This window comes from Alligator mississippiensis, chromosome 11 (assembly GCF_030867095.1).
Source record: "Alligator mississippiensis isolate rAllMis1 chromosome 11, rAllMis1, whole genome shotgun sequence".
Taxonomy (NCBI): domain Eukaryota; kingdom Metazoa; phylum Chordata; order Crocodylia; family Alligatoridae; genus Alligator; species Alligator mississippiensis.
This window is the reverse complement of record NC_081834.1, coordinates 61,700,592-61,770,658: the sequence shown is the minus strand read 5'-3', so window position 1 is coordinate 61,770,658 and position 70,067 is coordinate 61,700,592. Positions and strand designations below refer to the sequence as shown.

General features: G+C 53.0%; 2 protein-coding genes and 2 non-coding genes across 4 annotated transcripts; 1 reads left to right on the top strand and 3 right to left on the bottom strand.

Moving 5' to 3' along the window:
* Positions 1 to 10,663: 10,663 nt before the first annotated feature.
* On the top strand, positions 10,664 to 10,736 carry TRNAR-CCU (transfer RNA arginine (anticodon CCU)). Its single transcript has one exon. It is a non-coding gene; the product is annotated as a tRNA-Arg (tRNA).
* An 11,433-nt stretch (positions 10,737 to 22,169) lies between these two features.
* On the bottom strand, positions 22,170 to 22,251 carry TRNAS-ACU (transfer RNA serine (anticodon ACU)). Its single transcript has one exon. It is a non-coding gene; the product is annotated as a tRNA-Ser (tRNA).
* Positions 22,252 to 40,874: 18,623 nt separating this feature from the next.
* LOC132243746 (olfactory receptor 2K2-like) lies at positions 40,875 to 44,731 on the bottom strand. The gene is made up of 2 exons (XM_059714136.1): positions 44,726 to 44,731; positions 40,875 to 41,822 (listed from the first exon to the last, which is right to left on the bottom strand). The coding sequence occupies exons 1-2, from the start codon at positions 44,729 to 44,731 to the stop codon at positions 40,875 to 40,877; spliced, it is 954 nt and encodes a 317-aa protein (XP_059570119.1).
* A 10,936-nt stretch (positions 44,732 to 55,667) lies between these two features.
* Positions 55,668 to 64,708, bottom strand: LOC132243745 (uncharacterized). Its single transcript, XM_059714135.1, has 13 exons — positions 62,623 to 64,708; positions 61,359 to 62,077; positions 60,975 to 61,105; positions 60,533 to 60,661; positions 60,057 to 60,136; positions 59,801 to 59,903; positions 59,606 to 59,701; positions 59,308 to 59,415; positions 58,747 to 58,882; positions 58,231 to 58,325; positions 57,901 to 58,053; positions 56,991 to 57,138; positions 55,668 to 56,329 (listed from the first exon to the last, which is right to left on the bottom strand). Exons 2-13 carry the CDS (start codon positions 62,074 to 62,076, stop codon positions 56,196 to 56,198), a joined length of 2,031 nt encoding a protein of 676 aa, XP_059570118.1. The 5' UTR covers position 62,077; positions 62,623 to 64,708; the 3' UTR covers positions 55,668 to 56,195.
* Positions 64,709 to 70,067: the final 5,359 nt, after the last annotated feature.

Sequence of the window (70,067 nt, the reverse complement as noted above, 5' to 3'; positions counted from 1 at the left end):
AGGCCCAGCACATGTCATGTTGTGCCTGAGTGCCCAGGGTACAGGGTGCCTGGGGGTGGGGAGCAGCAGGGAGGGGAGATCAGCATCCCTAGCAGTGCTCCTGGCAGTGTAGCCACTAGTATTTTTTCACCTCCTGCCCCTGGGTTTGGTGCCCAGGGCACATGTCCCAGTCTCCTACTGCACTCTGCTACTGTCTACAGCTCCCAACATCTCCAAAATAACCACCATCACCGAATCACTGGACCTGTGGGGATGCATGACTTGGCTCTGCAGGCAAGATCTGGGCCATGGGCCAGGAATTGTGGCCTCCTGAGTCTATAAGGTGCATCTCTATCCTGCTTCCTTTGGACTTCACGCTAACAGAGCTAGCTGCCTCTCTCACTACACAACAATAGTTCTCCAATATTTTTAGTCAAGATCCCCACTCATTAGACTCAAGGCACCCTCAGAAAATGCCTGCTCTTCCTTTTCACTTGCTTTGCTACTGAAAAATAATATAGCAGTTCTTCTGGTGCAAAGAACTCAGAAAGGCCACAATGGATCAGAAATGGTTTTGACACTGGATTCTTATTGCTAAGCTTTGTGTTGCTTTTGTGAATCGCGTATAGGTGTTTGCACATCTACCAGAGCTAAGGAGCTCACCACACCTGGATGGGAAGCACTGACCCAGATCAAACTGATGTCAAAGTCCCTTTTCACCCCAACATCTCCACTGTACTGGGCCAGATACTGCCTGTGTGCCTCCATCACAGTCTGTGCTGGTGCCCATCACTGCTGGCCCGTGGGAACTTCTGATGGGCAGAGTCAGGAGGATCCTGATCTACAGCCAGTTGCTGCCCCAGGGATTGAGGGGGAGAAAGAAACAGCTCCACATCCTTTTCCCTGTGATGCACCATGGCCAGAGGGACCCAGACACATGCCTGTGTCAGCAGGGCCCCACTCAGTGTCACCCCCTCCTCAAAGAGGGGATCAAGGGTTGTGTCTGCTCTTGCTCTGTTTCTCATTTGAGAATCACTGGGGGATACTGGGAGGCATGGGGGTAACGGGGGTCCCTAGGCAGGTACTGTGACCCACTGGATGATAATGGTAGGCACTGGGAGAGCACTGGAGCTAATGGGAGATCCTGGGAGGGTATTGAGACAACTGGGTTCTCTGGGCATCGGGGTTGTCCAGGTGCCCAGGTCCTCTGTGACAGCCCTTCTCCCCCCAGGATGCAGCTGTCCCACTGTGCGCTGCTGGCCATGGTGGTAACTGGCCCAGTGCCCCCCAGCCCCTTGGCCCTGACAATGGACCCCGTGGCAATGCTGGTGCCAGGGACTGAGCTGGGTCTGTGGCTGTCCCAGAGCCAGGAGAGCTGTGACCCCTGAAACATGGTCCTGTTCCCCAGTGCCAGGGCCCTGCCTTGGGCCCTGCAGCCTGTGGCCCACAAGCACAGCCCTGCCCCAGTCCTGGGTTTGGCCCCTGTGGGAGGTGCCAGGAGCGAGGCAGGGCCCAGACCTGCTCCTGCCTGGCCCAGCCCTGGGGGTGCGGAGGGGCACCTGGGTGGGCATCCCGTGGGGGAAGGGGAGGGTGTGTGTCTCCCAGTATCCCCAGTGCCTCCCAGTATTCTGGCAGGCCACTCTAGAGCTGCAATGTGTAGAGACAGAGGCCTGCAGGGTGCTCAGCACGGGACTCACAGAGGGCAGGAGCCAAGGTCTGGGCCCCAAATGTGGAAGTGCAGCGGAAATGAGCTACAGCAGAGCGATGCAGGGACACCCTGGTGACAGCCGGCCCAGCACGAGACTTGGACGCTGCGCAGGCTGCTCGGAGGCACTGCAGGATGCTTCGAGACATGGGGAGGGGGGCAATGGTGATAGGGGAACCTAACAGGACACTGGGACATACTGGGAGTGTGGCAGAAATGCCACCGTCTGTGTCTCTCTCCAGAAACCTGTCCTGGTCAGCTTGGGACACTGGGGTCGAATCCCTAAGGGAGGGGGATTTTCCTCCCTGCCTACGTGACAAAAGCCTGGTGCCGAGGGTGCGGTCCCTCTGGTCACCTGAGCGGGGGAGGGAAAAGCCCCTGCTCCTCTGCCCAGGTAATCAGTGATGCTTTTTATATTGGTTTGCTAGTTGCCAACACTGCTGGCGTCTATTGGACTGGGCTGCTGAGGTCAGAAAGGCGATACAAGGGCCTGGGCCAAGAAGGAGGAGAAGAAGCCATTTTTCCAGCATGGCCCAAGCAGCAGGACACCGGGAGAGAGTCTGATCCATCTGAAACGCTCTCTCTGGAAATCTCCGAGCCAGATCTCTACCGTCTTCTGGATGATACTTGTAAGTATTTGAAGGAGCGAGTCTGCCGTCCGCCCCGTCTTGCTCAGCACTCCCCTGCCTCAAGTAAGAAGAAGGGGAAATGAAAGGATGCTCTTCCCTGAGGAGTGGGTTAAGATAAGGCAGACCACCCAGTTAGTTGTTTCCAACGTTGGAAGTCTTTATTTTACTTAAAGACAAATGTATCTCCTTGCTGAGCATCTCATTAGCTGGCGGCGGCGGGTTGGCCAGGCGAGGCAATGACTGGTTAAACTGGAGGCGGCGGACTGGCCGCGTGCATCAGTTCTGGGTTGCCCCTGCCCTGCAGCCTGTCCCGGAGCCGCTGCCCCTCTGGCGATGCCGGGCACCTCCTCGGGCACGAGCTCTCCTGCCTTTCCTCCTGGATCCGTACGGCCGGATCGGTGACTCCTCCTGCCCCGAGGGAAGTCTGATGACGCCGGGAGACCGTAGGTCAGCGCTCCCGCCCGCCCCGAGCCCCAGCCCGCTGCAGCCTGTCCCGGAGGTGAGTGTCTCTCCTGCCTTCACCTGTGACTTCGTTTTGCCTACAGTTGCACCCTTGGTAACAGGGGCTCGGCTAAAGTCCCCTGTTACCCCTAGACCTGCTCGTGATGCACCTGCCCATGCAAGAAAGAGTGCGGTTAGCCTTGGTTATTACCTCGTCACATGGCGACTCGTGTTCATTTTTGCATCAGCCGGGACTCCGAGGTCTCTTTCCAGTGCTGTGGTGCTCGAGTGGGCAGGACTGGGGTCCCAACCTGCAACGAGCAGCACCCACATCCCAGCCCTTCCCCTGGCCGGCTGCAGCCAAGCTGGTCTCATTTCATATGCCAGCTATTTGCAACCCCACAGCAAGGATCTCTGCTCTGGCAAGATAAGGCCCGGGCAAGGGTGAAATAAGTGCAGGTTTATGGGCTAAATCAAGGTTGAAATGAAGGTGTTTGAAAGGTGTGAATGGGCTGTAGCTCCATGTTTTTTGCTGTTCCCGCTTCTCCTCCCTGGGCCCCTCCGGAGGCAGCGCAGACTCCACCTGGATCTGTTAAATTGTGGAAACAAGACACAGGAGACGTAGCAGCCGGAGGGACGGCAGCAGTGGGCAGACACTGACCTGGCACTCAGCTCCACCCGGGGTCACTCCCTGCACCGGGGGGAGGAGATGCCCCCTCCAACACACTGCCCACTGCGGGGTCCCCTGCGCTGCTTCCGGCAGTAGGGCTGTGCGAGTCGGCAGTGATCCGATCCAGCTTCGGATCTGGCCACTTAGGATGGCAGTGATCCAGTCTGGAGCTCCAGACCGGGTTTCCACCTCGATCCGGCTGAAGTGGCTCCGAAGCTTCAAAGCCAGGTCGGCGATCTGGCCACAGGGTATAATGGGGAATCAATGGAACATCTATAACTTGGTTGTTTTTGTCCAATTTGGATGAAATTGGTAGGGATGGTAGCCTCTGTGGAGAGCACTAAGTGTGCCATGTTTTAAGAAGATTGGTGTAGGGGCTTGGGGGAACTGCACCCCAAATTCTTGAAAGCCAAACGCATGTCATGGCTGTGTGTTACAACACAGGGGGTCAAACCTGCAGGGGTGGCAGCTCTTACTGAGGTCACAAAGCCTGCCAGCTGTGTGTGTCCTAGACCAGGCTGAGTGTGTGCTGGACCAGCCGTGTGTGTCTCGCGGGGGGACTCTGTCGTTTGGGGCCCTGCACCCCAAGCTGCCGACAGGCAAAACTCGTGATGTGGGTGGGTGACACTGTGTGTGTGTTAAGGTGCGCCCTTCCTGGTGCTGGGGCCTCTGCACAACACGGCAGTGTGCCCCACTGAGGCCTCCTCCTCCCCTACAGCCTCACGCCCGGTCCTCCGCTCTACCTGACAGCAGGTACAATAACTCAGTTGGCTCAAAACCAGTAGCATCAGCATCGGCATCAAAGGTACCCACACAGAAGTGTCACAGAGCCTGTCGTTTCATACAGGAATTGACAGCAAGAAGTAAAAGTATTGTGTTGTGTTGTGTTGGACATAGGATGTTATTCATGGTGTGTGACGGCTTATTTTGTGTTTTTGTGTCTATATGTGTATTATGAAAAAAAAGGAGTACTTAAAAAAATGTATCTTTGGACGCTTTAGTGTTGCAAACCCCTTTGTCTGGCTGAGGAAGTACCTGCAGCTGGTCGTGGGTGGAAGGAATAGTAAAGAAGCCAGCAGCTGGCCTGGCCCACAATGCAGGTGAGAAAGCCAGTGAAAATGGAAATGGAGGTGTCGGGGGGAGGGACAGGCTGGGTGGGGGGTAGGGGGGAAAGGGGGTGTAGGAGCACAGGTAAAAGTGCAGAGGTGCCTGGGCTGTCAGGTGTCCGGCCGGGCGCAGTGTGCCAGGCTCCACTGTGTGCATTGAGTCCAGGAGTTTCTGTACCGACTGCCCAGGAGGCTGATGAAGTGCAGTCCATAGGCCCAGCTCTGAAAGGTGGTTTGTATAGTCAAACACGCACCTAAGCTCATCACCAGAACTGAAGCCACCTTCCTACAGCTCAAAACACAAAACCTGCCAACTCTCTCCTGTACCCCACAACCTGCCCACCAGAATCTAGCAAAGACAACAAACCCCGACTCCCCGTGGGGCACACTCCTCGCCAGAACAACACTCTGCCTCCAGTCTCTCAGGCCTGACCCTGAGAGGGAACAAATTGCAATGCAAACCACTTTTCAGAGCTGCGCCTATGAACTGAGGCTGGGCGTATGATCCGGGCAGCAGCCACACTCATCCTGCGCTGCCAACTCAGTCACTTCGCCCTGCGCCAGGCTGGGGGCAGGTCCCACCTGGCAGGGGCCACATTTGGTGCCTGCCCGTGGGGCAGCAGCCGCAGCAGTGGGAGTGGCACGGGAGCAGAGCAGGGCGCGGAGCGGTGGCACCGACTGGAGCAGCCCCCGCTGGCTGCAGCCTTTGGCCAGATGTGGCTGCACCTCATGGCTCAGCCCGCACCGCACCCCCTGCCTCGGACCTGCTTACACGAGCGGGCCCTGAGGGGCCTGGAGCTGGGACTTTGTCCCAAGTCGGTCACACAGGGACAGGTACTACTGCTGGTGGAACCACCCTTCAGCTCCGGTGTCTGCCCCTTGGAGAACAGCCCCCGCCATGTCTTCTTTTAGGTGGCGTCCGGCAGCAGTGTGGGGCCCATGGGCTCAGCTCCGGCCCGCTCCCGGCCAATGCTGGGGAGGTGGGGAGGGGGCAGACCCGGGGCTGAGCCGGGGGACTGGATGCTCCCTCCCATCGGCTGGTGCTGGGCTGCACCACCGGGCTGCAGGGGATGTCCAGGGGGCTGCCCAGGGCGGCTGTGGGGGGTGTCCGGGGCTGTCCAGAGCAGGCTGCAAACACCTTTACCTTGTTTTACCTTTTATCTTTCTAATTTCTCCCTATTTACACTTTCACCGACATCCTGCCACACTTATAGCTTCTCTCACTCCTTGGAGTCTCAGACCAGCAGAGACTTCCTATGCTTGAAGAAGGGTGACTGAGCCTGAAAGCTTGCCAAGAACTTTCTTCCAACTACTCAGCTGGTCTAATAAAATATACTGCATCTTCTCAAAGAGCCTTGCCTTTCTAACGCAGGGCTCTTGGCTTGGGTGAGCCCGGGCAGAATTGTGTACTGCCCCCCCACCCCCACGACAGAGCCCAGCCCCTCCAGCAGCACACTCAGCTTTAAGACCAACACTTCCCCAGCCCACTGTCCCCAAAGCACACACAGCTGGAGGTGGATTAGGTCCACTCAGGTCCCCAACACCCCTTCTCTCCACCAGGCCTTTACGCAAGATGCAGAGCACCTCCCCAGGGAGACTGGGGGAGAGGGGTCCCTGCCACCTGAGCCAAGTGCAGAAGGTGCAGAGCAGGTCTCCGAAGCAGAAGGAGAGCATGGGGGGAGCAGGGCACCAGCTGCAGATGGGCGTGGGAGGGCAGCTGGGGAGAGTCCAGACCTGCAGGGAAGAGCTGGGCGATCTGAGAGCCCTGAAGAGCTACAAGGGGAAGCTTCACTGGCAGCAGAGGCCACATTCACACTCAGCAGGAGAGGAGGGACTCTGGGGAAAGCAGGAGCTGGCTTCCTCGTGCAAGTAGCCAGGAGTGCCAGCACTGGAAGGTCTGGTCAGAGTTGGTGGAGCCAGAGCTCCCGGCCTCTGGAAGCGCTGCCTTGGCTGCCTCTAGGGACAGACCAGACAGAAGATTTTTAGACCGGAGGATCCAGGAAAGAGCCTCCGGGTCCTCTGTGACCCGGCCAGTGCCGGGGAGAGCAGGCCGGGTTCTCTGCAGCTGAGCTTACCCAGGTCCCTCGGACCCAGGCAGCGGCAGGGCAGGCTCGCGGGCGGCTGCTTGCTAGGACTGAGCAGCATGCCTGATGGGTGCAGGGAAAGCCCGTGTTTCTACAACACGCAGGAAAGTGCAATGAATCCTAGTCCCAGTCCCCTCGCAGTAGTGTCCGATGGGGATCCTCAGAGTGGAGCCGGCCTGGCTGTCTGGAGGATCTGCCGCCTGCCCAGGGGCAGCGGGGAAGGGGGTGGGGGCTATGGGGAATTTGGGGGTGGCTGCAGCTAACTGTTCTGCTAACATCACTGCAGCTGGTGGTCGGGGCCACGACCGGTGCGCGCGGGGTGGGGAGAGGAGCACCCTGTAGCTGGCGGCGCTTTGCGGAGCACCCCTGGAGGAGGCGGGGCTGCAGGAGCCGCGTGCTCGGGCCCACTCCCTGCGCTGTGCCCCCATGGGCTGAGACCCATACACAGGCGGGGCTTCTTTTTCTTGCTTTCGATTTCATTGAGGTTTCACTGGACTTGCGGTGCCGCTCCCCCGGGCCGGGCGCTGCCAGTCCTGCTCCCCCTCCCCAGGACCTGGCTGGTGCGGAGCAGGGGGCACAGCTGGGGGCACGGAGCTGGGTCTGTCCAGGTTGGACCTGGCACAGCGGGGCTTGGCCTGCCAGGCAAACCCTGCCGGGAGGGGAGGTCACACGGGCCTGAAGCCTCCCGTGCTGCCCACCCCCATTGCTCCGCTGCCTGGCGGTGCTGGGCCTGGGCCTGGCGCAGCGTGTGGGGCCCTCTGCTTCCCCTCTCCTGGTACTGGACAGAGCACACACACCTGCACACACACAGTCCCCACAGTGACACTCACATGCACACACACAGGCACATGTGCCCCTATCAATCTGTAAATCCAGAGTTTAACAAACACCTCCTACACCTCGCACCCTGCTACAGACAGAGGGAAAAAGCTCCCATTCCTCAGACTCCTCCCGGCCCCGACGTGATCTCCAGGGGTGGGTGTCTGGGGAGGGATTTGTACCTCTGCAAAGCCTCCGATTCACGTTCAGCAGCAGCTCAATAAACCAGCCCCACCATGTGCCTGCGAAGGGACTGAAGTGAGGGACAGGAATATGTGACTTGTCACCGCCCCACAACCTGCCACAGCGAGGAGGTGAAGGGGCCGTTCAGCATCTAGAGACGACTCCTGCAGCACCGTGCACCTGGGCACGAGCAGCCTGAGCCCAGAGGACACGGCCTAGCAGGACTGTAGCAGAGACACGGGATGTGAGACTGTCTGCGGTTAATGCAAATCCCAGTGGAGCCAGGACAACCCTGCTAGGACAGGGCCCAGCCCCAGCCCTGCTGCCTGCACACACACTCGGGCCAGGCTCTGGGAGATGCCCCATCACCAGCCCTCATGAGCAGCGTTGGCACGGCCCATTGCCTGCAGGCAGAGGGGAAGGGACTGGAGGCAGCTGAGCCAGGGCAGGAGGTTTCCAGACACCCGGGGCTGGGGCTCCACGCAGCTGTGCAGGACTGGCACTCAGTGGGTGAACAACTCCAGACAAGTGGGGGTCTGCAGAGGAGTCAGAGTAGTTTAGGGTCCCAGGGGTTGGGTCTTCCCCAGTTTGGGGTCGGTGTGGTGGCAGGACGCCAGCTGTGCTGTGGCTGCAGACTGCGCGCTCGTCCCCTGCAGCCCTCATCCCTGCAGGAAGAACAGCCACAGGCCGCACTGCATTGACCACGGACCTGTCCAGATTCTCCGCGTCCCTCTTGAAGTGCAGCGCCCAAAACTGGACGCAGTACTCCAACTGCGGCCTGAGCAGTGCTGCATAGAGGGGGAGCATCACCTCCCTTGAGCTATTAGTCATGCACCTGCTAATGCACGACAGGGTGCGATTGGCCTTGTGGATGGCCTCGTTACACTGCCGGCTCCTGTTCATGTCCTGCAATGACCCCTGCTAGTTCCTTCAGCACTCTGGGGTGGAGATCGTCAGGACCTGCGGGTTTAAATACATCCAGTCCCTCCAGAAGTTCCCTGGCAAGGTCCTCATTAACCCTCAGCCTGGGTGTGCCACCCACAGGGTCCTCGGGGGGGCCAGAGGGGGAGATATCCGGGTCCCTCCTCAGAAATACGAAGGCAAAGAAATTGTTGAATATGTCAGCTTGACCATCAGGTGAGATGACCAGATTTCCTCGCGTGTCCTGCAGAGGCCCCACATTACCTGGCACCTTCTTTTCCCCCCTATGTATTTGAAAAAGGACTTGTTGTCCTTGATCTGGGTCGCTAGTCCCAGCTCCATTTCCGCCTTGACCTTCCTGACCTACAGCCCCCTGCATTCCCGAGCTACCGAGGTGTCGCCCTCTCTTGTGACGGCCCCCCCTTCCAACGGGCATACACCTCCTGTTTTGTTTGGAGACGTTCCCGGATGCTTTTGGTGAGCCATGGGGGCCCTTGCTGCCTCTTGCCCACTTTGACCTCTGTAGGGATTACTTCCCTTTGAGCTTGGAGGATCATCTCCTTAAGGAGTGACCGCTCCTCCTGGACACTCAACTCCCTCCAGCGCTGGGACCTCAGTGCTTCCCCCACTAGTCTTCTTACCTCATTGAAGTCCACCCTCCTGAAGTCGAGGGCTGCTGCCTTGCTGGAGGCTTTCGCCACCTTGCGCTGGATGGTGAATTCCAGCAGACGGTGATCGCTCTCGGCCAGGACCAAATCCAACAAGGCGTCTCCCCTGGCGGGGCTGTGCACCTCCTGAGCTAGATGGAGGTCCTGCATGTCAGTGAAGACCCTGCGTGGGCGGTCAGACCTGGCTGTCTGCTCCTCCCAGCAGATGTCTGGCAAGTTTAGGTCACTCATGACGACCACATCCTTGGACCTAACTATCTCTGTTGACATCTTCCCCACAGCCAGAGCACAGAGGACAGGCGAGGGAGGACACGGCCCACGGCCAGCTCCAGCTCCTTCCTGGAGGGGGTCAGTGGCCGTGTGGCAGGCGGTGGGCCTCTGCCACCCAGCACCCTGCAAGCAGCCAGACCGCCTCCCCGCCACCAAGCGCCAAGGCCACCTGCCAGGACCACCTGCCATGCCCAGCTGGAAAGCCCGTTGTGTGGAGGATGGCTTTGAGGGGTGGGGGGCACTGTGGCCACCAGTGCCCATGCCACCTCACAGGCCCACACCTGGCTGCAGGCCTGGCTCTAGGGGCCCCACACGGCCCCCTTCCCATCCTCTCCTCGCCCTCCCCTCTTCTTCTCTCCCTGCCTGGCCTCGCTGTCCCCTGAAACTCATTGATGGCACCGGTGATCTCCACCTCACCTGCGGGGCTCAGGGCCTCGTATCACAGGCAGAAGTAGCCCTCCAGGCAGCGACGCACACGGCAGGGAAGTGTGGGATTGCCCGGGGCACCACTGAAGTGCAGAGCCCTGCAACAGGTTCTCATGTGCGCCCAGGCAATCATTGCAGTCAGCAGCAGGACGGCATAGTGGGTTGGGCACCCCTCGGCACGCTCAAACAGCTGACCAGACCCTCTGAATGCACCGTCTCCACCAGCACCAGGCGTAGGACAGCACCCTCCTGCTGGGCAGCTGGGCACCGTCATGGAGGAGTGGCTGGCCAACCTGCCGGCTTGGCACCCGGCGGCAGGAGCAGGGGAGCAGGAGAGGGAGGCATGTGAGCAGCAGAGGTGGGCGAGCAGGAACAGGTGCCCAGCGAGCAGGAGAGGAACCTGGCTTCTGGGGTTGAAGAGAAGCGCGTTGCCGTCCAGCACAGCATGGTGCCACCCAGGAGCTGCTTCTAGAGCAGACAGCCTCTGAATCACAGCGTCCTAGACCCTAAACACTGGAGGCTGCAAGTGGAAGAGGAACCGTGCAAAATACCCTGGTCTGACCCCGTTTGCTCTGCCTTTCAGCATCCACTGTCTAGCACCGTGTGACACGGGAGGCTAGGCATGCAGGATATATGGTCTCACCCAGTAAATGGCAGTCCTTATGCAGTGCCAGAAGAAAAGCAATCATTGTCCACCATTGTTTTGAGAACACACGGGCGCAGGCAGGGAACCCCATCCTTTGGGAACCTTGCCACCAAGAAGCCCCAGTGGCCCAATGGATAAGGCACTGGCTTCCTAAGCCAGGGATTGTGGGTTCAAATCCCACCTGGGGTGAAGTTGTTAGTCTTTAAACAAGGCCTGGGTGGGAAGGTATTAAACATGAAGTTCAAAGGCTTCCTTTGTCAGAGAGGATTTCCTAACTTCCAATTTAACCTTCCCTTGCTGCACCTTGAGCCCATTGCAACTTCTAGATTCATAGATGTTAGGGTCAGAAGGGACCTCAATAGATCATTGAGTCTGACCCCCTGCCTAGGCAGGAAAGAGTGCTGGGTCTAGATGACCCCAGCTAGATGCTCATCTAACCTCCTCTTGTAAGACCCCCAGGGTAGGGGAGAGCACCACCTCCCTTGGGAGCCTGTTCCAGACCTTGGCCACTCGATCTGTGATGAAGTTCCTCCTAATGTCCAATCTAAATCTGCTAGCTTGTGGCCATTATTTCTTGTAACCCCCGGGGGCACCTTGGTGAATAAATACTCACCAATTCCCTTCTGTGCCCCTGTGATGAACTTATAGGCAGCCACAAGGTCGCCTCTCAACCTTCTCTTGCAGAGGCTGTAAAGGTCCAATTTCTCTAGTCTCTCGTCATAGGGCTTGGTCTGCAAGCCCTTAACCATACGAGTGACCCTTCTCTGGACCCTCTCCAAGTTATCTGCGTCCCTCTTGAAGTGCGGTGCCCAGAATTGCACGCAGTACTCCAATTGTGGTCTGACCAGCGCCCGATAGAGGGGAAGTATCACCTCCTTGGACCTATTGGTCATGCATCTGCTGATGCACGATAAAGTGCCATTGGCTTTTCTGATGGCTTCGTCACACTGCCGACTCATGTTCATCTTGGAGTCCACTAGGACTCCAAGATCCCTTTCCACCTCTGTGCCACCCAGCAGGTCATTCCCTAGGCTGTAGGTGTGCTGGACATTTTTCCTCCCTAGGTGCAGCATTTTGTATTTCTCCTTGTTGAACTGCATCCTGTTGTTTTCTGCCCACTTCTCCAACCTGTCCAGGTCTGCTTGCAGCTGTTCCCTGCCCTCCGGCATGTCCACTTCTCCCCATAGCTTTGTGTCATCTGCAAACTTGGACAGAGTACATTTCACTCCCTCGTCCAAGTCACTGATGAAACAGTATCTAACTTGTTCTGCCATCTGTGGCGACTGCGAGCAGTCCAGTTTTGTGCACCTTGAAACCACCTTGCAGGTAGATAAAGGCTGCTATCAAATTCCTTCTCAGTTTTCACCTTTCCAAACTCAATAAACCCAGTTCCCACAGCCATTTACTCTCTCCAGCTTGTCCACACCCTTTTTGGACAAGCCTCAGGTAGGTGCGTTTGGCAGGGCACTTGTCAGGAGGCATTACAGACCCTGCTTGTCCTGGCTACAATCCTCTGCTGCACCGTTAGATACTGTTTGGAGTGTCTGTTTGGGAGCTGCACCAGACACAGCCGAGCTGAGTAGCCCTGCCCTGCACCAGGATATGCACCATTCAAGGTGCCAGGCAGCCAGGGTTCAAGCAAGCAAGCAAACATGAATCATGAAAAAATTGTTACAAAATTAATATATTTTTTTCAAAATAATCTTAATCTCCCCCTTGCTGCTTGCTGCCCTCCAGTTCTCTCTCCATCCTCCTCATGACCAGCATTGACTGCCTCCACCACCTCCGTGGCCATCCCTCTGCACCTGTAGGGATTTCAGCACAGTGTCGTCATGCTGAAGGCCTGCCAGGGCCTCTTTCTGGCTCACGCGGGCTGTCAGGCCAGGACTGTTTCCATTACACAGTGTGGAAATGCTGCTCTTAGCAGGGAGCCCCCAGAGCGCCCACATCGCTGGGCTGCAGAAGGACACTCTTTGCTTGCCAGCCTGCTGTTCCCACGCGTCCTGCACTTGCGGCTGCCTAGCGGGTGCTGGGTGCTGTGCTCCGTCCTGACCTCAGTGCTGCTCGTGTCAGCTGCACGCGCACTGGGTGTGCCCTACAGACCCCGAACACAGCAGCAGCGTAGGCAGGGATTTGGTGACTGAGCAACTGGGAGTCCCCATGCTGCCCCTGGCCCGGCCTGAGCCAAGTGCTTTGGAGCCTGAGCTCCAGCTGCCTCCATGGTTTTTGTTTCCAAGCTGACCTAACTCCTACATGTGTACTGAGCTATCCAGGTGCCCCATCGCTGTCCTACTGCCGCACCAAGGGGCTTGTCCTGCTGGGGGTGCTGGCAGTCCTGGTCCCTGGGATCATTGTTCTGCATGTGGTCACCAGGAGGAAGCATCAATGTGACTGAGAGGAGAAGAGATGGGTGCGGGTGGAGGGACTGCCATCCCATCCTGACCTTTCCCCAAACCCCTCACAGCGTTGGAGTGTCACTGAGGCAAAACTGAAAACTTTTCTACCCTGGGCAGAGATTCCAGAGAGTGTCTGCATGTGTGTGTGTGTGTGTGTGTGAGAGAGCACATGCATGCATGCACGTGTGTGCATTTCTTGCCTTCTCTAGAGATTCAAAGGCCCTTGCTCCTGCTGCCCCCACCACTCAGTGTCCTTTTGCCGTGGTTGCTGCTGTGGCAGTGTGGGCTCCCCAGGAGCTGCCATTGTGGTGCTTCCTCTAAACCTGCACCTGGAGCTCGCTTGCTCTTGCCTCCCACTGGTCACACCACTGGACTGACAGACTCGCACACTCAACCCACAGACCGAGGAGCTGGTCTGCCCCACGGCTTTGGCAGTATCACCAACATCAAGATTCAGGCCAAGCTCCTTGTGGCTGAGTCAAGAGCTGGGCCTGGGTGAGCACAGGCTGGGGTCAAGCAGTAAATGCTGCCCAAGGTTTGCAGAAACCATGGAGGCCTGGGGGTGCCTCAGGTTTGGGTGCCCACCTGAGACACTTGATGGAGCCTGTTATTCAAAGGCAGGTGCTCAGCACGTCACCACTCTCACACCCTCTCAGGCTGTGTCCAGTGCAAGTGCGGTATGGGACTGCACACGGTATGGGACTGCACACAGTATGGGACTGCACACAGACTGGACTGTCCACAGCCACCTCAGCCAGCCCCAGCTGCACGTGTGCGCTCTGGCTTTTCCTTCTAGAGTTGCGCAGTGAGTACACGGGGTTGGTGCACAAGGAGATCAGGGCTGCAGTTCCCCGGTTGCGCATTAACATTATGGTCACACATGCAAGAATCCCATATATAATCCTGCTTAAAGGGTGTTGCCACAGCGAGACACAGCGACGCAGAAGTGGAAGGCCCCTGACTCCAGTCCTGGTGAGCACAGGCAGCCACAGAATGGACATTTAGGCAAACAGCCACAATAACATCCACCCCTGCCCTCTCCTCCCCTGCACTGCCACAAAGACCTGTGACCCTGGGGACAGTTTCCCTTGAGAAGAAAACCTCACCAAGCTGTAAAACCTGTATTCTGCCCCAAAGCAGGAGAGACGAGGGCTCCACCAATGCCTTGGACACCTCCAGGGCTAGGATTGTTGGGTAAAAGATGCCTGATGATCCCAGTAAGTGGGACCAGCCACTCCACGGTCCTGGCCAACCTGACCTGGGAGGTCCTTCAGTACCAGTAGGGGCATCAGCCCACCTGGGCCAATCTCCCGCTGCTACATCATGAGCTTCAGTCACCCCTTGCCACACTGGCAGGAGTTAAAGGGGACTGGGCAGTGGGATCTTTGGAAGAGATCTTTAAAGAGGATAGGAAAGAGTGGGGTAATTTGAACCACGCACTGGAGTAGGTCAGTCCCAGGCAAAAGGGATGTGGTGTGCAGGGAAGCTAATACAGACCTGCCTGTGTCAGCCCATCTCCTTACGGGCATCACTACAGGCCAACCCTACTCACGGCAGGAACCTCACTACAAACTGGACAGGAAGAAACCTCACCTCTCCCCCTTCTCTCCCCCAGGGACTCTGCAATCAAAGCTGGAAAATAAGAAAGGTGAGTGTCTGAGGCCAGTTTTGTGTGTTACCATGAGGATGATTCCCAGGGACACGACAGGGTGACATCTCGCCTCTCTTGCCCTTCTCTCCCCAGCGGCCCTGCAGTCTCAACTGGAGTCTGAGCAAGGTGAGTGCTGGACACATGGGATGTGTCAAACCATTTCTGTGCCAGTTTCTAACAAAAAAAAAAAAAAAGGGTGATTGGAAACAGGTTGCAGCTGAAGGAGACAAGAGCTGAAGGGAGGCCCTGACTCCATGTCACACCCCACACAGGACAGGGACCCCCTCACTCGCCCCAGGGACACGGCTGCACCTGCCAGTCCTAGGGGAAGTTCTGCTGAACCCTTGTCCAGACGCAGAAGAAAGGTGCTTTCCTCGGTCCCATTCACTCAGTCAGGCCAGCTCTGCTCTATGCATGCTTGGCCATGCAGGAGAGAGAGCCAAAAGTGTTTGCTTTATCGTAGCCATCAATATAGGGGTGTCTCCATTCCCATTGCAGACCCCAGCAGTGTGCAGAAGGGCTGCTTCTGCTGACACAGGCCAGCTCTAATGGGGAAGGGCCAGTGTCTTCATCAGCACTGCGGCTGTTACAGAAGGGCTCCCTGAGCCCATAGCCCTGAACAGCCCTCACCCTGCCTGGTCCACATCACTGCAGGAGACTGGGAGACCCGACCAGGACTTAGAAGGATCCCTCCTTGCATGGGATCCCCTGGGCTCTGGCCCTTCCATGGCCTGCAGTGGCGTAAGGGGCAACCCTTTACCCTGAAACATGCAGTCAACCTTGCAGTCAGCCCTGGTCAGTGCAGGACGGGCCTGCAGTTCGGAGTCCAGGGATCAAGTTATTAAAGATGACGTAGACATTTCCTTTCCCCACGGTGTCATGGCAGGGCAAACTTCAAGGAATTCAAGTACTTTAATAGCATTTCCAGCCTCTAACATGGTAGATCTTCATTTCAGGTTGCCTTGAACTTTCCTAGATATGTAACACTGAGGCTGGAGCTGACTATATTCCCCCAAACACACGCTCCTTGTAATGTGCTTTCCTCATGAGTTGCCAATCCCAGCTACATCTCAGCATAGTTGAACTGGGAGGACATTTTGTTTGAAGACCCGTGTGTCCTGTCAGCCAAGGGAACAGGAAGGAAGAAACCCTGAATGTGTGACGAGCTTTAGATAAAGCACCCCCACCGCCCTTTTGAAGCATGGCGGTTCCAGGCGCTTCAATTAGAGTGACCCTTTGAGCCACTCGAATTAAAGTGCCCCCACCCCCGGGGACATGTATAGATGCCCTTGGGGACTGCAAAGAGTCCAGGTGCTGCCTCTGGCTCTCAGCACCTCCACAGGGTGCAGATTCAGTGTCTAGCCCCCAGGCCTGAGAGCTGAATACAACTTGTCTACTTCTGTGTCACCGTCTGTCCTCAGTGGTGTTACAGTGGTGTTGTAGTCACCATAGTGCGAGACTTAGGTGAGAGGTGAGGAATTGCGGGAGGGGGTGATTTCTTTTATTGGACCAACTCCATAGCTTGGATCCAGTTAAACAAATTTTTGAACACAGGACTTTGTTCTTCAGCTGCCCTTTATCCCAACTGTGCAGTTCATTCAATAAGAGAGATCACCCCATCCTCAAAAAGTCTTCGCCACTCGCATACGTGTTTAGTAGATGGCAGTTCACACTTAGCTCCTGTATTGGCAGACAGGGAGATGCTGCTGCCCTTGTCTGGGATGGACGCAGGGGAACCTCATGGGCTCTACATTAATTTTCTTTTTCTTACTTTGCAGGAAGATACAGGACACTGGGAGGTAAATGCCCTTTTACTGGCTCTACTGACACCAACATCATTGAAAATACCCTACAAATCAAACCATTCCCTCCCCACCTCCAGAGAGGCCCTGTACCAGGACAGTGCTGGAGGAATGGGGTCCCACCTTAGGGAGGCTCCTGGCCCTACGCCTGACTCCAGTGCCCTCCATTGGGCAGGCCTGGGCCCGGGGCCCCTGTTGCCTTCTGCACGCAGCACATGCAGGGTCAGGCCCATGTGCTGTCCTGGGGCATCCATTCTTCCGTTCGATTGTCGTTCCTGTTACCTGTTGAGTTATTTGTATTCTACGTTCACCTCGTTCTCTGAAACAAGCAAGCTTCTTCCACCTGCGCCAGAACCATCTAAGGGCGTAAGTAAAATCTCTTTGAAACCATTAAGCTGTCCTGCCTCTCCATCCACACGCCTGCCCAACCGATCCCATTTTGCTTAACAAACCCCGATTTCTGGCCCGGCTGGTCTGCCTCCCAGGACAGCCCCGAGATGGATCTGGGGGGCGTCAGGCTGGGTATAATGGGTAGGAGCTGCAGGTGGGTCTGGCAGGGGTGACCAGCTGCAAAAAACAGGGGTAGGAGCTGCAGCTGGCCCCGGGGCATTGGGCTGGGTATAAAGGGGACAGGAGCTGCGGCTGGCTCTGGGGCATTGGGCTGGGCGTAATGAGGACAGGAGCTGTGGCTGGTTCTGGGGGTGTAAGGCTAGGTATAACGGGGACAGAAGCTGCGGCTGGCTGTGGGGGTGTCAGGCTGGGTATAGTGGGGATAGGAGAGGTGGCTGGCCTTTGGGGCAGACGTTGGCCTAGGTGTAAGAAGGGGCAATGGTCTCAGGTTGTATCCAGCCAAGTTTAGGTTAGATCAGAGGAAAAGCTCAGGAGGCGGGTAGTAAAGCACAGGAACAGGCTCCCACAGAGGCTCTCTAATCTCCATCCTTGGAGGTTTTGAAGCCCCGGCTAGAAAAAGCCTTGGCTGGGATGATGTAGTTGGGGCGGGCGCCCCTGGTGCCCAGCGCAAGGCAGGGCGTCCAGGCAGAGGTGCTCTGTGCCCTGCCCTGGGCTCAGCCCCTCTTGCCCTTTCCCCATCCAGCTTTTCTGCTTCCCCTTCTCTTCTCCCCGTGGCGGGCAGAGACGTGGCGGTGGAGCTGAAGACCGACCTCAGGTGGGTGAGCGCTTGCTGGGGTGCGGGAGGGCACTCAGGTGCCTGGGTTCCCCGATCCCCCTCGTAACCCTCCAGCCCCTGCCAGAGCAAGGGGAGCTCAGGGGTCCGGGCTCCTGGCCTGCCCCCGACTCCCTCTCCCAGAGCAGGGAGATAACTCAGGCCCCCTGGCTCTGCTGCTTGGTGCAATCTCCCAGCATGCTTTGGGCTGGGGCAGGACGCCTGGGGTGGGTGAGGACTCACACTGGGCTGGTGCCCACTGGCTTGAGCAAAGCCCATGCAGATTAGGGGCCCCATGGGGATGGCAGGGCACGGACAGCTGTGGCTGCCCTCAATGGGCACCAAGGTCGCAGCTCCCACCCCTGGACTCCCGGGTCCCAGGCCCAGCTCGTGTAGCGGTTGGGGGTTGCACGCTTCCACGAGTGGCTGCATACGTCCGAAGGGCGACAGAGCTCCAATTCGCCTGGTCCTCTGGAGCAAGATCCCCGGTGATCTCCAGGACAATGTTATTGGTCACCCTTGTGGCAAAAATGTCTCATGATCTCACTACACAAAAGGCCTTACAGCTGAGAACTGCAAATTGTTTCTTTTTCTCTTCTTTCTTCCTGCATTAGATAATCAGTAGCATAATAAGGAACAGTCCAAACAAATGTTCGGTTTGTGATAAGGCTGATTCCTGTGGGAACACAAAGATTAGTTACTGCCTGCTTTGCACATAAATTTTGCAACCCTTGTTACTTGCCCGTTTTAGGACTACGCACGTACTAAATTTTGCAGGAAACTGTAGCGAATCACAGATTGCCACAATGGAATCTTGTTCATGATAGGTATAAAAATGTAACTTCGGGCGTGGCTAGGGGTCGACTCATTGAACTCCCTTGTCGATCTGTTTGCAAACAATAAACTCGAGTTGGACCTGGCCTGAGTGTGTGTGACTCTCTCCTTGAGGTAAATTGGAAAAGCCTCCAGGGGCGCGAAACTAGCCATTTGTGCAACACCCTGAATATCTGCAGCCTCTTCCACTCACCCGAGATCTATACCACCATCTTCTCCCACTGACAATGCTTGTTTTGCAAGTCCAGGCACCTCCTTGGGCAGAGCCAAGCTGCTCTTGGAAATATTCCTTCAGAGGCAGTGCTTAGTTTCATGATCCTTGCACCTCTTTGTACTCCTGACTCGTGTTCCTCTTTAGGCTGCTGCTTGTGGTGCAAAAACTGCAGCCAGGACTGCCGGGCAGCTTGGCAGCGGGCTTGCAGAACAGCAGCCACCCAACGTACCCTGTCCAGTGCCTGTATGAGTGTGCATGCACACGGGCGCAAGCTGGTACTTAGTTCTTGTTAGGATGCTGAACACTTGCATTTTCCCGCCCTGTGTCTCTTGCATATTCCCGCCTTTTTTCTGCTGACTTCTTGCAGCTCGTGCACTACTTGCTAATGCTTGCTTTTTCCCGCCAGTTTTGCAATCTGCTCTTTCTTGTGCCCTTTTCCCATGTTGAGCTGAGCTGAACCTAGTTCGCAGTGCTCTGCGCAGTGCGTGTGCGGTGGCTGCACCCGTCCGAAGTTGCCTCCACTCTAATAGGGTTTTCCCCCTGCTCTGCTCTGGTTAACGGGTATCAGGATCCCACAGGCAATTGCTTTGTCAGATTCCCTAGTCGCTGGGCCTCACGTGGGGTTGAGGTTTAACACTTCTGTCTGCTGGTGTCGCAGCATGGAGATCTGGTCTGTCCACAATGTCTATTGGGAGTCTGAAAACGACGCTGGCTATCCAAAAATATTGGATTGTGGGGTTGTATCTTTGGGGTATTTTTGAGTTGAACCTGAGCTGGGGCTCTTGTTACGTCTCCCACCATGTACTGCAGGAACGATCCTACAGAGCACAGTGCCTGGCAGCGGTGGAGAATGAGCATGGGAAGCCTTTGCATAATATTGAGTGTATGCTTCAGAGGAAATGACTCTCCATGTGGAAGCCAAAACTCATAATAAAATACAAGCCAGACGTTTGGCTAATATATGGGTGATCTTACTTAGAGGGACAAAGCTGTAGGAGACAGTCCAGCTTGGAGCAGCATCTTGCTTAGCCCTGTTGTTAACAGGACAGGAGCATGTGTTCACAAGAACTGTTCATAACCACATCGCTATCCAAGGGACCGGGATGGTGGACTGCTGGAGCCCCATTTCTGGGTACTAAACTAAAGGCTGCATTAGAGCTGCCATAACCTTGAGCCCTGCCAGAAGAGAAGGGCAGTGCCTGGCGTGTTGTTCATCATGTAAAAACATGCCAGGGACAGCTCCCGCCCCTGAGTCTTGCTGTGCCAGGAGTGCACAGGCCCACAGTGGGGAAAGCTGGAGTCTTGCTGCATCCAGGGATGTCTGGAAAACTGTGCCTTAGACACAGAGCTGCTCCCTAGTGCACCACATTGCACGTGGCGTATCCCTCCAGGGTCCGGCCTGTGCTCCATCTGGGGCAGACGCCCAGTGAGCAATCCCTTGCCTCTTTCAGGAACTTGCAGACTGTCACTGTGCTTGGTCCTGGCTGCGCAGGGCGGAGGAACGATGACTGCACGACCCCTCTCGCCTCGCCCAAGCTGGGAACAGCCGGGGTCTGGCACTACATTGGCAGCAGCCTCCGAGATGCTGCTTTGGCTCTATGCTGCTGGGTTTTGTGAAACCAGGTCCTTGCACTGCAAGCTCCTATAGGGTAGGAACTATCTCTGCTCTGCATTTGTATATCTAGGGCAATAGTGTCCTGGTCGGTGACTGCAGCTTTCAAGTAATACCCGGTGCAGATGAAGGAGGATGCTAGTGGTGTGAGACTTGCATATCACCCCCAGTGAACTCCTTGAGGGGAGTCTCTCTATTTGGCAACCCCAACTTGGACTTCAAAGTTGTGAAGTGTGGCAGCAGGGAAGTCTGCATCTCAAAAGTGGTCTCAAGTGTTTCGCAGCACAGTCAATGTCGGTGCAAGGGAAACATCTAGCTGTTCCTTTGCATCAGCCAGGGAGTTGTCTACAGGCTAACACTGAACTGCAGTTAGTTATAAGCACACAAAACAGAAAGCTGGCTGAGGTTCCTTTGAACCGTGTCCCTAAATGCATCCTTGGGCAATACAGTGCATCCCTGTGAGCTTTGCTGTTCTTAAAAAGGCTTGGAGGTAGCTGGGAAATATTGGCCTCCTTGCACTGGATCCGGTGGCATTGCCCACGCCATTGAGGTGGGGGCGGGGCAGGTCCCCAAACGATCCCTACCACCTCCTGTGCAGAACTGCTCCTTCTACCCCATGCCCCCGGCAGACGATGACGATGCTGCCAGGGTTACCCTGGGAGAGCATCAACCATGACCCATGCCAGGCACCTGGCTCTTTCATGACAGGGGGTGCTGTAGACCTAGCCTCCAGCATGCCCCACCCCACAAGCAGCTGCATCTCAGCACTTGGTGCATAATCAACTCCCGATACAGCCTTCTTGAATCGTGTGGCTCAAACCAGGACACAGGACCCCAGGGGAGGCCTCAGCAATGCTGAACAGAGCAGGAGATTCATTGCATCTGTTGCTAATTGGCAATACCTCTGAGATTTCAGTTGACTGAAGGTCATTGAGTGGCCTGTAGTTACCCGGGTCCTCCCTCCTGCCCTTCGTGTGGATGGGCGCAACACTGGCCCTCTTCCAGTCCTCAGGGACTTCTCCAGAGCGTCACGAGTTGTGGAAGAGTTTCACCAAGGGGTCCTCAATGACTTCGGCCAGCTCCTTCAGCACTCTTGGATGAAGATCATCTGGTCCCACTGACCTGTCCATGTCTAATATTTTTAGTTGATCACACGCCAATTCTACGGCAATAGTAGGAAGGCAGTTATTCCTGCCGTGCTCATCCTGTACTCCACCTGGCGCTGTTTTCCCCTTGGTCCAGTGAAAGACTGAGGCGAAGTAGTCAATCAGGAGTTCAGCTTGCTCCTGGGTGCTGGTAACCAGCTCTCCTATGTTGTTGAGGAATGGCCCCACACTCCCATGTTTTCCTCCTGTTCCCCATGTACCTAAAGAAGGACTTCTGGTTGTCCGTGATTTCTGTTGCTAATCTAAGTTTGGTCGCCACTTTAGCCTTTCTTATCTGTTCCCTACATATGCGGCCATCTTTGTTAAATGTTCTCGGATTAAAACAAATGCAAGATCTTCCATGTGCAGGCTGCTTGTCTCACGCGCTGTGTCTGAGATTTAGAAATGCATGCATGCATGCGTCTCCTTCTCCGTCACCTGGATGCAGTACTCCAACTGCGGCGTGCCCAGCACCGCATAGAGGGGAAGGATCACCTCCCTGGACCTGCTTGTGATGCATCTGTAGATGAACAACAAGGTGCGATTATCCTTGCTGGCCACTTCCTCGCATTGGTGACTCATGTCTGTCCTGGAGTCAACAATGACTCCCAGATCCCTTTCTGCAACCATGTTGGCAAGAGGGGTGATTCCCAGCCTATAGGTGTGCTGCTGGCTCGTTTGCCCTGCATTTGTCTGTGTTGAATCCCAGCCTAGTCTCATGCCCCCACCTCTGCAACCTTTCCAGAGCTAGCTGGATTCTGTTCCTCCCCTCCAGCGTGCCCACCTTGCTCCACAAAAATGCCACATGACAAGGACGGGATTCAAACCCATGCATGCAGAACACAATGGATTAGTAGTCCATTGCCTTAACCACTCGGCCACCTTGTCATGCCTGTTACAGCTCCCACCACAAAAAAAATATCTTTCTCAATACCAAAAAACCGCACCTGTGCTGGAAGGTCTTGGGCGATTCCTGCAGTATTGAAGTGGCTGAGTCAGATGCTGGATCATGAGAAGGGTTGGCCCTCACCAAACCACTGGGCATCAAAATGTTGGGGGCGGGGGTGGAAAGAACAGGTGCAGTCAGTGCTTTAATGTTATTCATGTGTGTGGCCTCTCTTATTCCCTTATTGCTCCTTTGAGACTAGCTTTGGATTTAGCACCAATGGATCCCCCTGCAGCAATTCATGGTGCAATTGTTTGTCTCTTTTCTCTTTCTTCCTCAGGGCGCGCTGGACAGGTGCTCTCAAATTCAGCCCAAGCTGATCTTCTCGGGTGAAGCTGTCGTTTACAACGGCAAAGCGCATAACCGCGCGGGGAAACTACCGAGCGTGGTCAAAGATATTTCATTACGTCGCACGTGAACTCTTGTGGAGTTTGTTCGAAACCTCAAGGGTAAACCACGAGGAAATGGAGTCCAGATTCGGCAACATTACTGAACCCTGAAGATCACAGTCCGCTTTGGACCTAAGTACCCGCACCGAGGGATCCCGCAGGGTTTGGGGTGCAGGTTTGGAGCCCAGTGTAGAGCTGGCCTCTGGGTCCCCCCACATCTTCCTGGACTCATGTCCTCTCCACGCAAAGAAGGAGGAGGGAACTTGCTGGGGCAGGAACATGTTATATGTGTTTCTACTGGCCCGGCAGGTGAAGAGAGATGTTCATTTGGCCAAAATCCACTCTTGTTTATACCCAAGAAGCCTGAGGCTGTCTGGGGGTGTGTGGGCTCACCGGACAGCAAACCATGGCCCGTTGGAGAGAAGATGATTCATAGATTCATAGATTGTAGAGTCGGAAGGGACCACAATGGATCATCGTGTCCGACCCCCTGCCCCAGCAGGAAAGAGGACCAAGGTCAGATGACCCCAGCCAGGTGACTATCTAGCCTCCTCTTGAAGACCTCCAAGCTAGGTGACAGCACCACCTCTCTTGGGAGCCCACTCCAGATCCTGGCCGCCCTTACTGTGAAACATTTCTTCCTAATATCTAACCTAAATCCACTCTCAACTAGTTTACACCTGTTATTCCTAGTTACTCCCTGGGGCGCCTTAGCAAACAGCACTTCCCCTATTCCCCATTGACGTCCACTAATAAATGTATAGGCGGCCAAAAGATCTCCCCTCAGCCGTCTCTTGTGAAGGCTGAAGAGGTTCAGCTCTCTCAACCTCCCCTCGTAGGGTCTATCATGAAGGCCACTAATCATGCGAGCGGCCCTCCTCTGGACCTCTCCAGATTCCCCGCATCCCTCTTGAAGTGCGGCGCCCAAATCTGGACGCAGTATACTCCAACTGCGGCCTGAGCAGTGCCGCATAGAGGGGGAGCATCACCTCCCTTGAGCTATTAGTCATGCATCTGCTCAGGCATGACAGGGTGCGATTGGCCTTGTGGATGGCCTTGTTACACTGCCGGCTCATGTTCATCTTGGAGTCAATTATGACTCCAAGATCCCTTTCTGCCTCCGAGCTGCTGAGAAGAACACTCCCCAACCTATAGGTGTGCTGGGGCTCCTTCCCAGGTGGAGTACCTTACATTTATCTTTATTAAAATTGCATCCTATTTCTCTCCGCCGATTGATCCAACCTGTCCAGGTCGGCCTGAATCTGCTCCCTGCCCTCCGGTGTACTAACTTTCCCCTATAACTTGGTATCATCAGCCAACTTGGAGAGAGCGCTCTCCACACCCTCGTCCAAATCGCTGATGAAGATATTAAATAATATCGGTCCGATGACCAAACCCTGCAGGACCCAGTGCCCACCTCCCTCCAGGCCAATAAGGACCCATCCACCACCACTCTGGGTGCGGTCCATAGCCATAGTTTCCTGGTGTAAGCGTCCTTCATATGGAGGCAAAGTTTGGGGAGCACTTCCTGAGGTCAAAAATGTAAACAATGTCATCCCAACAAGCCTCATCCCACAATGTTTCCGAGTCTGTTGGGGAAGTCTGCGCAACCATACAGTTCAGAACGCAACACTCGGAGCCGACCGGGGTGCCTAACTGGACCTGTACTCTCTTCCACTTCCACTGAATCCAGGAAGGCAAGTACAGTCCATGCAAACCCCAGAATGCTTTCATGGAAGAGGACTGTACACATTGACTGGTTGACAGTGAAATTAAGTGTATGGCAAGAAGTGCTGCCCACTCTTGCTCAAGATCTTGGTAGTTAGGGCATTTCTGTAGCTGACTGAAGACCTTGGTTGCAGACCTCTCACATCCTAAGGGGGATTTGAAGCCATAGCTCCTACTTCCTATGACAGTGTCTTAATAGGCAGCTTGGAAAGGATCCTTCTCACTTCCTATTAAAGCTGGGCCACTGGACAGGCAAGAGTGAGATGGCCATGGGGCCAGAAGGAGAACAAGCAGAAACTTAATGGCCCAGCGAGTTGGAGGAAGGGACTCCTGGGTTCTAGCTCCTGCTCCCAATACTGGTTATGTATTTTAGTCGATAACTATTTTAACAGCTGCTGCTGGATTTGCAGCAGGGCTCAGGATCCCTGCAAGGGCAAAGCAGGAAAGTTTACAGAAAGTTGCAGAAAGTTGTTGCTTGCCAGAGCATATACACGTTTTTGATTGGCTCCGGAGGCAGGAGAGGGGAGGGAACTCAGCCCCAAGGATTCAGCCAGGCTCAGAGAAGGGAAGGTGCAGGGACCACAGAGCTTGGGGAGGAGGATCCTGCAGCCTGCCTGTGAAGTGAACCAGCACTTAGTGATGGGGAGAAGATAACCAACCTGGGATCCTTTTTCTCTCCATGAGGCAGAGGGACCTGTGTGAAGGAAAAAGGGTGATCCCACAGACAGCTGGAGCAGAGGAGAGCTGCTCTTCCCCATGCAAAGAGCAGGACTTTCTGAAGCAGCAGCACCAGCCATGGTTACTGTGTTGCCAGTGTGGAGAGCTGATATCTTGTTAACCCTGTGTGCTCCTCCTGAAAGTCACTGGAGTCCGAAGGTTTAAGCTGAGGAGTTGTACTGAGGGTGTCTTGAATTCAATTTGTATAGAGCGTTTTAGTTCATTGATACCTACCTTTGACAATTAGACTCTTGATATCCTGTCCTATTAACCTCATTCACTAGTTGGCTGTTTTATAAATAATAAACTTTGTAAACAGTTAAACTGCATGTACTCCAGCGTGTGGGGAAACCACAAGAAAGCACTCCACCGAGGGGTGGCCCCAGCCTTAGGGGCTGGGAGGATGGCCGAGGCTCTTCGACACCCCAGGACCCTGAATCCAGATGTGGCCACGGGTAGCGCCACGGCTAGGGTTACACTATATAATGCAAAATGCATAAACAGTGCAGGAAGAAAGCAAGAGGACCCAAGTCTGCAACCTAGTAGCTAGGGCATTCAGATGGGAGGGGGAAATCAACTGGGAGGGGTTCCTGTGCTGCTGCCAGGAATAGAAACCCCTAATCCTGCCCGACTCATGTCTCCCACTATGCGGACAAGTGCCCACATCACAAGGGGTGAGGAAGGGGAGCATGTCTTCCTTCTCCACCATTTCTCCGTCAGGTGCTCTGGTGCCATGACTAGTGCCTTCCCTGCATGAAACCCAGTGGCGACATGTGGGGGGTGCACATGCTACCCCCCCACCCCGAGAGTGCAGGTGCACCCCGACAGGCCGCACTCCCCACTTAGGCAACAGGCGGGAGTACCGGTGTCCCCCCTGCAAGCACTGGCTGGGGAGTGGGAGTGCCGGATGAAGCACCGTGGCCACTTCCCTGTCAGCATGACTGGCTGCAGGGGGACCTTCCCCCTTGGGTGGCGAGAGTCATGGGGGCGGCACATGCCCCCCCACTAACTAAGGTGGCACCAGTCACCCATGATTTCATAGATTTCATGGACATTAGGGCTGGAAGGGACCTCGGAAGATCATCGAGTCCAGCCCCCCGCCCAAAGGGCAGGACGTCAGCTGGGGTCATAGGATCCCAGCAAGATAAGCATCCAGTTTCATCTTGAAGGTGTTCAATGAAGGCGCTTGAACAACCTCCGGCGGCAGGCTGTTCCAGACCTTGGGGGCTCGGACAGTAAAGAAATTCTTCCTTATGTCCAGCCTGACAACTAAGGTGGCACTAGTCACCCATGATGAAACCCAATAGAGCACCTCCTCACTCAGTGAGGTGGAGCAGCTTGGTTTGTGACCTGACAGAAGTGTAATAAGCTGTCCACAGGTCTGCCTGTTGCTAGAACGTGGGAAGGCAAACTTTAAAGGGTTGTGGAGTCTCAAAATATTGAGAACCACTGGTTAGGCTATGATTAAGGCTATACCATACCTCTTACCTGATGAGGGGAGTAGAAGGACGTTACAGTCCTATATGGACTCCTATATTCATGCTGGGTAGAATGAATAGGAGTAGGGCTACTTATACATTTAATCCCTTCCTAAAGGATGAGGGTGGATCTGTTGGGGGGAGAGCTAGGAGTGGGACAATGGGTATATCTGTATTCCCCAAAACACATTTCTGTTTCCCTTCTTTTTCTCCCCACTTCTGTACCTTGCCCTCCATTTCTTTGTTTGCAACAAAGAAGGGGGAAACATGAGAGAATTTTTTTTCTAAAAATAGAAAACGGGGGGGGGGGGGAAACCATCTATCCAATAAAAATACAATTGGAAAACTGATTTTTATTTCCAATTTCTGAAAGTCAACACAAATGCACATTTAAATCTAGTTCTCTTGAAAGGCTAAATATCCCCTCAAAAATGAAACATTTTCTCCCCTGTTGTTGCAATTATATTTTATAATTTCCCCATGAAAAAAAAAAATTAGAGAAAACATCTGTTTTCTTCTCTGAAATACTTCCTAGGTCAACAAAAACATTTTTGGTTCTATTGTTGATCATGCTGAACTGGTATCTACCAGCCCAGTTGAGAAATTTACCTGGAAATGTAAAATATATTTCATACATATCATTGTACACCTGGAAAACTCTTACTGGAAAACCAGGAAGGGCTGGGCTAAATACTTGCCACCCTGCAATTATACATAGCCTCTGGCACCTTTTATTATAAGGAAGAGGGAGCTTCCGAAGACGGAGCCCCAAGAGAGAGGGAAGTGTATCTTCACCCCACGGCATTCGGGTGTATCATGAATGATGAGCGGGTTCTGTTTAGGCCCCTCGAGACTGTGTCCCTCGCCAGAGTCAACCCGGCAGGCGCAGTAAACCCAACCCTCACCCAGGAGCGTGCCCGTTGCTCGCTATGTGCTTGGGAGAGTGAGGAACGGTGCCAATCGACCGGTTCACCCCCTTTATGATGGTGTCTAGATTGGGGGGTTGCAAGCTTCTATCTGAGCTCTGCGAAGATCTGGAGATGGAGGAACGCGCCGCAGATGAGAGGGTAGCCCCGAGGTATGGCAAGGGGAGAATGTTAACTGCAACTTTTCGTACTGCAACTGATCTAATGCAGAAAAATGCAAGTTTGAGAGCCCAGCTGCGTATGGCCGTTCAAGCGGTCAAAGAAGTGGCTGCGAAAGAAAATCTTGAGACGCCACTCCAAGATGGCGCCGAGCAAGAGGGAGACCACATGGAAGAACTGGAAGAGAAGGGTGGAGCTTCGGAAGAGCACGCGAGAGTTCGGCCGGCGACCCCGCATCCCTTCCGGCGACCACGCCTTCTTGCCGACGGGAGGCAGCATAGAGCGGAGGAGTGCATCCGCCCCTCCTGCCTGAAACAATAACAGCATCCACTCCCGCAGAAGCAGTTCGTCCTAGAACAACCACCAGTCGAGTTGCCACTGCCTATGACGCTCACACCAGAACTGAACGACAGGAGTTGTGCAGAGAATCAAGAATCCAACCTGAAGAAACTCTAGCTGTATGGTTGGGACGTCTGGTTGTGGAACTTGGGTCCGACCTGCTGAACCCTGAAGAAGCAAGCTTCTTGTCTTCTACTCCACGAAGCTTGTCTGACCATGTCACTGACGTCGACACGGTGACGTTTAGCGTTCACTGGCCTATTCCGCTTCTAGCGCTTGTTGCAGGACTGATTGGTCAAAAAGCCCACGCATGGCATGACGGACGGCCAGAACATACCGGCGCAGAGCAACTTATGCTAGCGATTATCGGAGTCTCGTATTGTGCCTGGAATCCCAGGACGTGTGCGCTGGGACTGACACCACTTCAGCAAATAAGACCATGGCCTCACCGTCATCTACAAAACCCTGGAGCCGTTCCAGTAACCGTTCACAGCATAGATAGTTGTCTTGAGGTTTATGGGCGAAAGAACATCGTTGTCCTTTGGATTCCGCTTAACCCAATGGTTAATCAACCTGTGGGTAATCTTCTTCGTCAGTTGTCACGACTGCGTATCCTGATGGAGCCAAGAATATCCAGCGATCGGGAACATGGATACCCGATCGAGGCTCAAGGCGCAAGACATCTTGAATCCGATCTCCCACCGTTGCCACAGAGAACACCAGAGGAGCGATTCGTGTTTGGATTTCTCCTACATCGTTCTGGACTCAGTAAACGGCAACTTCGGATTTTAGGGGACGCAGGCCAATGGCAACTGGCGTACGAGTTAGGTTTTCATTATTTAGAAGAACTGGATGACGTACACTCAACAAGACGAAAGCGTTGAGGATTCAAGAGAGGGTTGTCCAGAGCAGAGTTGTGTCCAAACACCTGTATTATATGTTTTAGGAGTGATAGTGAGTTTAATTGACCGCCTTGTCGTGGGGTTCCATGTGAATTTTGTAAATATTAGTGAAATGACTGTTTTAAGAGAATTCTTTTCACAGATCCGGAATTCAGAGCGCGTGGCGGAGAGAAGCCCCAAGAAGGACGACATCATCGAAGAAGTGAGGGCTTGACGCACGACTCCACCATGACACCCACTGAAGCCCTGATAGTTCAATTTTTTGTTATGAACCTGATTGTGTGTGTGTGTGTGTGTGTGTGTGTGTGTGTGTGTGTGTGTGTGTTGGCTATTGTTTGATTCGGTCCCTGGAGGACGAACTTCTTATGTTGTCCGATTTTGTGTTTACCCATTTAGTTCAGCAACCCGTTGTAAGAGCTACTGGCGACCTGAATGATGAGCATGTGGTATAATTCAGCTGTGCCTTCAGCAAGGGGGGGGGGGGGGGGGGGGGATGTCATGACCCAATGATTGTGCGTGCGCTTCGGCACTGCAGAATTATTTCCCGCCACATGGAGCTTTCTTTGCACGGTGCAGTTCTCAGTTGCATAGAGAAGACCCCGGTGCAAAGGAGTTCCCACCACACACATGCAAATTCGTACCTCATTATTGGCTGTTTCTAAATTATTCCCAAGTGACGGCTAGCGATTGGCTTGCTAGCTGTATAAGAGGCTTGAGCAGTTTCCGCCCAAGCCGGAGATCTCCGAGACTCTCAGGAGGATCCTGAGAACCCCAATTCCGAGAATTGCGGGAGAAATCTGAGAGAATTCCGGCAAGGAGTCCACGATTACCTCGTGGACTTCTACGTAAATCTCGGACCGACTGGTGGTCTGATCGGCTACCAAGAATCACTCCCCGTCACCGAACCATCCCAACGTATCCTACCCTGCGCGCTCGTCGAGAGTCATATTTCGGACTCTCATTTCGTTCGTTATCCAGAGCTCTGTTCGTTTTGTGGAGCCTAGCAAACTCCGTTTGTGTGCAGCTTCGGTGGAGCCTAGCAAACTCCACGCGTGTTCATCTGTAACAGAAAGACTTGCTTGCGTTGCAGCCTGCACTGCGACCACCTACGATGCAAGTAAAGTTTTCTTTGTTCAACCGTTACGAGTCCGTGCCTAATTCTAGTCCATCGTGCCTGCTTTCCCTGCCCACATGCCCGGGCTGCTGGCCACAGCCCCTCGGCCCCGACATGATTCAGTTATTCCTTACCAGTACAGAAGGACTGAGAGTGGCTCGGATACTGACTGCTACACTGCCGAGAACTCCAGTTAGAAGGGGCAAAAAGACTGTGAAGGCTGGAAAGGATGAATTCAGTTGGTCTTTATCCATGAATTTGAAGTTTACTTGTGGGAACATGACAGCACTCATGAACACGCATGAAAAACAGTTATTATGGCTATGCTCCCTCCCCGAGCATCCCTCAACAATTTTTGACCACCTCAGCTGAATTCAAGGACTGTGTCAAGGCTTTCAACAGCACTATTAAAATTGTATCCCGCATGGAAATAGCCAAGAAGTGTAACCCAAAATATGACAGTGATGTTTGTTCTCCCCAAAATTCGTGCTGCCATGTTTAAATAAAAGGAACCATTTGTGGGGGAAATTAATTGAAAGAGAGATGGAGAAGTGGGGTGAGAGAGGAAGATGATGGAGAAAGAAAAGAAAAAAAAAAATCATGTGAAACAAGAAACAGAGCTGAATACCAGTAACTTGATCAAGAAAGCTGTGCCGTGTTCTTCTACAAAAGGCCCCAGAGAAAAAAGGCTATTCATCAGAAGTGTCCATGTTTCAACTCAAATGATCAACTGAGTCCTCAAATATATGAGACTTTACCAATTGATACATGCCTCACAGAAAACAGCTAGCTCTTAAAAATTTTGCAAAAACAAAGAAAGTGGTACAGCATTTATTTTCTGGTCCTGGTCCGAGTGCATCTGGGGGGGGGGAAGCATGGTGGTGATACCATGGTAGAGGTTCGCTGTAGCCTACCAAGTCAGAGAGAATAGGTGGACAAGGCACTCTTCAAGACGATAAAATTGCCCCAAACTTATGTAGTAGTCTGTAGCAAGTGGGTGTCCTGGGGCCGGTCTCAATGTAGGCCCACCCTCTTGCCTCTGGGCAAATCACCCACCTACCTCACCTACCACAACTGGATGGACAATACTTAAGGTCTCTGTGGCAGGGAGCTCCTCGGGGCCAATCTCTGTGGCCCGCCCACCTGTCCTTGGACAAAGGCCCACTATCTTGCCCACCATGCCTTCGTGTTAATTGATTCAATTACAGATTGAAATTAAGCGGGAGGCCGCCCATTTTAGTGCCCCAATGCCAGAGGGCGCTCTCTGCAGCTCCTATCCTCCCCAATACCGCAGCCCAAGCCTCGCAGATGGCATCTTGGTGTTCACATAGTCACCGGCCCCACACTGGGCCCCAGAATCATCTATACAGGACCCCTCTATGATCCCTCCCATCAGGCGGCCTCTCCACCTTCATCCAGGCTACCTAGCCCCCCCGAAACCATTTTCCCCTCTCAGGTGTGGTCCCCCCGGGATCTTTGGCCACTAGCCCTGGCCCACCTCCAGGCCAGTCGGGACCCCAGGCCCCCGGCTCTTGGGCGTCCCTCGCGGTGGGCCCCTGGCCCTTTTGACCCTCCTGGTCCTGGCCCCAGCTTGGGCCAGTCGAGGGTACTCTCTCCTTCGGGCTGGGTCTCTAGCCCCTCACTCTTCCCTTCGAGCTCACCCCCTTTCTCCCGGGGTTCACCGCAGCACCATGCCCTCGTCAGTCTCTCTCGGGGTCTGCCTTCTGGGCCGCTCAACTAACACAGGGTTACCCACCCGGTGGTGGGAGCTAGGGGTTAAGGCGCCCCGACCCGCCTTTCACCGGGGTGGTAACTGGCCTGGCATTTCCTTGGGGCTCCCGCACCACTGAGAGCCCCACCAGGCCACCCACTCCCAGCAGGGTGCAGTTTCAGGTCATGCCCAGGCCCAGGAGCCTCCTTACCAACCCCTTGCAGCTCCCCCTTACCTCCGGGTGATCTCAGCAGCCCTCCGGCCAGGCAATGTTGCTGCCTGGCCTCCAGCAGCTAAACTGCACTGTTTATATAGGCAGCCCTTGCCTCTATAACGGCTGCCCTCATCAGGCACCTGGTGGCTGCCACCTCTAGGCCCTTAAAGTGCCAGGCACACCCAGTGCGCTGCCACAATGTCAATCAGGTGGGAGGCTGCCCATTTACCTGCCCTGATGACAAGGACCCATGTACATGGCTTCAACCAACCCTTACTATGTCCCATGCCTCCAGATGGCATCCATGGCCTAATGCCAGCCCAAACTTGTTTGGCTTAGTCCCCGGCCTCCCAGCTTCAACAGGGCCTGACACGGTGCAGATGACACCACTCAGGGCTCCCAGCCCCTATCATTTTCTCAGGCTCCAAGCCCAGCTCTGGTACCCTCATGGTCCCCTCACTCAGGGCTCCTAGCCTCTACCATTCCCACAGGCCCCAAGCCCAGCTTGAAACCCTCGCAGTCCCCCCAGTCAGGGCTCCCAGCCCCTGCCAAACCCACAGGCTACAATCCCCTGTCCTACACAGGGTCTCACAACTCCCCTGGAACCTCGCACCCAGCATTTAGGGCTCCCTAATACCCACAGGGCTCTGGGGGCATGGGGTTATAAGGTGCCCCAGACTTGCCTTTCACTGGGGAGGCAACTAGCCTGGCATTTCCAGAGGTTACCCCACCACAGGCAGACCCACCAGACCACCTTACCCCAGCAGGGTGCAGTTTTATGTCATACTCAGGGCAGGGAACCTCCTGCCATCCCCATAGTCCCCCCACCCCAGACCTCTGAGGGTGCTCCTTCCAGCAGCTGCTCCGGCCAGACGGTGTCTCTTTGCCTGCTGACAGCAAAGTGCTAACCACTCCTCTCAGGGCCCTGCTCTTATAGAAAACAGCTGGGCCCTTTTCCCAATCAGGCAGTGCTGCCTAATTGGGATTGTGGCCAGCTGCCCTACTACTGCTTGTGGCCCTGTGAGTAACAAAGCACACCCCCAGCTCTGTTACATAGTCCTCATGGCAGGTTTTAACTTTCCAGTTATTTGATGGAAGAATGATACAGCCAAACGTAAAATCTCAAGCAAGGTCCTAAATTATTTGGAAAACATCTTTCTATTCCTAAAAGTGAAGGATATGATTAGTGAATCATCTCTCTTGGAGGTTGTCCTGACCAACAGGGAAGAATTGGTTGAGGACGTGAGGATAATGGGAGTTTAGTAGACTTCATCATTCCAAGACAGGGAAAGCACGAGGTCAGCAGAATAAAGACACTGGATTGCAAAAGGGCAATTTTCAGGGAAATAGTATGTGAGATGCCTTGGGAGGACAGACTGAAGGATAAGGTGGCCCAGGATGTCTAGCAGACTCTAAAGAGCATGAATCGGAGGCGCAATAACAAGTTATTCTGACATGATGGAAGCATAAAAAGAACAGCAGGTGACCAATGTGGCTGCACAAGGAGCTTCTTTAGATGCCTTATAATCAAAAGGAAAATGTAGAGGCAACTGAAGGACAGGAAGGCCACGAAGGAAGCATAGCAATAACTAGCAGAAAATGTCATGGGCAAAATCAAGGAGGCAAAGGTGAAAAATGAGTTACACTTGGTGAAGGAAGTTAAGGGCAACAAGGAGGGGTTCTAAAAATAGACTGGTCAGAATAGAAAAACTAAGCAAGTTGTCGGTCCATTGCTAAAGAGCCAGGCTGTGCTACTAACAGAGGCTGAAAATAAGGCAGAAGTGCTGAAAAGCTACCTGGCCTCACTCTTATTAAAAAAAAAAAAAAAAAATCTGAAACAAGACAGCTAATAAAAATTAGACGAGAGAAAAAGTTAAGGGATAACAAAAGAGAGTTTTTGGTTGATTTAAAAAAAAAAAAAGCAAGTCAGCCAGACCTGATGAACTTCATCCCAGGCTACTGAAGGAACTGGCAGAAAAGCTCTCAGAGCCCATGGCAATTATTATATTTATCAAAAGGCAGAACAGGTGAAGTACCAGAGGACTAGAGAAGGACCAACGTTGTTCCCTTCTTTAAAAAAGGAGGACCCATGGAATTGCACACAGGTCAGCCCAACTTCAATACCTGGGAAGTTACTGGAGCTCATTTTTAAGAAGTTAATATGTGAGCATCTGGAGGAGAGGCTGATCACAAGCAGCCAGCATCAATTTGCTAAGAACAAATGGCATCAAAGAAATGTGATCTCCCCCTTCAACAAAGTATTTAGTTAGGTGAGGGCAGCGAATGCAGCGTGCATGCTGTGTTCAGATCTCAGTAAGATTTTTAACAAAGTTCCACACAAACTTCTCCTAGACAAATCAGGGAAACATGGACTAGGTAAACTTACTGCAGGGTGGATAGACACCTGAATTAAAAGCTGCAAGCAAAAAGTAATTATAAATGGATCGATGCTGGAACAGCAGGAGGTTTTGAGCAGAGTCTTACAACTGCATCCTGCATCCAGTGCTGCTGAAAAGGAGTATTAATGATTTGAATGCAGGGACAGAGAGCTTTCTGAGCAAATTTTCAAATGGCTTGAAACTGGAAAGGATTGCAAACACCCTGGAAGGAGCAAAATTCAGAAAAATCATAGATCGGTGATCTGGACTAGAAACAACAGAATGAAGTTCAAAGCAGACCAAGTCAAAGCACTACAGCTGAGGAAAAACAATTGAAAGCACAAATAAAGAACAGGAAAAACTGGCTGGATGGCAGCACTGCTGAGAAGAGTTGGTGTTTTGGTGGATCCTGTGATCCAGTCTGAATCAACAACGTGATGTAGCTGCATAAAAGTTTCTAAGACACAGGAGGTGGTAGTGCCGCTCTAATCAGTGGTGGATAGGCCTCATCTAGAGCACTGGGGGACAACCTTTTGGGCAAGTATGCCACAAAATTACCCCCACACCCTCCCCAACTGCCAGTCCTCTCCTGCTGCTCAGTCTGTTATCCTGCTTTCTGTTCCCAGGCCTGTGTTTCCCTGCCTGATCTGCTGCTCTGCTTTCTATTTCCTTTCCTGTGCTCCTTGCCCAGTTTGCTGCTTTGTTTTTTGCTCCCTGCCCTATCTACCACTGTGCTTGCTGCCTGTCCCCCCCTGATCTGCCACATGCCACATAGAGGCCACCCACCGCACTTGTGGCACACAGGTCATAGATTGGTCACCCCTGATCTGAAGGCTTGTATGCAGTTCTGGGCATTTTCAAAAGGATGTGGAGAAGCTAAAGAAAGCCCAACAAAATGATAAAGGGTTTGAAAGGGAAGCTCTACAAAGAGAGGCTGAGAAAAATAAGCATGTTTAGCTTGCAGAAAAAGCAACTGAAGGGAGGCAGAAGAGCGGTTTTCAAATGTCTGAAGGGTTGGTAATGAAGAATGAAATCAAAACAGAGGGCAAGTCAAATAGCAATGGCTTGAAATTGCAGTAAAGTCGAATGAGTTCATTTCAGAATTAGGAAAAGTGTCTGTTGTTGCTGAAACAGTGGAACAGACTGAAGCAGGATGGCTTTGGTTGACCACTGTTGCCTAACTGTAGTTATAATTGTCTCTCTCATCTAAATTTGAGTGGCCACAGTCTGGAACGGGCTCCCAAGGGAGGTGGTGCTCTCCCCTAGAGAGGTCTTCAAGAGGAGGTTAGATGAGCATCTAGCTGGAGTCATCTGAACCCAGCACTCTTTCCTGCCTATGCAGGGGGTTGGACTCGATGATCTATTGAGGTCCCTTCCGACCCTAGCATCTATGAATCTATGAAATGCAAGCTCCTGACTTATATTTTTTGGTCGATACCAGGCTTAGGACAGCATCAGAGTTTTGAATTCCTGATTGTCAGTTCCAGATCTGCCACCTCACTTGAGCCAGTTCAGGACTACCAGTGGCAGAGCCTCATCTTGCCCCTGTGTGCCAGGGAAGGCACTGCTAGGCTGGGCAGTGCCGGGTATGGGGCAGGGAGAGCATGGGCTCTGGGTGCAGGGGTTGCATATCCTCACAAGCAGATGTGAGAGCTGTGGCACCTGTGTTGGGTTCAGTGTCCAGGGGGAGCGAGGGGGACATGACAGCTGGCTCCAGCCCTGCCCAGAACAGGCTGAAATCATAGTACGTGCCCCCCTGCAAACATTCAGAACACGTTCTAACATTTAATACGGCCCGGTAATGGTTACTGTCATCTCAGATAAAACATGCGCTCAAAGTTTGATGTGACGGGGCTCTAAGGGTGACGGTCTGTTCCTCCTGGGTCATCTCAGTGGCTGTTTGTGCTCATCTGTGTGGCACTTCAGATGCTTACACGCCCAGGGAATTCTGTTCCTGAACATGTCTTTAGAGTGACCGCCTTTTCAAAATGCAAAAGAGGGACACATGAGGCCAGTGGCCAGGTAGGGGTGTCATGGGGTGCCACCCCACTACCTGCCCTGACCCCCGCAGAGGGGAGCACATCTCCCCCATCCACCCCCGTGCTGTCACTGCTGCTGCCAGCCCAGGGGAACAGGTTGCCCACAGCCCCCGTGCCACCCACCTGAGTGCACACAAAGCAATAGGGGTGGGCAGGCGGGCAGCAAGAGCCCACCTGCCGACACAGCAGAGTCGGGGCAGTGTCCCAGCCATCAGGGACAGGTCGCACCACAGCCACCACCCCAGAGGGCACCCTCTGCACCCAGCTGACCCCAGCCCCATTTACTGCTGCTTCTGCAACCTCCTGGCTGCCACCGCCACTGGCGCTGGGCTTGGCACTCGCTCCCTCCAGCACCGTCTTCCAGCTGAACTGCGTCGAGGGAAATCTGGGACAAATGCTGTTCTGCGGTCAGTTAGCCAGGACTTGATGTTTACATTTCAGGACTCTCCCATCTAGATCTTTGAACCCCTGAGCTGGCCGCATGTTAATACCTTATAGTGGCTTAAAGCACTCGTTGTTCCATTTACAATTATGAAACTCCAGGGCAGGATTATCTTCAATCCGCCTAATGTTGTTCCTGTTCCATTGCTGTGTAGCCGCTTCCTACAGCTATTCCGCCCAAGTTTAAGTCCACCAGTATCCCAGAATGCAGTGGCTGCTCCTGACTCACGGCAAGCAGAGATGCTGGGGCACAGCAGAGCTGGGCACAGCGCCTCACCCCTTAGGGAGGTTGGGCAGAGTGGTGCCTCCCAAAAGCGGAGGCACAGGAGACAAGCACTACCTGAGCTCCAAAGAAAAAAGCATCAGGCTACATGAAGCTCAGAGCAAGCACGATCCAGGGCAGCAAGCCCGGAGCACACCGGTCTGGCTGAAACAGTCCAGTGGCTCTGTAATGGGAGCAGGGCCGGCAGGCTTAAGTCCTGACAGCCTTGCCCTCAGTGCAGAGCTGCTGAGTTGGTTTCAGTGAGACCAGAGAGCCCCAGGGAAGCTTCTCTCACTGCAACTGATGCAGTGATGGGTACGCTCCGTGTCCAGCAGGACTAGTGAGTGGGTCCTGCTCCAAGTCCTGCCCCTGCTCACCAAACCTCTAGTGGCAAGTCATAACTGTGCAAGTGAATAAGAGTCAGAGCAAACTTCCCTTGCTGCAACTTGAGACTGTTGCTCCTTGTTCTGTTATCTGCCACCACTGAGAACAGGCTAGCTCCATCCTCGTTAGAAGCACCCAGCAGGTAGTTACTGATTGCTATTAAAGCCCCTCTCAGTCTTCTCTTCCCTAAACTAAATAAGGCCAGTTCCCTCAGCCTCTCCTCAGAAGTCATATGCCCCAGCCCCCGACCCATTTTTGCTGCCCTCCACTGGACTTTCTCTAATTTGTCCACGTTCTTTCTGTAGAGGAGAGACCAAAACGTAACACATTATTCCAGATATGGCCTCACCAGTGCTGAATAGAGGGAATAATCACTTCCCTTGACCTCCTGGCAACACTCCTAGCAATACAGCCCAGTATGCCGTTAGCGTTCTTGGCAACAAGGGCACACTGTTTGTTCACATTCAGCTTATTGTCCACTGTAACCCCCAGGCAATTTTCTGCAGAGCTGCTGCCCAGCCAGAAGGCCCCCAGCCTGTAGTAGTGCATGGGACTGTTCCGTCCTACGTGCAGGACGTGGCACTTGGTGCTGTTGAACCAGATGAGATTTCTTTTGGCTCAGTCCTCCAATTTGTCTCGGTTATTGTGAATTCTAGACCTACCCTCCAGCATATCTATTATTCCCCACAGCTTGGTGTCACCTATGAACTTGCTGAGGGTGTACTCTGTGCCACCTTCCAGGTCATTGATGAACATATTGAACAAAACCAGCCCCAGGATCGACCGCTGGCATACTCCACTTAATCCTGGCTGCCAACTAGACATCAAGCCATTATTACTACCCTCTCAGCCTGATGCTCCAGCCAGTTTTCTATCCACCTTCCAGTCTACAGTACCTGGGCAGGCTGGATAGAGTGGTGCTGTAGGCTAGATCCAGCCTAAGAGCTGTATGCTTGACATCCCTGATCTAAAGTGTCATCCACTAAAAAGCTAATACCTCCCTATACAAGGCTTTTACAGATACATCATGAAGTTGGAGAAGGCATATGAAAAATTAACAAAGGCCAATGCACTGAATATGTAATGTAACCAACACTGGAATTATATATGTAGGAAATAATTACCTGTGATGTCTCTTTTTTATATTGTGTAAAAAGAAGGAGTTAGTCTACTGGTGTTTCTACTGCAGCATCCTTAGGGTAGCGTATGTGCCCTTTCTGAGAAAACACAACTTGAAATATACATTTCTTGGTTCACTATCCAGTTGAGATTTTCTTGTATTTTCCTTTACTTTGAGCTCTCTTGATTGCAAATGTCATCCATGCACAAGCACCAATAATGAAGTTCAAACGATGCCCCAAACTTGTGCAACATTACTTAAAGTAGTTCATTTTGAGATTAGAAAACACTTTTTATTTTCATTTCAAGTTTTGCATTTGCATTTTTCCACATCATTACCACTACCTTGAATTGCAAAAAGGAGGAAATGTAAAAGGTGAAAAATTGACCTTTTATAATAGCTAGTACACTTGGAAAACATTTTTTTCACCTGGCAATTATGAAATTATGTTTCCTGTTTTAATAGCCCAAGGATATGCATAACAATCATCTGGAATAACTCTGCAGTAAATAAAGATATCACCCTCCAAAACCCTTGCCTTTCACGTAATTCCTAGATCATCATGGTTGCAACATCACAAATACCTGGCTGCAACATCACAAGTGGCTGCAACATGCAAATACCAAATATTTGTGCCATTTTTAGCAAAAGTCTCAGAAACCAACTAGAATAAACTGAACCAATATATTAATGGACATTTCTCTTTTCATGAAGTTCAGCTTCATTAATGTGTTTCCCTCTTCAAGAGCACAAAAAAAAGACTAGGTACCATACTACTCCTGTTCTGAGAAGTTATGTCTGAACAAATACAAAACCAATAAACACAGAAAGTTGCACCACTTTGGTTACACGTTTAGTAACTGCGGTCTAACTTCGTACATGGGCACCATTGCATTAATTTGAACATGCCTTGTGTCCATGCAGCAGTTTCCTCCTATTATAAAACCAGGTAAGTTCTGGGTGGGCAGAACCCTGTCAATGGACTATATATCTTGTTGGGTTCTTAGCAGAAGGGTGAATTTCAGCCTTGGGGGAACAAAGAAGGACATATATTGCTTCCAACACCAACTCAGGCTCTCCAGAGTTTGCTTTCAGTATAAAGCCTTGGCCCCAGTAGCTGTACCTGCCCAGTTATATTGTGCCATAATGGGTGCATCTACACCTGACCCTTGGCACTACCAGGGGCGCTCTCCTGGATAATGTCATCCCACCAAGTCTCATGCGATAAACCCAGAAATGAAGCAGTGAAGCCACTGTGAGACCACCCACCTTAGCAGCCTGCAAGCATATCAAAGAGAGACATTTTGAGAGTGGCTGGTGTTGGTTTGTGAGGACAGAGCATATACTGACAGAAGAGGCTTTATCACCAGACTGGCTACACAACGTCTTTGAACAACTTCAGTCAAAGCTGGGAAAAGCCCTCTTTTGGAAGCATTTCTGGGTGTGTCTACACATTCATTAATGCTCAGTAGTCACTGCACATTTAATTTAGTACTTGCTTAATGAAGTACTAGCTAAACATGCAGAAACTAGAGGAACTGTGCAGGAGTGCCAGCGAATGCCTTTTTAGTGACACTACTGCACAGTAGCCGAATAATACTGCACAGGAGCGTATTAGCACTGTCCATGCTGTGATGCACTACTGCGCAGTGTTAGTAGGCTGCTGTGCACTAAGTGTCTTGTGTAGATGCAGCCCCTGTGTCGTAAAGAGGGATTGTGCTTATGATTATTTCGCATCCCCAGCCAACATGGCTACACTGGCAAAAATGTGACTTTACCTAAGTCTAAAAGAGATGACTGCAGTAGTGATTTTCATATGTCCTGAGAGTTTCTCTGAAAATGTTCTACCACTTGAATAACGATTCAAATCATTTAACCTGAGTGGATCAAGCCTGAGGATCAGTGTGGTTCACAGGCATAACCAGTCAGGACTCCTGGGTTTTGAAGGTAGACTTTTATCTTTCTGAAAGTTTTATTGTCAGTCTGGCCCAGATCTAGGTGATCTGATTTGCAGTCCCCGTGACTCTAGCCTGTAAGATACAATTTCTCTCTCATTTTGAAGAAGACAATCCAACAGTACTGACTCCCATCCCTACCCTGCCCTCATTCATGAGACCTTTGTACTTTCCAGGAACGGAGAAATAGCCAGACGTCCTGACTTTTTTCTCCACTGGCTATAAGTCACTAAACCCCACTCCCCTCCCAGACCAGGATCCAGAACCGAGGAGCTGGGAGCCACAGGACCATTCCTCCTCCACCGTAACTCAGTGGTCCGTCTTGCCCATCATTTTGAGTACGGCTCCTTTGCCCTCCTTGTTCCTCAGGCTGTAGATAAGAGGATTCAGGAGGGCAGACACAACATTATACAAGAGGGAAAACGTTTTGTCCCGCTCGGGTGAGTAGCTGGAGGCTGGGCGCACGTACATGAACATGGCGGTATCATAGAAGAGAGTCACAACAGTGATGTGTGAGGTGCAGGTGGAGAAGGCTTTGAACCTCCCCTCAGCTGAGCTGATCCTCAGGATGGCTTCCAGGATGAATACATAGGAGATTAGGATCAAAGACAGTGGGGTCAGGAGTAGTATAACTGCCATCAAAAGGGTCACCTGCTCAGTGAGGCGTGTGTCTGCACAGGCCAGCTTCAAGATGGCTGGCACCTCACAAAAGAAGTGATTGATTTCATTTAAGCAGTAGGGGAACCTCATGGTGAAGCCTGTATTCATTATGGAAAGAAGGAAGCCAGATACCCAGAAGCTGATGGCCATCTTGACGCAGACTGACCTGTTCCTGATGATGGTATAGCGCAAAGGGTGGCATATGGCCACGTACCGGTCATAGGCCATTGCAGCATAGAGTATACACTCAATTATTGCCAGAGAGAGGAAGATGAACATCTGCGCAACACAGGCAGCATAGAAAATGCTTTTCTTTGTGGAGAGGAGGTGGACCAGCATCTGGGGAATGGTGGTGGTGGCGTAGCTGATATCTAGGAAGGAGAGGTTGGCCAGAAAGAAGTACACGGGTGTGTGGAGACGGGAGTCAGTCTTGACAAGGGCAATGAGGAGGCTGTTCCCAAAGAGGGTCGCCAGGTAGATAGTTAGGAAGAACACGAACAGCAGCAGCTGCGTCTTGGGCTGGCTGGAGAACCCCAGCAGGATGAACTCCGACACCGAGGTGCTGTTCCCCCAGTAATAGTCCTCATGATTTCCCACCTAAGATGAAAAAGGAGTGGTGAGAGAAGCAATCACGCAGAAGGATAAAACCCAAAAGGGCTAAATTCTGTTTTGCTTTGCATCTCACAATGGCATTTACACAGCCATGTAACTGCAGATTTTGGCACTTACATAGTTTAAAATTCACCTTGGGACTTGCAAGTGTGCACATGTGTGTTGAGCATCCTAACTACACACATGCACAGTATCCTATGCTTATGCAGGTATGCACATAGCCTGGAAAGCCCGAAATAGTAGTCTGGGAAAAATGTATCATTAATCAGTAACAAATGATAACAAAGGGCTCTCCCATGGCCAAGGTTCAAATTAGACTTTGACTCTTGGGGCAGGGGGACTTTGATTTCATTGATTAACAAGTCCACCTAAATGAAGGAGCAATCTTATTAGAGAAGCCCCCAGGTTATGATTTTCAAATCTTACAGGGGGCTCTTGTCTCTTATCTCTTGTCTCTAATTTGGACATTGTGCATTGCTAAACTGAACAGTTGGAGCACTCAGTCCATGCTAAGACTGCCCTGAACCTGGGGATTGGAATCTGCATTTTCTACTGGTATTAGCTCATAACCTGTTGCTGCTCCAGGCACCAAGCTACCACATAGTACAATACAGACACTTCCCCAACCTCCCCAATTCTTCTGGCCCACTAAGCAGCCAAGAGACATGGGGAACTAGAAGAAAGCCAGCTAGCTAGAAAATGCAGTGGTCAGTGAGGTGGCTGCCTTCCTGGATGGGAAGAAAGCAGCCTGTGAAGAAACTTTCCCAGTGCTGTTTATCCACTCAAGAGTAGATGGAAAATACTCTAGGCAATGCTGAAGGACAGAAGATGGGAGGGAGGTTTAAACTTGGGTCTCCTGCTCCTTGGGCTTATACCCTAATAACTAGGTTTGGGAGTAAACCATGGGAGGGACTTCCTTCAGGACAGTACACATGGAGGGCAATTCCATCCCCTAATTCAGTAGGAAACAGAATTGCAAACTCTGCACAAGTTCCCAAAGCTGCAGTTACACAGCTGCATACATGACATTTCACCATGCAAAACGAAGCAGGAATTAGCTCAAGGAAACTACAGCCTCTATCTAAGTAACTAACTCCCACATAGCAAGGAGTCCCAGCTTCCCAGCAGCCCATTTCGATTCTGAGATACTGCACCGATTAAGTGACAGTCTTGCCATGGTCAAAGCTATTTTTTTTAACCAACAAAGATCAAGACGTCACCACAGCAGATCCTGGACCTAGATGGGCAACTCCTGTTCCAAAGAGCTTGCTGTCTCAAATGATAGAAGTCAAAGAATGAGAGGAGAAAGAAACACACCAGATCACTAGTACAGCTGCAACCAGCAACCCAATCTCCGACGTCCCATTGCAGTGCCTCTCGTCTAAGTCATTCTCCTGCTGAAAATGTGGGTAGTGGGGGCAGATGCCAATCTGAGGTTTTCCACTATTCTTGGGTTTATTCACATCTAGAGTTTGGTTGAAGCCTCATGAAGCACTCAGATACCATGATGATGGGTGCCTGGACAAATGGACACACAAACTGACAGAAAGGCAGAATGTCAGACACAAATCTCTATCAGGTCCTTTAGGGCTCTTTTTTCAGAAAAAATGTACAAATACACTAAATAGGTATGCTAGAATTAATACAACCTTGTTGGTAGTCAACCTGAAAATGTTCTCCTTCCTAGAATCAAGGGCTTATCCAGTTACATCTTTTATTGGACCAACTGTATACCTGGAAGAAATGTTAGAGAAGCTTGATTTTGTGTGCAAAGGCTTGTCTAACAGCTCTTTCAGCTATACAGTTGGTCAAATAAAAGATGTTAACAAAAAAAGCCTTGTTTTTCACATATATTCTGGACTTTCATAGCTACAATAGCACTCCAGGTCTTCCTAGAGGAATTTGAGAATGTATATATTCCTTGAAGAATTGTGGCTATTCCTTAATTAAAATGATTCATTATTTGTTCACAAGTTCCTCAGAAAATCAAGATAGTTACTGGAAAAAAACCGACTAACTGGTATTGGAAAATTTCTGACCTGCTATAGTCCTGCAGTCTTTCCATGCTCTTAAGCAGATCATTCCCTAAGGGAATCTCCACTTTGACGGTCTGAACTCTATTGCTTGAATGGTCAACAGCAAAACAAAGTGGAGCCACTTCCCTGTTCTGCTTGGGGGTCCAGGTCTGCATTTCTCCACTGACCCAAAGCAACTGCAAACCTGTCTCAGAAACAGGCAGGTCATGGCTCCCTTGGCACAGTGATGTGAATCAATGTACTCATCACTTCTCACTGACTCTGACCCACGATGTAGGATTGCAGTTGGGCAGAAACACACCTAAGTACACAAAACTGTTAACAGGATGCTGAGTAGAGCAGAGAGGCACTGCAAGAGTCACAAGGAACATCAACATAAATCAGACTAGCTGGCCATTCAATGAAAGACCCTCTAATGAAGGACATGCACTCTACGGTATTCAGGACTGAAACTCACTCCAATGCACCTACACTCAAGCACTATCCATCTCGCCTAGTCCTTTCCTTCTGGATTAGACCAATGATCCAGCCATTCCAGCTCCTTCCTGATTATTCATAGGAGCACAGGAATTCCCAAACTGGACCAAGCTACTGGTCTATTTGTCTGACTGCCTGCCTCCAGCTGTATCCAGTGCCAGCGCACGAGAGGAAGAGGCAAGAGGACAATTATGGAGCAAGAGGGCCACGGAAAAGGCCTATATTAAATGCCCATACTTGAAGATATGCTTGTATTCTGTTCCTCACCTTCACTAATACCAATTCTTTGTTTTTCCTCTAACCTTAGTGTTCAGTATCTACACCCCTCAGTCTAGTATTTTCATCCCAGCACAGTTCACAGGAAATGCCACTTACCTTCATTCTCCTTTTCCACCTGAGAGAGCAGGATATTTCCTTCAGCTACCAAAATCCATGATCCAGATGTACCAGGCAATAGATCACCATAAATGAATTCCTCAGACCAAGGACAAAATAGTTGCTAAATCTTTCTTTACTTGTGCAAAACTTTGCCTGGATGGCAATCATATATGGCAGCTAAAGAAAAAATAATAATAATTCCAAAAGATAAATGAAGCAGCTTACTAGTAGATCTACCAGGAAAATAAAATTGAATGGCAAACTCATTACTAACTTCATAGCTACATTTTGTTTCAAGAGAACACAAAGTTAAAATTATAACTTTTAAAAATTTTAGTTTGATCCAGTTAGAAGCATATTGGGGAGCTAGCAATTTTAGTCCTCTGTATGTGAATCTATGGGGTTATTATCCTTCCTTTTTTTTCGTCAGCAAGAAATATAGGTTTAGAGAGATTCATTCTCTTCCCAGTTTCACTGCTCTCTGCATAAACTGGAAAGCTTATGAGTTAACTCAAGAACGTTTTCAATTATTTCAAAGCTAGCTTTGAATCCCTAAGTCATTTATTTAAAAAAGTCAGTCATCAATGGCAAAAGCAACTTGTAACTTCCTAGTCCTCTCCTGGGTTTTATTATCCAAACATTCAATTAATACAAAATTACTAGATTAAGACGAATGCAATGGCAAAACCAAAAAAAAAAGGAATCAGGCCTCATGGTAGAGGTGATATCTTTATTAGACCAACTAGATGCTTGAAAATAATGGTAGGTGCTGCAAAACCAGAAACCTATGGAACAAATGGGAGCAAAGGACTGGAATCATGGCTGGCCACCATGTCTGAACCTATTTTACTGAAAAGACTGACCTCTGCTCCCTTCCTTCCAAAGCACATAGGCACCGACCTGCAGCAGTGGGTTCTGGGCTGTAAATGCCAGGAGGATGAAGGGGCTCTCTCTGTATGGAGAGTCATAGAGTGGACTCCACAACAGCGAGCACCCAGGCCTGGGACCTGAAGAGAGCAACCCAGCAGGGCAGACTCAGTGCTTTTCTGCCTCCAGCAGCTCTCTGGTCAGTGCTGCCTGTTGTAAACTCCATTTGCTGTCTCCTACCCCTCACTGTGTTTTAAACAGAAATCTCTATTCCTGACCCAGGATGTAGAATCTACTATTGATGCCAGCTAACCAAAAGACCCCTGCCAGATGTTTAGGTCAAGGCACAATGGCACCTGATGTACAAGCCACACAATCACCCTTCTTCCCATGACACACATGCATGGCAGAAGGTGTGATGGTGGGATTGAACATCAGACCCCATCATGCAAAATTAACAATGGAGGGGGAGCCTGGTGTATCATCAAGTTATTACACATTTTTTGCGGAATAACGTTGTGCCTTATTCCTTGATTTACGGTGCTATTAAATACAGCCAAGTTACAACTTAAGATGTGATTTACTAGTGAATCATGTTTTAAGTATACCATGTGGCAGAGGCCTAAGCCAGGCACTTTACAGCTCATCATCATGACACGTAAGTCCCTTTCTGGACTTGAGCTTTCATTTTCCTACTCCTCACCATGTTTTACACAAGGAACCTCCATTCCTAACCCACAGTGTGAAATCCACATTCAATTAATGGCATGATAGGAACCAACCATATCATTATTACACATTTTTGTGGCATTATATTGTGGTTCATTCCTTGTTTTGTGACGCCTTTAATTTCTTTAACATGCAACCGGTAACAAGTTAAGATGTGATAAACTAGTGAATCATGTCTTAAGTGTAACATGTGGCAGAGACCAAAGTCAGGCACTTTACAGCTCAACATCAAGACATTTAAGTCCCTTTCTGGACTTCGGCTTTCTTTCTGAATTTCCCTTTTAAGTAAGTAACTGAGATCTCTGGGCCCTAGAGATGCCGGGCTGCCTCCATGAACTTCATCCATTCTCATCTCCTGCATGTCTTCATCCCCTAGTCACCCAAGTTGAATTTCTGTATTTCCCATACTGGTTTGTCACTGCAGAGCAAAAACTGCTTAGCAAAAGCACTGGTCTGAGCTTGTCGTGTCTTTTTTATGTCTTCTAATGAATAGGCCCTAAGCTACCATTGCTTACCATCACCCCTCCCACCATGGGCCAGTTGTTAGAGCATTTTCTCCGGAAGTGAGAGGCCTGAGCTCTAGGCACATTTCAAAATAAGCTGGGAGTCAGACTTGTGAGGTATGTGATCTCACACATATTGATGCCAGCAATAATTACCATATCATTTTCACTCAGTAATCCTCCTTGTTTTATGACACTGCTTCACACGTAATACACCAAGAATGCAATGAAATGAGCAGCCTGGAGGCAGGTATTCACACCAGGGCATTTTTGAATATTCTCCAGCACTAGAATACTTTTTAGGAATTCATTTCCCTGCTTGATAACACCTAGCAGAATTGGATTTGAAGAGCTTTAATTCAACCACAGACAATCAAAGGAACTCAGCATCAGGTCCTACCTGTAGGCATGAAACAATCTGCTGTTCCTGGGATGGTTCCCAGTCTAGTAGCTGAGGGTGCGACTGCATGTAAAATCCTGTATGTCTCCATGGAATTCAGTCTTACGTCAAACATCAAAAGCCCTAAAGGGTTTGTGACCTGTTTTAGCACCTCTTTGTATGTAACGCGTCTGTTTTCATATCCAACAAGATCCTACACTCCTATTCAGTCAATGAAAGGGGGAATAACAAGATGACATGCCAAAAAGCAAAAAGTGAATCTGGAGGGATTAAGAGGAAAAGCAGGAGCTGCAACTTAACAGTTCTGCCTTAGATGGTTTTCGGCTGGCTCCCTCATGTCAATTTTAAACGATTGTACAAATGGCAATGGGACCCAAACATTAATTCTGCTCCCAAGGTTATATGCTCACCAAATGCAGAAAAGGATGCAGAAAAGGCATCCATTAGGCATCCAGTTGTGCCCTGAGCTCCAGCAAGCATCAGATAAGAAGTTACACTGGAACTGTGTCGAGGTCCATGCAGAAAAGGCTGAACTGCTCAATGCCTTTTTCACCTCAGTCTTCACGGGCAAGATCAGCTCCCAGACTACTGCACCTGGCAGCACAGTTTGCAGAGGAGGTGAGCAGCCAACTGTGGTGAAAGAACAGGTTAGGGACTATTTAGAAAACCTGAGCATATACAAGTCAGTGGGGCCAGATGGGACTCATCCGTGGTTGCTGAGGGAGTTGGCTGATGTGACTGCAGAGCCACTGACCATCAGCTTTGAAAACTCATGGCTATCAAAAAAGGTCCCACGTGACTGGAAAAGGGCAAACATAGTGCCCATGTTAAAGAATAGGGAAAAGCAGGAGACTCCAGGGGCCTACAGACCAGTCAGCCTCACCTCAGTCCCTGGAAATATCATGGAGCAGATCCTCAAGGAATCCATTTCTAAGCACTTGGAGGAGAAGAAGGTGATTAGGAACAGTCAGCATGGATTCACCAAGGGCAATTTATGCCTGACCAACCTGATGGCCTTCTCTGATGAGATGACTGGCTCTGTGGATGCAGGAAGACCAATGGATGTGGTGTACCTTGATTTTAGCATGGCTTTTGATACAGCCTCCCATAACATTCTTGCAGGCAAACTAAGGAAGTACAGGTGAAATGAATGAACTGTAAGGTGAGTAGAAAACTGCCTGGAGAGTAGTACTCAGTGGCTCAATGTCTAGTTTACAGCTGGTATCAAGTGGAGTGGCCCAGGGATTGGTCCTGGGGCTGGTTTTGTTCAATGCCTTCATCAACAACCTGGAAGATGCCATAGAGTGCCCCCTCAGCAAGCTTGCAGATGACACAAAGCTGTGTGTAGCAGTAGATGTCCTGGAGGGTAGTAGTGCTAGGATTCAGAGTGACTTAGGGTGTGTGTAGATGAAACAAGAGGCATGTGTGCACAACACTTGAAGGTGAGTTAAATGCTTTTGTACCACTTCAATGGCGCTGGTGTTTGCATGCATTGGCAGCGTATTGCACATTAATTCCAGCCGCTGTAGCACATTCAGAGGCATAATGTGCATTAAATTATTTTGGGGCACAGCAAACTAAAACACATCTGAAGAGTTTTAGTTTGCTGCCCTACAGCTGTGGAGAGAAGCACCGGGCTCTGTGCGGCTCAGGACCTGTGCAGGCAGCCCATGCAGGCAGCCTCGCAGCAGTCTGGAAAGGCAGGCTCCATCAAAGAAAAAAAAAAGTGGCGAGCCTGATCTTCTTTGTTTTTTCCCGCTGGAGCTTGCCTGTCTGCATGAGCTGTGCAGGCACTTGATCCCTCCCTCTGCGGCCGTGGTGCGCCCCAGGACCGCCCAAGCCGGGTGCCCACAAGCAGGTGCTGCCTGGGGGGGGGCCGCCACTGCCACAGAGGGAAGCACTAGCCCTGCCCCTCGCCCCCCCCGAACCCAGGGACCTCTCCACCCACCAGCAGCTCGCCTTCCACTACCCACCGCCAGAGAGGCAGGTAAGACATGGGTGTACACGACACAGGGGTTTACTTTGCCCTACATTGAAGCGGCGTTTCTAAAAACCCACCACTTAAATTTCGGATGAAGTAAACCCCCGTTTCATCTACACGTTCCCTAGACAAATTGGAGAATAGGTCTGAATGGACTCTCAGGAGATTCAACAAGGACAAATGCAAGGTCCTGCACTTAGGAGGGAAGAATCCCATGCACCGGTACAGCTATTTACTGCTGAAGGAAAAAAAACCCAGACTACCTGGGAGTGACTACATGAGACACTACATCATTGTTGTGACGAGTTATGGCAATGCAGCATTGGCAGGCACAAACCGTGATGCCAATGCTACATCGCCATAGTGGTCACCTACACCACCGTAGCTCATTGCTACAGCAACATAGCATCTAAAAGTAACCGTGCACTGCCAGAACTGTGCAGTACCAAATGCGCAGTCCCGGGAACATGCAGATGCGGCAACTGCTACTGGAGTATTTCGGACCTGCTATAGTCTTGCAGTCTTTCCATGCTTTTAAGCAGATCATTCCCTAAAGACATCTCCACTTTGACAGTCTTAACTCCATTGCTGGGATGGTCAACAGCAAACCAAAGTGGAGCCACTTCCCTGTTCCCCTCAGGGGTCCCTACATTTCTCCACTGACCCAAAGCAGCTGCAAACCTGTCTCAGAAACAGCTAGGTCATGGCTCCCTTGGCACAGTGATGTGAATCAATGCACTCATCACTTCTCACTGACTCTGACCCACGATGTAGGATTGCAGTTGGGCAGAAACACACCTAAGTACACAAAACTGTTAACAGGATGCTGAGTAGAGCAGAGAGGCACCGCAGTGGTCACAAGGAACAGCAACATAAATCAGACTAGCTGGCCGCTCAATGGAAGACCCGCTAATGAAGGACATACACTCCATTGGATTCAGTACTGAAACTCACTCCAGTGCTTATTCACTCCAGCACTATCCATCTCCCCTTGCCCTTTCTTTCTGGATTAGACCAGTCATCCGCCCGTTCCAGCTCCTCACTACTTATTTGCAGGAGCACAGGGATTCCCAAATTGTACCAAGCTACTGATCTACCTTATCTGATTGCCTGCCTCCAACTGTAGCCAGTACCAGCTGCAGGAGAGGAAGGAGGACAATTATGGATGTGGACGAGGGGACAGTTATGGAGCAAGAGGGTCACAAAGAAAACCTATACTAAATACCAATACTTGGAGATAGGCTTGTATTCTGTCCCTCATCTTCACTAATGCCAACGATTTGTTTCTTCTCTACCCTTGCTGTTCAATGTCTACACCCCTCAATCTGGTATTTTCATGCCAACAAAGCTCATAGGAAATGCCACTTGCCTTCATTCTCCTTTTCCACCTAAGAGAGCAGGATCGTTCCTTCAGCTACCAAAATTCATGATCCAGATGTACCAGACAATAGATCTTCATAAATTAATCCTTCAGGCTAAGGAGAAAATGGTCCTCACACATTGCTAAAGCTTTCTTTACTTGTGAAAAGCTTTGCCTGGATGCCAATCACATTCCGCAGTTCAAGAAAAAATTATAATAATTAAAAATGAGAAATTAAGCAGGATGCTACTAGACACACCAGTAAATTAAAATTGAATAGCAAGACATAACCAACTACATTTCTACATTCTGTTTGAAAAGAATATGAACATAAAGTAACATTTTTAACTTTTAGTTTGATCAGATTAAAAGCACATGGGAAGCTGGTTTATCGTCGTTTAAGTCACCGTATGTCAATCTCTGCAATTACGATACTTCTCTTGTTTTTCCTCGGCAAAGAACCCAGGTTTAAAAGAGATTCATTCTCTTCTCTGTTTCACTGATCTTTGCATAAACTGTGAAGCTTATGATTTCACTGAAAAATTATTTCAAAACTGGCTTTGAATCCCTATAGCATTTCATTGAAAAAAAAGTTAATAGTCAAAGGCAAAAGCAGCTTGCAACTTGCTGGTCCTCTCCTGGGTTTTATTATACCATCATTCAATTAAAACAAACTTACTAAATGAAGAGGAATGCAATGGGGAAAAAAAAGTTTTTTGTTTCCTGAGTTTATTTTATTTGGGGAAAAAAACAGGACTTCAAAATATTTAGTTTGGTTTATTTCAATGAACAGGCAGACAAGGGAATGTAACCATGGTCTCCCACACCCAGGGTAGGTGCTGCAAGACCAGGAAACTATTGGACAAAAGGGGCAAAGGGCTGGAACCATGTCTGGCCACCACGTCTGGCCCTCTTTTACTCACAAGACTGACCTCTGCTCCCTTCCTTCCAAAGCACATAGACACCAACCTGCAGCAATGGGCTCTAGCCTGTAAAAGCCAACCAGAGTGAGGGGCTCTCTCTATACTGAGAGACATGGAGTGGACTCCACAATGGCCAGCACAATGACCTGGGAGCTGATGAGAGCGCTCAGGAGGGCAGACTCAATGCTTCGCTGTCCCTCAACAGCTCTCTGGTCAGTGCTGCCTGTTGTAGATTGTATTCAATATCTCCTACCCCTCATTGGGTTTTGTACAAGGAGCCTCTGTTCCTAACCCAGGATGTGGAGTCCACTGCTGCTGCCAACTGACCAAAAGACCCCTGCCAGATGTTCAGTAAAGGCACAAGGACATCTGTTGCACAAGCCACACAACTGTGCTTCTAGCCATGCCACATGCAGAGTAGAAGGTATAATTGTGGGATCGAGCATCAGTGCTGATGCAGAGGAAGCCCGGTGTGTCCAGTAGCAAGCTCCCACAGCTGAGAGCCCTGTCAGGTGATCTAGTGCTGATCCACACCATGATGATCTGCAGCACGGTGTTCCCCCAACGCTGAGAGCCCAGATTACCTGACAGGGCTGCAAGAGTCAGGGATGCCTGGCCACACATTCAATTAATGGCATGATACGCCAGCTCTCAGCTTTCAGTCACTGTTGGACTCGAACAAAGCAACGGAGCAATTCTTGAGTTGCAAAGAACTCAGGAAGACTCCAAACAGTCAAATGTTTTGCACACTGTGGACTCCTAGTGAAAATCTCTGGGTTTATCTGGACTCACGTAGGTGTTTGCAAATCTAGCAGCACTCATATCGTGCATCCCTGCAGGAGGAGCTCCCAGCGCCCTGGGGCAGTGGCTTTTCTCAGTTTACCCACATGGAGAAATTTGTGCACCCAAATAATCCCATTTCAATGCAGGGGGCTGTAAATTGGCAGCCTGCCATGGCCGAACCACATTTGGCCCGGGCAAGTCTCTGGTCAGAGATGTCCAGAAGAGTTCCCCAGTGGCACAGAGATGTGCCATGAGGTTGCCCAAAACAGGATATCTAGGTATAATCCCAGCCCCAAATCCAGGTCCTTTTTCAGGTCCATCTACTTAGCACAGTGGCTAGCCTGCTGTCAATTGGCAGCCTGGGACGGCCAAACCACGCTTTGAGCCAGGCAAGTCTCTGGTCACAGATGTCAAGGGCAGTCCCTCAGTGGAGTCAACAGGAAGTCTGAGGTGTCCCAAAATGGATTTTGCCCCATAATCCCATTTAAACCTACCCATCATTTAGGGCTCTGTACTTGATGCAGAATATTTTTATCAATATTAATTAGTAAATGTGCATAGCTAATGACATTCTCTCTGTTTCAGATGTTAAATTCATTAATAACAAGCTTTTATTAGGTCTCAATGAGCTTTGAAAAAGGAACTGGGCACTGGGAGTAAGAAATAGGGAACTGGGAATAAGCAATCAATTTTTGATTGCTCTAGGTAGCTGGTTCCAGTGTTTGACCACCCCGTAAGTCTCATACTGCAGATCTCGTACAGTGTTGGAAAATGATGTTGGATGCCCAGTTTCAGCCAAACGTTGGCTATGTTTGCTACACCCAACCCCTGGGGCTCAGCTCCTCCGTAGAAATCCTCTTTGCAGGGACTCAATTGAAGAACCAGTGCAGCCAGTGCCACGCAGCACAGGGTGAGGCCAAGCCCAGCAGCACAGCTGGCCCCATGGCACGTGGAGCAGCAGGGCAAGCACTTCTGCAGCTGCTAGTTGGAGTTTCCCTGGGGGATCTCCCCCACCCCACAACCCCTCGCCCTGACAAGCTGCTTGCCGTGGGCTGTTGGCATCCAGGCAGGGCCCTCCTTAGGGCAGGGCTGGGCCACGTAGCCGCAGCCCCATGTGCATCACGTGCCAAGCTTTTGTCAGGGCCCTTCTTGTTTGCTCCTCGGAGGAAAAGAGTCTCAGGCTCCAGTCTCCCCTTCCACATCCCCTCAGCACAGCCTGTTATGAGAGGTTCAGATGCCAGTGCCACACTGGGACACACGGCCATTCAGTGCAGCGCCAGGGAGTGCCCCTGTGCTGGGAGACACGGGATTGAGACCCCAAGACACACATGTCATGTCCAGCGAGTCCAGCCTCTGTTAGCCGGGCTGAGAGCCGCTATCAGTCCCAGCTGAGCTGGGCTGGTTGGACATCACTTGTGGCCCCGAGGTGTCAGGCTGGGCACTAGCACATCCCTGGGGCAGGCAGAGCCCCTCCATGGGGCTGGGGTGAATGTGCACCCAGGGATATAATTCCCGTGTCAGGACATTGCAGCACCTCAGCGACGACGTCCTCCTCCTCCCCAACCAACACTGATCACACCCACCGTGCCGGGGAGCCCAGGGCAAGGCTGCTGCGCCTGAGGAGATGAGAAAGTGTTTGCAGGCTCCGGTCGGTGTGGGAGGCTGGTGCGCGGTGTGCCATGCATTTGCTGAGCTGCCTCACACAGAGGACTGTTCCCTGTGCTCATTCACCATCTGTCTGGACCAGTGCAAATGTGCTGGGAAAACATAGCAGCATAGCAGAGATTTTGCACGGGCCTGGATACCAACTGCAAGCTTTTCCGTTCCCTTCTTTTGGGTGTCCTGGGTCTTGAAGGGGGCTGGGTGGGCATTGAACCCCTGCTCCTCACATGTCACACGAGAGCAGTGACTGTGAACACGTGCTTGAGGTCAGGGGGGCAAACAAGCAGCCAGGAGCTCCCAGTGCAACGCTGGGAGGAAATGTCCCAGGGACGCTGAAGGAGGGAAAAGCAACAGAGTTAGGCAGGGATGCTGTCTTTTGTACAGTGTCAGTGTGAGTAGTACTGGGAGCCATAACCAGGTCTGGGGGTCGCATGTGGGACAAGGGGGAAGAGGAGAGAGGCGTCAATAAGAACCAAAGCAGTGACTCAAAGCTTGGTGAGAACAGCTCCTAGCAGGGTGTCAAAAATACGGCCGGTGAGCTGGATCCAGTCCCCAGAGCCATGTCCTGTGGTCTGCAGGGCTCCTGGAGGGGCCAGGGATTTGGGGTGGGACAAGATGAGGAACCGCCATTGAATTGCAGGGTGCGGAGCCGCCATGGACGTGTGCTGCAGCGCTGGGGGGTGACTGACGGCTGCGTGAATCCCTGAGGCTCCCTGAGCTGACGCCGATCTGCTCCGACCACGGGTGCCACTGCTCCCACAACTGCAGGCGGGGGTCTGGATCCAGACTGCGCGGATCCCTGCAAGCCAGATCTAGCCCTGAGTGCCGGGGGGGGGCTAAGTGGGTTTATTCCCAAGGGCCTTGTTTATTCCAGTGGAAAAGACTGGGAAGCTCCCTGTGCTGCAGCATGGATACAGAGCTGGGTCTTCCCAACCCACACCAAACAAACACAGCTCAAAACCCCAGAAACCCCACAGCCCCCATGACTGAGAGATCTTGACTCCAGTGACTTGGTACAAATATTAGCCTGGAATGGGCTCCATGGATCACGCAGGGGGAGTGGGGCAGGCAGGGGGTTGTCCCCTGCTATTCAGAGAAGCCTGTTACAAGGGCCCATTTGTACACATTGTACTTTCACCAGAAAAATATACTGCGTAGCAAAGGGCCCTGCTTATTCCAATGAAAAGACTCTGGAGAAATCTGCGTTCCAGCTGGGATTCACAGCTGGGTCCTTCCCTTCCCATTGAGTGCCTTCAGCACCACAAAGCCATTGCTCCTGAAACATACTCCCCATCCCCATCTCTCTTCTATTTCTCCCTCTGGTCTTGACAAACTCCAAGCTAGAGAACAGTTATTGGTTGTGGCAGTGGGTGTTTGTGCCCAAAAGCTTACAAAGAACATTTTTTCCAACTATATCTCCTAAGAGATATCACATCTACCAAAAGCACCTCGGCAACCTGGAGCAGAGAGAACTTTTCCCGTTACAACTTTCTTGAAACGCCTCCCTGACCACCCAGCGTTGACTTGTTGAGGAATAAAGGTGGTTTCCCTTTGAACAGTATTAGCAGTTTCTCAGGCAGCTCGACCTTGACTTTCTGAGCTAAACATGCCAGGTTTCTCCTGTGTGTTGTAGACCCTGTTCTCTACAGCAATGGATCATCTTGTCTTCTTTCTTACCTTGCATGTCATGAGCTTGTATTTCACACAGGAATTTGAGATGAACACCAACACTTATAAGAAAAGAAAACTAAAGCTTAACTTTATTATCCTACATCTCCTCTTAGTTTCTATAACATCTATGTTCAACATGACACATTACACTAAATCTATGTTCAACAGTGCACGTGGTTTATGCCTTTGCTCTCTTCACTCCCTGAATGGCTCTCGATGGATTCAAGGACAGGCTACTAACACAACAGACGCCGGGATGGTCTGATTATGTCCCGATGCCTCAGAGGAAGGCGAAAAACCCCCCGAAGTTGGTTCCATAAATGAAGGGGGAAAAAATTCCTTCCTGGCCCCAAATGGCGACCGGCCAAAGCCCTGAGGCAGGGGTCACAAAATGCCATCCACACAACAAGAGCATCCTCCACTTGGCAACCTGGGCACTACAAACTCATGGTGCCTGGTCTTTCCCCAGCCCTTTGCAGAGCTGGTCTGGAAGATATTCAAGTTCTTCACCACGAGGGTTTCTCAGGCTGCTCCTCTTGCAGAGGCTGACTTGGCTGTGGCGGACGGCTCAGACTGGATGATGACTTGTCAGTCGGTGACGTGTGTGGTGGCTTCAGCGCTGTTGCAGCTTTTCTCTGTAGCCATCGGGCTCCCGGTGAGGTTGGGGAGGTCATCTTCTCTCATGGAGGTGCTGTCAGGGTTGAGGTGGTCTGCAGGTGTTGCTACGCAGCGTAAGAAAAAGCAGCAGAAGATTAAATCCATGCATTCGGACCATGATACAAGGCTGCGATGTGAGGAAGTGGGGACTGGGAGCTTTCCCAGGACACAAAGGCCTGAACATTTGAATGAGGGGAAAAAAAATAGATGGTGCTTAGCCTCCTGCCTGGAAGAAGCTGAACATCTTTAGGCATCACTGCCCAGCCACGTTCAAGATGAGGTAGATGCTCTGAATGGACAACCCCAGCCCCAAAAAGACCATGGTTGAGAGAGCTACAAGCAAGGGAAAGCAGGTCTCCGACTGTGGGAGTGACAGCAGCCTTTAACAGGAGGCAGAGGGTCCCCCCTGTCCTGGGGTGGCTCAGCCACTTGGGACAGGTCCCGGGGCTCCTTCATGAAAGATGGCAACACCCTCCAGGCCCACCCATGCCACCCGGGGCAGAGGGCAGGTTTACCCGGGGGCAGCAGGGCACGAGGAAAGGCTCCTGCCATTGAGAGGAAAGAAAGGAAAGACCTGCGGAGGACGGATCCTAGGACAGGACTCTGTAGGGCAGAGGGGAGAATTGCCCACACGCGGCAGGGAGCAGGTTTGTGTTAGTGCCAAGAGCCTCCCCCTCCCTTCCCACTGCTCCCTGCTCCCCAGCGGCAGAGGGGACAGGACAGTACCTGCAGGAGCAAGTGTGGGCGGCTGGAGAGAGGCGATGGCGCTGGAGGAGGTGACCAGCAGGCTGTGCCCTTGCAGATCTTTAGGCAGCTCCTTCAGGTAGGTGATAATGAAGACCTTATTCAGGACCCTGATGGGGATTTCTTTCTCCTGCAGAGGTACAAGAGCTGGTCATAGCCTGTCCTACACCCAGAAAGGACAGGGGATGTGGGGAGGGGTCATGGGGCAGGGATTGGACTGAAACCAAGGGGTCTTGGCAACAGCTCAGGGAAATGGGGGGCAGGTTCCTTGAGCAACATTTTTCTGAGAATAGCGGTAAAGACAGAGGGTGGCAGCTCAGGGCTCTGGGCAATGGGGCAGATCAGCAGCGCCAAGTGCCTGAATCCTCCGTTCTCCCTAGAGCAAGCACAGGATCGTGGGCAGGAGAAGAAATGGAGCCATGCGGGGACCTGTGCACCTCCTAAAGACTCCTGACTGCAGACTGGGAATGGGAAGCTTGTCCTGAGGGAACACGCTGTGTATCTTTGGGCCTGGCAAGAGACCTTGACCCTCAGGGGCATGACATGTGCAAAGGACAGGCTGGTGCCATCCTGCCTAGGCAGATTAATTCATTCCTTTCTCCAAGGCACTTGGCAGGCCTCCCGTTCTCCTCAAGGCCAGTTTGCTCAGAAGGCAAGGGAGATTTGCACCTTACAGACAGGGGCAGGTCACTAATTGAGTTAGTCTGCGAAGTACAAATGGATCCCACCGTGAGCTAGAGTTCAGACTCCAGTGTGTAGTGACCTCTCTCTGCTCCACGTTGTCCCCACACAACAGGTCGTGATGGGACGACAGCAACTTTACGTGGAACAGAGCCAAGGGGCTGTGAGCTCACTCTCCTCCCTCCCCGCACTCCCCAACGTGGCTGCTGACCTTGTGCCCCATCAAGCGGCCGGCTTCCCCCAAGATTGCATACAGGAAAACCAGCCCAGCTTGGCTGATGTGCATCGGTCCATTGCGAACTGCATGAAGGGCCCTCTGCAGGAAAGCTCTCCTTTGCTCCTCCAGCAAGATCTTTCTCAGCCCCTGAAACAGGAGAACACAAGGCTGGCTACAACCCACACACAGGCTCTATCTCTGGGGCTGGCACCACATTGCCCTGGACACTTGCAAGGCTGTAACCCACCGCAGGAAGACCCCTGCCAGCTGGAGACAAGCACCAAGCCTTTCTCCGAACCCCTTCATCACACACACCATCCTCACCTCTCCCACTCTCGCCAGGTCCCTGTACTTCTGGACCTCGCTCTGATCGTTCTGGCGCTTGCACCGCAGCTCCTCTGCCCCTCGCATGTCTTGGCCTAGGACAAGTGGAGACACATGGCTCTGAGCTGCCATCCTAGCTTTGGTGCTCAATGTCCACCCAGTGGGGCTCTGGCTGCCCTTCTGGCACCATGAAGGGCAGGGCCCCAGCAGGAAGGTCATTGTTCTGCAGGAGTCAATGGACACCACGTGTCCTGGGACCAGTCTGGGCTGGGGGCCTGGGGATGGGCTCCCTGGTTCCCGCATGAGACACCCAGGATGGGTGCATTAGCACAGGCTGCAGTACCACAGCTCGGCGCTGAGGTGAAGAGGCCCAAATCATTAACGCCGACACCCTGAGTTGTTCCCAGGTTGGGAATGGACAGATGGAGACAAAGCGTCTGGCCCAGCACCTGGGACCAGGCTTTTGGAGGGAAACTGCTGGCATCGGAGCCTTGTACTCCAGCTGGGTCTCCTTACCCCTCTGATGAAGGAGGATTTGAGCGAGCAAATACATGCACGCCCTGGCCTTGCAGCTGATGGTCTCCTCCGGGTTGTTGATGGACAGACCCAGGCGGGCTGCCATGTCCCCCACCTCCAGTATGTCAGGGGAGCCCTAAGCAGGGGGAGAGGATCAGGCAGTTCATGCATGTCCCACCTTCCTTCCCCAATACATCCCCAGGCACAGTTCTCTCTCTCCACCTCTCCGCATTACCCAGCACGAGGGCAGGAAGGCAGAGACCACAGTGCCAGAGCATGACAGCCCTCTCTTCCCATGGGAACCTGCAGCCCAGGGACTTGCTCGGGGCCCCAGGATCACTCCCCGTGCCTCATGCTCCAGGGCTAGTAGGCCCCATGTCCAGGGCTGACCATGCCCAGAGCAGGCCATGGAAAAGAGACCCGTAAAGAGTCAGGGGCACCACTGAGGCAGAAGCAAAGCCTTGGAGTGAAGCTCCTTGTCCAGCTTTGACCCCACTCTCCCAGGAGGGCCCTGGCAAAGGCAGGGGACCAGGACACTGGGGAAGGAAGGGGCTCACTGACCTCAAATTGTGGGAGGAGCTGCACAGCAAAGGCAATGGCGCCGGTCATGATCTTCATGCCCAGTGCACGGTGCTGGGCATCCGGCGCCTCAGTCCACGATGTAAAGTGCTGTGGGAGGAAGATGTTAAGATGAGGGCACATGCCCTGCTGAACCCAGCAGCCTTGGGGTCCTCCTCCTCAGGAGCCAGGTTTCAAGCTCGGGCTTGACCATCTTCCTTATGCTTTGAGAGAGGCTTGCTGCAGTGCACAGGGCAGGAGCTGTCCCGGCCCGAGCCCAGCCCCTCTGCACGGTGCTCACCTCCCAGATGGAGTAGAGCTTGCCCAGGCTGGGGGCGCTGGACAAGACGCAGCACAGCAGGCCCTCCAGGTACTCCTCGTACAGTCGCTGCACGACCTGAAAGGGGAGGCAGACCCGAGGGTCAGTGCCACGTTGCCTGGGGCCACTCCTGCCAGGGGGTGGCTTGTGGGACCTGGCAGTGGCAGGGGCACCTACCTGGTTTCTATGGGTTTCACGCCCTATGGCCAGGAAGCTCTTCTCCACGGCGGCCCGCAGGAGGCGCGACTCCAGCGCTGGCTCCAGGCTGAGCTTCGGGTCGCTGTGAGGAGAGAGGAGCCTGCGTCAGATTGAGCTATGTGGGGCGGCGGTGGCACTGGGGTGGGCAGGAAACAGCCTGGAAAGCTGGGCCTGAGCAGTGGGGATCCCCCTGGCCCACAGCAAAGTCAGGAGAGTCAGGCAGAGGTCCCTGTACCTGAGGCAGCGGATGGCATCTATGCTGTACGCCAGGATGTGTTTTCGGTCGCCCTCCACTGAGATGGTCTCCATCAGGTCCTGTGAGCCCCAAAGGGGACGGGGAGGTAAGGATCAGCCACATCCCCCACGGGAGACCACCGAGTGCTGCAGGCGCAGGCAGCAGGATCCCAACCAGCCCCCTCCCACCCACCCAGCTGGGCTGGCCCTCTGCCTCCCACGGCCTTGCAAGCATGGCACTCAAACCTCTCCTGATCCCACCCTCCCCTGCCCTCCAGATGCAGGATTGCCCAACGCTCAACATCCAGGTCAGGAATCGACCACTATCTCCCTCATCTAGTACCCCCATGTCATGCCCAGGAAAAGGCGCGCCTGCCATTCTCTCTCTCATCCCGCTCCACCTCTCCCCTCCTTCCTGGTCTCATGAGACAACATTTCCTCTCCTTCCCTCTCCCCACACCATCCCGTGCTACTCACCACGATCCTCTCCAGCACGGCCGCTTTCAGGTCCTCCAGCTCCACAGCCACCTCTCTGCTCTGGTCCGCGGCGATGGTCAGGCTGATGATGGCCAGCAGGAAGCGCTGCCTGTCCTTCCCGTCCAGCATCTACCAGGAGCGAGACCAGGGCTAAAGCAGGCTCTTAGCCAGGAGCCTCCTGCTCCTCCGCAAGCCCCCTGTGGGACTCAGGCCTCCTCTGCCCCCACGGAGCTGAGATGCATCTCCTCGGGGCAGGTGTTGTAAAGAGCAGGGCAGTGTCCGTGGAGGGAGGGACCCAGCTGGGCTTCACAAACACCCACCTCGAGCAGCACCCCGGGGCTCCCTTGCGGGCTCTGGGTCCCAGGGGGTGACCTCCTGCCATGGGCCGCATGGGGGAATGGAAGACTGACTGGGTGCTGGCTCCGCTGGGGCAGTTTCATACCTCCCCGGGGTCCTGCAGGTGTTTCTTCACAAGGAGGAGGGCAGCTTCTTCCGGGGACCTTCCATCTTCCTCCTCCTCCTCCTCTTCCTCCTCCTCTTCCTCCAGCTCCTCGCCAGCTGGGCTGGGAATCACTGCACATGGAGGAAAGGGGAGAGGTCACTCGTGTGCCCCTGAGGGGAAGGGAAGTGGGTGTCGGGGGAAGAGATGGTGTCGTGCTCCCACCACCAGCACTAGGGTCCCTGTCTGCCCCAGGACGTGCCAGGGAGGTGTGCGGCTCAGCCCCCTCACCTTGGCCAGGATCCCCCTGCCCGGCCCCATGGAGGGTCCAAGTGGCCTCGCTTAGTGAAAGGTGCTGAGACCTCTGGCCCCAGCGGCTCCCCTCACCTGTGCAGGTGGCACCGGGGGCCGGGCTGGTCCCAGACTCCAGGGAGCTACTGGAGTCCTCCGAGGAGGAGCTGCTGGTCGAACTGGTGGTGTTGGACTCCTCCGAGCTATCGCTGTCCTCCGAGGAGGAGCTGCTGCTCGTGCTCGTGCTGGTGCTTTGGGCCTCTTGGGACTTTTCAGAGTCCGAGGAGGAGGAGGAGGAGGAGCTGGTGCTGGGGCTGGTGCTCCCGGACTCCTGGGACGTGTGCCAGTCATCCCAGGAGGAGCTGCGGCTCGGGCAGGGGCTGCTGTGGGCCTGGCTCAGCTCCTGCCCCAGGGCAGCTGGGCCCTCGTCCCCGGCTTGGCACGGGGCTGCCTCCTGCTGCGGGGCTGCAGGGCCGGGCTCCAGGCTGCCCCATGACCCAGGAGGGGAGCTGCACGGCTCTTCGGGTGCCGGGAGCTGTGATGGCGCTGGCTCCCGCCTGCCCAGGCGCACCCATGGCCACCTCCATCTGGACTTGGAGGTGGCTGATTTCTTTCCCTCCTTTCCCCTGCCGCTGGGAGCTGCCAGTTTACTTCGGCAGCAGATGGGGCACAGCCACCTCCTGGCCCTGATGGGCCCCTCCTCATCACGGCAGGTGGGGCCCCGCTCCTCCTGCCCAGGCTCCCTGCTGCTCTCCTCTCCCATGGAGAGCACCTTGGCCGACCTCCTCCTGAGCACCTGCCGCAGCCTGTCCATCCTGGCACCCAACAGGGGCAATTATCACTGGGGTTCAAAGCATCCCCTTCACACGTATCCACCCCCTCCTCTGCTCATCCAAGACACAGGCAGGTGAACCCTGGGTTACAGCCATATCCACAGCCTCCCTGGCACTAGGGTTGGCAGGTGGGGAGAGCCCTTGTCTTAGGGTCCAAGACCTGCAGCTGGTTTGGACACACAGCTCCCTGCTCCTCTACTCCCCTCTCACCCCACGTGACTGGCCATGGGCTGAGTGCCCATGCATTTGGGAATGCCAAGGAGAGGAGGACAGGGGCCATTTGCCTGGGACCTGCAGGAGCCAGCAGCGCCACGGCTTGGGGCTCCCTGCACGCTCAGTCTGGGCAGCACTGGCTGGGCTGGGAGGGGTGGGGAGCTTCAGCACCTGGGGATGTCTCCAACCCGCTGGAAGTGGTGTGAGGGAGCACCAGGGGCTGAGTGCCCACATTGCAGGGGGTGGATTTTCTGCCCGTTTCTACAGTTCCTGCACAGAGACGGGAAGCCCCCACGGCGCTGCAGGCCCCTCACCTGCCCTGGGGGATGGAGCGCTGCTGGGCGGGTGCTCACAGGCCCTGGTGACGCCGCACTCCTCCCTCCGGCTCTGGACTAAGGTCTCCTGCCTCTCCTCCGATGGATGTCCCTCGCCGCCTCAAGCTGCAGTCGCTGCCGTCGATGGGGGGACGCCTACCCCTGAAAGGGACTATGTCATCCTGTTGGAAGCCATCCTTGTGCACAGCCTCTTCCCCCAAAACAAAACTACACCTCTCCTCCCCCCCGCCTAGTCCCGTCTCTGTTTGCCCATGACAGGACCCCTCTTCTTCCCTGATCTTCTCTTCCTGGCCCTTTCCTGCCACCCAACAGAAAGTCCTGCCACCCTGCGCTGGCCTTGTTCCACATCACAGGCGCTACTGGCTTGTGCCTGCAGCTTTACTCCATGCGTTTTGGTGCCCAGGAAAGACCAAGTGTCCTGCTCTGTGCCATCAAGACTGGTGGCTCTAAGTGGATTGTAACCGGGGTCCAGTCCACACTGGCTGTGCACCGCGCTCCAGCCATCCTGGCGGGGAGGGGAGCCCTGTCCCAGGTAGCTTTGGGAAGAGGTATGACACCGGTGTGAGAAATGATGTTCTGGATTGGAGATAAAACATGCAGAGTTCAAGGAGAAACATTTCTCATCATGGCCTCAGCAGGGGGTGGCATCCAGAGCATGCCCAGCTCCTGCACCCTACACACATGACTGCAGGGAGCGTTACTCAGCCCCTTACGCCAAGGGCAGGGTCCTGTCGGCTCCGTCTTGATGCTTCACAGTTTCTCTGGACGCGGGCCACAGGCCTGAAAGCACAAGAGCCCCTCGCTCCCCTCCCAGCTCGACCCCTGCCGGCGTCTCCGGCAGCGTTGCCCAAGGACCGATCCTGACCTGCTCACTCCGGGCTGAGAGATCGCAGAGCGAAATCCTCCATGAAACCGGTTCTGCTGTCGCTCTCCAAACGGCGCCTGATGATTACTAACAGAAACAAGACGGGACATAAAAATCACATGAACATGGAGGAAATACTTACTCTTCCCCCTGGACTGTGATTTCAAGGAATAAATTAATCGGTATGGGTTTGTTCTTCAATTCTCCCCTTCATTAAAAAGGAGGAGAAACCCCATCTCCAGGTGTCTGGGCTGGGGCAGCTCGGCCGGGCTCGGCTCCGTTTCCTCCCTCCGGGCTTTACACAGGCACAAACCACCCCCGAGGGAAAGGCGCAGACCTGGTGCCCGCTCTTGGCTGAACACAACCTGCAGGATGGGGTCCCACTGCCCTTCCCGGTCCCATCGCTGGTGGGGCTGGTGCAAATCCCACCCCGTCGGGCCGCATCCCCCTGGGACACCTCGTCCAGGAGCAGGAGGGCGCCGGCCCCGCGGCTCTTTCACGTCTGACTCTGACAACCCCTGGGGCAAGAGGCCTCCTCTCGACACCCGCGTTGCCTCAGGCGGGGGCACAAGAGGGGCAGCGCTCTCCGCAGCCGACTTACCCGTCTGTGCAGACCCCGGGCGCCCGGCAGCACCGCTCCAGCCTCCGCCGGCAACTGCCTGGAATCCCGCGGCGCCGCGATGATACGAACGCTGCCGCGGCAACGCCCGGGGACCAGCTCCATCGCCCCCCACCCCGCACCCAGCGCCGCAGCCCCCCGCGGCACCGCCATGTCCCCCAGGGCCACTGTCCACGTGCCTGGGGATGGGTGTCGCTCAGGACAGACCAGGTGCTCCCCCAAATTGAGGGCAGGGGGAGGAAATGCCCAGTTTCCCACTTTACCATAACTACTTTGTTTTTCACCGGTGCCAACACGAGAAACAGGCTTGCCGTGCGCACTGCATGGAGCAGTGTGCATGGCACCGGGGCCCTTCTCACAGCTATACCCCTGCTGGGCTCCCTGGGCTTGCTCTGTGCTCCCTTCTTTGCACAGACACCGGGGACCAGGCACAGGGCCATGCACCAACCCTGCCCCCAAAGCCTTGCTCAGCCTGCTTCAGCAACCCCAGGAAGCAGCGCCTGAGACACCTCCTGACAGGACCTGTCCTGGGAAACCCACAGGTGGCATGGGAGACACCAGCCGATACATCCCCAGGTGCCAAAATAGCCCTGCCGCAAAAGGCCCCTGCCACTCAAAATGCCAACCCCAATGCTGGCAGCTCTCCCAGTCCATGCCCCACTGGGGTGCTCTAGGGTCCAGCTTGTGCATGTGGGCTGCCCTCTCCCACTGTGCCCTAAATACATCTCCGGGAGACCAACCAACTCCAAGCAGGAAGACACCTCTATCCCTTTCCTGCTCCTAACCCTGGTCCCAAACCTGACCCTAACCCGCGCTCAGCTGCTCCTGCAGGAGACCCCGCACAGCCTGGCTCCAGTGACTGGCCTAGAAGTCCCAAAACCCCGTCACTGGTCCTGCTGCAAATTGCCTTGCTGCCAAAACACCTCCCGGACCCAACTCCAGGTGGGGCCCTCAGGCTCCATCCAGCTTCTTAGCAGCGTAGAGGAGGCGACCCACTGCAATACAGCACTAACAGGGAGTCCTACTCATCCCGAGCAGACAGACAGCTCCACATTTGCCTGTTCTCAGTCCCTAGCCAAAACCCAGCCCCTGCCCCTGCCCCTGCCCCAGTTCAGGCTGCTCCAGCAGCCTCCGGCAGGAGCCCCTGAGCAAGCTGACTACAGCCGAGCCCTAGCATGGGAAACCTGAGCTTGACCCTGGGGTAAGTCAGCCTGGGCCTGGAGAGGGAAGAAGGTATGGGCACGGGAGCTAATACAAAGCACCTCTTTAGGATGGTCAGCACTCCTGGGTAAGGATTGTTATGAGACTGCTACGTTTCCCTCTCCAGCAGCATCTCCACAGCCTGCCTCGCCATGCCTCAGCCTCGCTGGTGGCCTCTGTGGTCCAGCAAGTGCACGGCACATCTCTGCAAGCCTGGCCATTGCTGCACCCTCCTGACCAGTTCAGCACAGCAGTTTGAATGATATGCCGTCCAGGCCTGCCGGTCATCTGCACCCACCGCTCTCCTCTTCCTGGTCTTTCTTATTGGCTGCAGCCTGGCCCCTTGCTCAGCTCCCATCTCATGCAATGCACCAGCAGCAGTAGGAACCTTGTCCCTGACAGCTCTTGACCCTAGAAAGCAAATAAAGAAACAAGGCATCTGCTAAACTTGTCCAACTTGATGGTAAGCTCTGTACTCGCCGTCTCCTTTTACATTCGGTCTCCGAATCCTCTTTGCATTTGGTTCAGGCTCCCAAATCTGTCCTGAGGCTCTGGCCCTGGGATCCCTTTCTCTTTATGGCTGCCAAGCTCCCCTTAGTGGTACCAATGAGAAGAAATCCTGGCCAGATCCTGGCTCCACCCATGACAGGGGCACAGTCCCTTGTTCATGTGAAGGCAGAGGGGACGGGAACAGACTTCTTCTATTTGGGGTCAGACCCAGGAGACCACCATCACATTCCCAGCTCTTCAGAGGCCACTGCCCATGCACCTGGGGATGGGTGTCCCTCAGGGCAGCCCGGGCACTCCCCAAATCAAGGGCAAGGGGAGGAAATGCCCAGTGCAGTCGCCCACTTTGCCACAGCCATTTTTTTCCACTGGTGCCAACACGAGAAACAGGCACGGTGTGCGCTGTGTGGAGCTGTGCACATGGCACTGGGGCTCTTCTCACAGCTGCCCCCCTGCCGGGCTCACTGGGCTTGCTCTGCGCTCCCTTGTGCGAACAGATGCAGGGGACCAGGCACAGGGCTGTGCACCAGCCCTGCCCCCAAAGCCTCACTCGGGCTGCTCCAGCAACCCCAGAAGGCAAAGCCCAGGGCAAAAGGTCCATGCCACTCAAAATGCCAACCCCAATGCTGGCAGCTCTCCCAGCCCATGCCCAGCTGGGTGCCCTGGGGTCCAGCTTGCTTCCTGCTTCCAGTGCTGGCCTCTCTCTGTGGGGGAGGGGGCTCTGGCTGCCACTGAAGGAGATGAGGTTGCTTTTGCCTTGCCTCTGCTCAGGAGACCGGAGCTGAGCCTCCTTCAGCGGCTGCTGCGGCTGCTTCCTTAACTGTGTTTGATGTGTTGTGGGTTCTGCTACAGCACTGTGGACCCTGCTGTGTTGAACTAAGAGTCATTTATTATTATCGCTCTCTGAAATCATATCCAGGGTGGATCTTAACATTTGCATCCGTATATGTATGCAGATCTGAGACCTGCTCTGCCTCAACTCAGTCCAGTCCTCTGGAGGGAAATGCCTCTGGCTCCTCATGGCAGAGAACAGGGAGTCCCAGTGCTGCAAAAGTGCCACAAGCAACTGAGCCCTGCAGTGCTGAGCATGAGGCTTTAGCCTTCAAGGGACAGCGCAAGGAAAACACAACCAGACACAACCGTGTTGGCAGTCTGGTTTTGAACCTTTGACCCCCACTCTGGGGCCTGGTTTCATTATAATTTGTCCCAAGTAATTAGTAACATGTCACTCTGCCACCAGTAGTAATAGGGCCTTATAGTTTCCTCCATGGGCCTGGGCTTATGACATCCCCTGGTGTTCACAGCCCAGGGTTGTGCTCTGGCAGGTGCTGCTGGGGCTGTGCTGGGAGACGCCTGCACTGCAGCCCCCGATGCCCAGCCCTGGGGGCACTTTCTGCAGTGCTGGGACCAGCGCCCCGGGCAGCCCGGCACCAGCTCCTGAGCCAGAGACTCCAAGTCATGGGGAGAGACCTGGGGGCTGGCAGCCCAGGGGCTCTGCACACGCGGCCCCTCCACACCCATCGCTGGTCCCCGCACGGCTGCGCATCCCAGAGCTGCTGCCCTCACTGATATACAGGGCACGGGCAGATCCAAGGCGGCGCACTTGCTCTGCTTTGGTTCCTGTTCCACCCAAACTTTCAAACCAGCTGCCTGGGAGAGGCAGCATCATTTCTACTTGGAGGGTGCATCTATACAAGGTGCTTATTGTGCATTGGCCTATTAAAACTGCACAGTAGCACGATGGTTAAAAACCGTACTAATAACCTACTGTGCAGCATTACTAGGCTCATGCGCAGGAAGCATCACAAAAATAACCGTGCTCCAGTGCGACTGCACAGTAACGCTAGCTCCTGTGCCTTTAGTTAGTATTTTAGAAACAAGTACTAACCTAAATGCCCAGTATGTAACATGCACTGATGAATATGTAGATCTGCCCAGAGAGACTCAACCTATCTCATGGCCTGTAATCAGCTTCCTAATTCTTGTTAATCTTCCTCCCCTCCACAAGTGTCAATGACCCTCTCTCCTTTTTAATGGTCCTGAAGATCCACTTTTCCAACTATCCTTTCTTCTGCAATGTCACTGCCTGATAGCCACTCTCTTCTGTTTCACAGCCCTGCAGACTGTGTTTAGCATTAGCTAAAAACTTCAACTCAGGTGTGGACATCTTATTTTAACTTGGGTGTAGAAATGACTGACCGTGAAGTATTGGAGGCCCTGTCAAAATCCTCAAGAAAGCTAGATTTTGTTTCATGAATCTGAATAAATGATGTACATTTAAATTTAATGATAGCAGGGCTTTTGATGCAATGACCTTTGACAATTTAACCTGGTTTGTTGTGTTTTTTAAACCTGATCTATATTCTAGCATAGGGGTTGTCAACTGGGTGCATGCATACCCCTCAGGGGTACTTGGAAAGGGGCTAGGGTGTATGCACAGGAGGGTGGGGACAGAGCAGTGTATTCTCATAATCCTTGACATCGAAGGGGTTAAATTATAAAATGTATGCTGATAGGGTACGTAGCAGCTGGTCAATCTGGAAGCGGGTGCGCAATAAGAAAAAGTTTAGGAACCTCTGTCCTAACAGGAACACATCACGTGCGGCCTTCTAGTTTCCTCAGTGGGCCTGGGCCTGTGAAGTCCCCTGGTGTTCACAGTCCAGGGTTGTGCTCAGGCAGGTGCTGCTGGGGCTATGCCGGGAGACGCCTGCACTGCAGCCCCCGGTGCCCAGCCCAGGGCATCTGGACCTTTCTGCACTGGCTGGATCCAGCTCTCCAGGGCAGCCCGGCGCCGGCTCCTGAGCCGGAGAATCCTAAATTGGGGAACCTCTGCCCTACCGTATTAGAGAAGCTTCTTGTTTTGCTTTAGCTGGAGGAAAATGCGTGTTGTGTACCGTGTGATGACGTGCCACACTGTCTGCATCGCTCTCTTCAAAATCCTAGATCCACTCGTGCACTCAGGATCTTGTTCCCAGTAGCCCTGGCAGGAGCTGACCTAGGTCCTAGGAAGTGGACATCCCCGGGAATGGGCAAGGGCGGAGATGTCCCAGCCTGGGGTGAAGGAGATGGGAAGGGAGAGCCTGGCTGGACGGGGCAGCAGGAGCAGGCATTGGGGAGGGAAGTGGCCAGCTCCAGCCTGGCCCAGGCCCCTGCTCTGTAGCCAGCCTGGGAGAAGCACTGTCCTGTGAGCAGCAGAGAGGAAAAGCCAGTCCCTGCCCCTGCCTGGTGTCTGCACTGCTGAAGGAAAGGGTTTTCAGCAGGGACAATTTTGGGAAGACTGAAAATACTAAGACACCCATATTCTTGCCATACGGCCCTGGCTCGAGTAAAGCTGGAAAGGCAAATGGGGGACATCTAAAGAAGGCAGATTTTGACTTAGATAATGCACCCTGCAGCAGGAGGACAGCAGGCAGCACTGCAGTGAGACGGGCTGTCTGGGCAAGGGGCCCCGGCTTTGCCAGGAGCGCAACCACCGCAGTGCCGCCTGCCCCCAGGCCAGCGTGCTCCGCTCATCGTGGGAGATGTGCTGAACAGCAGAGGGGCTGCGTGGCATCACGGGGCAGGGCCCAAAGTGTGTAGGGAAGGTTGTGACCAAGGATTGTCGCAGGAAGGGAAGAAATCTGGTCAAATCAGGGCATGCCCTTGACTGAAGCCCCTTCCATTCCTTCCCGCCCCCACTCCCCTCCCCTTGCATTTCTCTCCCAGGCCAGCTGCAGAATAACTTCCCACTTCACTGCAGATTCTCCCTCAGGCCAGGAGACACCCTCCCCTATATTACTCCTTTCCAGTTACCCCTTTTCCCAGGATCAGTGAGGTTTTCACCATTCTTTCCAGGCCATTCCCTGATGGTTGGGATGAATGCCAAGTGGCTTTCAAAAGGTCCCGTGTGAAATGTGTCTTTCAGTGGAGTCTCGTGCCTTGCTTCACTCAGACAGAGAATTTAGGGCAGGCGTTTGCTTGTGGGTGGGAGGTGACATCTGTCTTTTCAAGGGTGTCGCTTCACATCCAAATTGAAAAGCTGCAGGGAAATCCTGGCCATCTTCAATACGAGCAGGCCGTCTGACCCCAGACCTCGTGATGGGAACATGTGGAATAAAGGAAACCAGAGGCCTTTTGTGTCGGGAATGGAGAGATCCTGGCTAAAGCTAAGTGCGCTGCTTCCACTGAGACACTGCTGGCTTGAAAAACCAGGATTATCTCAGCACATAAAATGACTTTAAAAAATGGGGCTCT

Coding starts and splice junctions, on each gene's coding strand:
- LOC132243745 (XM_059714135.1), bottom strand. CDS start 62,076: ATGGACAGGCTGCGGCAGGTGCTCAGGAGGAGGTCGGCCAAGGTGCTC. Junction 58,326..58,746: donor AATCCTCCTTCATCAGAGGG/GTAAGGAGACCC, acceptor CACTTGTCCTAG/GCCAAGACATGCGAGGGGCA. Junction 57,139..57,900: donor GCCGCTTGATGGGGCACAAG/GTCAGCAGCCAC, acceptor GTACCTCTGCAG/GAGAAAGAAATCCCCATCAG.